Genomic DNA, 71856 nt, shown 5'->3' with positions numbered 1-71856 from the left:
TACACCGATGCATCACATACTGCAGAGCGGGGAGTTACTGCTGTATATAGTCCCTCCCATCCGCATCTCAACTCTCGTGCGACGTACACCGCAGATACATGTACCCCCCTGGCATTGGAACTTCAAGCCATTTATAATGCCATTGCTTCCCTTCCGCTCGTTCCCACATTCAATGCAGTTCATATTTATACAGACTCCCTCGCCGCCCTTGAACAGCTTAAGGCTGTTCGACGCACATTCCAGATTACACAATCAATTCACCTACTCTGCGCAAAATACCCATGTCCTGTACGCATACACTGGATTCGCGGTCATGCTCACGATCCACATAACATTCAAGCAGATGCTATGACTCACATTGACACATCAGACGACCCGCCACCTTCCCCTCTTCCCCCAGATCCGTTCCTGTCCCATGTCTCCGATTCACAAGCTCTGCACCAGCGAACACGCGCTCTAATTCCTCCGTGTTCGCACCCTCTCCCCCGTAGTCTAACTCGGCAGGAGGAGGTATCAGTGCGCCGGATTCGGGCAGGGGCGGCCCTGACCCCGTCTGTCCGTTATCGGTGGGGTGACAAATATCTGCCAGCAACTGACAGGTGCCCTCACTGCGGCGCTGCACCGGACATTTGTGATGTGCGGCACCTGTTGTAGACTTGCCCAGCGACGGCCCCTATTAGAAAACGGCTCCTCAGGGAGGTCGGCCTGTGGTGGAACCGCGACGGGGACTATGTGAAGTGGACTATGGACGATCACTTCACCAGCAGCCTATGCGAGTACCTCGCCGAAACTGGTCTACACTCCTTCTTTTAACTTTCTGTAACCTACATTCCACTCCCCCTTTTCTCAACTTATGCCTCAAGGCAGACTTCACGAATAAAAAAAAAAGATCCTGAGTTGCAAAGCATAGTTGATTATCTGAAAGCGAAGACCATATCGCCTCCCCGAGGGTTCAAGCGCCAACTGTCGTCCTTCGTCTTTCACAGTAACGTCCTCCTGAAGAACTTCGCGCCCAACAGGACAGTGCACCTTCTTGTCGTGCCCAAAAATCTCAGGCAAGACATTATGCAGTCATGTCATGATGAGCCGACTGCAGGGTATCTCGGGATACGTCGCACGTTGCATCGCATCCAGGAGAAGTAGTATTGGCCGCGGTTAGCTGCCGGCATTTCCCATTACGTGGAAACGTGCCGTGAGTGTCAGCGACGCAAAACGCCTCCGATTAGACCAGCCGGACTCCTGAACCCCATACCACCTCCAACTAAGCCCTTTCAGCAAATAGGCATAGACCTCGTAGGCCCCTTTCCGACTTCAAAATCAGGTAACAAGTGGATCATCGTGGCCACTGACTACATGACCCGCTACGCCGAAGCAAAAGCGTTGCTTAATGGTACGGCAACAGAGGTCGGAAAATTTTCTGTCGAACGAATTCTCCGGCAACACGGTGCCCCAGAAGTGCTCATCACAGACAAAGGAACGGCCTTTAAAGCTGAGCTCACGCAAGCCATTTTAAACTACAGTCAGACATGCCATCGGAGGACAACTGCCTATTATCAGAAAACCAACGGATTCAGAGAGCGTCTGAGAAAAACCATCGCAGACATGCTCTCCATGTACAGCCTTTGTGAAATGTTTGGAGCCCAGGGGGCTTGCTTCTGAGCCACACTGCGTGGTTCGTAATGCATCTCGCGCGCTCCAAATATCCTGAAGATAAAAAGATTTCTTGTCCTGTCTTCTCCAATGGGTAGGGCTGCCATGAATGCTACAGGAGTCCCAGTGCAAGACTTAGAAGCAAACCCCCTGGGCTATAAACTTTTGACAAAGACTGTACATCGACGCCGAACACAAGACGTGGTACACCATTCTGCCTTACGTGATCTTCGCCTATAACACTGCCGTCCAGGATACAACCAGTTTTGCCCCATTCCAACTTGTATACGGCAGGAAGCCCACAACAACACTCGACGCAATGCTCCCGCACGTTTCAGACGAAGACAGCCTCAACGTGGCCGCCTACCTTCACCGCGCCGAGGAAGCCAGAAGACTTGCGCGGCTTCATACGCCTTAAGATGCCGTACGCCTTAAACGATATTATGAACGCTAAAAGACTCGAAGTTGGCATTCCCCGTGTTTATTTTCTATTATGAAGCATCGAGGCGACGCTTCTTTGGGAGGGGGGTAATGCCACGTATCATTGTAGTGTCCGTTCGTTCGCGCTGAAGGCCGAAGGATAGGGATGTTATCACTTTTGTTCGTGACGCGAGAAGCGACCGGTCTAATCTCCATTGATCACTGCCAAGAAGAGCGACATCTACGTTTTTCCAGATTACTGTAGATGATCTAGACCTGTTATCTCGATATTTCCTTGCCGGCTTTAAATTGAGCGATGCCGCGAGCGGCGGGCATTCGTAGTTGGGCGACTGACAAGCATGTTTGTTGTTTAAGCCACTGCTGTGCTGTAAAGTTATTTTGCGGGCGCAAGTCAGCCCAAATAAAGAACTTCCTTTGCAAATAGTGTTGCTCTCTTCCTGACCGCTGGACTGCCGTCACTACAACGGGACAATGTACAATACCATCGATCGCACATAACAATGAACACCAGAAGAGAGATTCGAAACCGAGGCCGCACATGGAGCCAGCCCTCTTAACGCTACACCACAAAGCGAGACGATGAAGGAGGTCGTTATTGCTTATTAATATGTACCCTGGAGACGAACACAACTGCGAACGCGTGAAACAAAAAGTATGGAAGACATTCACGTGCCAGCACGCATCTAATCTCATGACGTCAGTTTTGGGTTGCACACTTTGCGTCAGGCTTCACCCATCCGGTTATTGGGATTGTTTGGAGGCGGCAGTTGACGCGGATTGTCCGCTTTTTGAGAGGCTATTGTCAAATCGTCCTTTGGCGGCCAGCTTTCGTGTCCAATATTCTCCGACAAAAATTTTGATGATTCAAGTATTGAAGTATTGAAGAACTGAAGGCAATGGTTCATTCTTCTGATATGTAGCAAAATGTGTTTTCTAAAGTGCTTCCATCGATCGCATCGAAGAGCTAAGACTATAATAGAAAACCAATGGCGAACGTTTTTTTACGATAGGAAAAACGTTAACACAAAATAAAATGCAAGACTGCCGTCGGGTCATCTGCGGATATATTAATGGCTACAGTTAAATCATATATTGTAAAAAAACTGCGTTCATAGACATTTTCCCGCTCAACAAAAGCTGCTCTCCACCACTGTCGGGTGCGTTCCTTTGCGGATTTCGCCGAAAAAAAGCGGAAGCGTAAAGAAATGGAAAACTCGAGGCATACAGATAGCGTATTTCTCAAGAGAGTTGCCAGAAGTGCACTGATCAGAATTTTTAAGAGTAAATTACCCCAGCTGCATATTTTTATGGCCCGCTATATAATGCGCTATACACTCCACAACTTATATTTACCGGCAAGCTTGCTGCAATAGTTAACTGAGACCGTACGTTCCAAGATAACACGATGAAGCAGGACACAGCACGTTTTGTCCAGTTTTCCAGAACCTTATCGAAACGCTTAACTAGGTTTCGTATTCCTACCTCTTGCCCAAGTAGTACACGTGGCAGAAACGAGCGTAGGTTGTCCGCAACACTCGACGGCCGTGTTTTAAGATCATCTGCGCTCACGGCTTGTGCATATGCTTCAAACACGCTTACAGAGAGAGGACACACGCTGAGCGTATTACCTTTCCAAGCCTCAAGAGGTGAAGCGTGTGTCTGAATTTTTTTTGTGCGGGACCGTAGGAAAGCAGTAGTCTCAAACCTGTTTTCAAAAGCGAGATACGTCTCTCCGGCATTGATTTTTAAATCCATGTCTTAGGTTGCATGTAAGTTGATCCGTATCTCTATGCTTGTGCGCGGAAAAGTTTGCCGGAATCAATACATGGATTCAATAGGGCTCATATGTTTGAAGTGGAGCTTGGCGACAGTTTCGATTGGCAGAAACAAGACACCAACAAGACACCGTTCCTTTTTAAAAATTATAAACAGTACACAATGACAGAAACACATAGCACTGCATGTCCACTTTCAGTCGCGCTGTCTAGGAGACGTGAGAGACTGCACCAGTTAAGAGTAGCTTTAAGAAAACACTATCCTGGAGCCGCAAACTATAACGGAAGTCGCAATAGTTTTGCAAGCCCTTCAGGCTGCCCTCCTGGGAAAAGCTTAATTTTCTCACCAACTTTTTCTATCCCAAAAAGGGGCTGATAGACGTTCATTCCTCGTGTGATATTTGGGTGGACTCGAAGAATTTTCGTAAAATGCATCTGTAAATGGTGTCTTTTGTCCTCCTGGTGACACCAAATGGATAAACAGAAAAGCTAAGGAGTAGCACAAAGAGATATTATTGGAGAAAAACACTTCCACGTCATACTGAGCAATGTTTCGTGAGCAATCGTCCTTCTCGTTTTTCTTTCTTGTTTTCGCCATCATTCCCCACAATGCTCCTGCTGGCATAAGTTCGACAATGATTTGTGTTATGCAAGCATCGAAGGCTACCCTTGCTAAAAGTATCCTCATTTACACCCCGGAGCACTCCAAAGAGCTTGGTGCGCGACTTAACGCCCTACCGATTCCATTGACATTCGTAAAGGCCTCGCTAAGAGACCTGTTCTGCGAATTTCAACCCTATAATGCAAGAGACGCCAAAATTTGCTTCGTTTCGCGGAGAACTGCATGGTCGTTTGGCTTTCAGAATAAGCTTGTATTTGCGCCCTGGTACTCGAGCCACAGCCTCGAAGTGCAGAAAGCATTAGAGGATTTTGCTGAAGGGGCCGTGTTCGTGCGCTGCTTCGTTTCTGCTAATAGACACGAAGATGCTCTAAGACTATTTCCCAAAGGACTTTGCCACGTTACCAGCTTAACAACCACGGATATCAATGCTCCGGCAGACCGATTCAGAAGATGCCATGTCCGAGAGATCATGGAGCCTCACCAGCTTTTTCTTAATCAAGGCGAACCAGGTAACTCCTTCCCCAAACAAAGAGAGCTCGTTTTTGGCACGGACTCTTTAGGCACTACTATAGAGAATGCCCTGAGGACACCAGATGCGGCTGCCCTAGTCGACGCACATAGGGCGCTGAACAACAGTCTGCACTTCATAAGAACATACGATGTAAAACTATTCAGAGCGCGAGTTGTAGACACTACCCTCCTTCCATTTCTGAGCAGCGTCCTGCTTATTCCAGGGTTATTCAGAGACGCCCAGTATCCTCCCGCAGAAATGTGTTTCTTCTCTCGGCAGGGTAGCGCCCTCGAAATAGCCTTCATTGACTCATGGATTTCGTTCACCTGGTTACTCATCGCTCTTATATCTATGGGAGCATTCGTGTCGCTCAGCCTGTGGGGAACCAGGAAGCTTTTCCTGAGACAAGCCCCCTTTTCAATGTCTAAGGTTTGTCTTTATCTAATTTGTTGCTTGTTATCCCAAAGTCCCCCAGACATGCTTGCTCAGCGCAGCTTCATGCTTGTAGCCTGGTCTGTCGGCATGTTCTTCCTCGGGAACTACATTCAGACGACCATCACAGCGATCCGAAGCGTTCCAAGCATTTCGAAGGACATCGGTAGTTTAGCGGAGCTGAAGCTTCTCATCGAGAAGGGCTCGATGCTACCCTGTGCCACGAACCATTGGGCAGGAGTGTGGGATTTCTACAAGTTCCGCGGCGAAATGTCACCCGACATAGAAGCGATTATGAAAGCTTTGGGAAAGTCCTGGTCAGGCTGCGTTCAAGGAAATCGGGAGATAGATTACTGCTTCCGTTTGGGCGCCAAAGGCACTCACGCTGTGCTCTCCACCTGTGGTGAGGACATTGTCGCCGAGGCGTCGTGGTGGAATCTCGTGCCAGGAGAGCGAATATTCATGGAGCACCAAGCGCTCCTTTTTTTAGAAACGAACCCACTTAGGTAAGTGGATATTTCATATCGTCCGTTGTGCCGCGGAACATGCCCAGAGGCGTTTCTACACCTGTGCATTCATGTTCGCTTTTGGCTTCTTCGTCGAGATAGGGTGTCGACAAAAAGAATGTGTCAACGCAGCGTATTCTGCGCCACCGTCTCAAGCGATGCGCAGTGCTCAAATGTTGTCGTTATTCTGGTTGTTCGGAGAGTGGTCTCCAGTGAATATATTGAACTTTATGAACAGCACCAAGTGTTACAGCGAGAGTTAGGTAAAAAGGTCTTCTAGTGCCTCAGTTTTTTTCTTGTAAATATCCAAAGCGTCTTGCACGATGTAACTGTTCAATTTTGTAATCTTTGTCTTATCAAGAAACTAGTTCAGTTGTTTCAGAAGGAAGATTTTTACCACTGCAACCAAAATAGTGTCAATAGGTAACACCAGAAAAAGAGTAACGGGGAGCAAAGGAAAAGCATTGAATTGTTTCTACTGTACCTTCTATACGAAGCATCAATTTCTAGTGCTGTAGGAAGCACATCTTATTGACACCGATGCCTTTTCGACATGTTCGTGTTTCAAGAGGACTGCATGTGTAAGCGTCTGTTCGCTGCTCTCTCTCGACGTTTCACTGCGATGCTGCGTATCTGCCATCTTCCTCGCAGGTACCAGCACCGTCGCACGCTGCGCGCCCTTTCTGAAGCCAGACTGGCCGCGCGACACCAAAAGCCGGCGGCTCCACGAAACAGAGAGCACATTCCCGCGCCGCAGCCCTTCCACGTATACCTCTTCATCTACGGCCTAGGCTGCGCGGCATCGGCCATGGCTCTGATCAGCGAGCGGATATGGCATCAGCTTCACTGCAAGAGAGGAGAACCGGAAGTTATTTTTGTGCAGCGGAGACTTCAGAGAGAAAATGTGAACAGATTCGCGTACCCAACGCAACAGGTGTTGTCTACGAAATGAGGAAGTGCAAACTGACAAATCTACCTGATCGCAGTGATTTCACGGGGTCATTTTACGCTCTGAAACACTTCTGAAGTGCAACGAGACGCTGTCAACGCGCCTGTAGATACCCATGATAAGTGCTGGAAAAATTTGTTTTCAAGGCTATCGCCCTCCTTTTAATTGCCACGAAGGAATTGTGTCAGTAGGGGAGTCGCTGGTTATTTTGTTTTACAAACAAAACGACATTAAAATAGTCACCACTCTTAAAAACCTTTCAAATTTTGCTGCACAGTGCATGATATATATTTCACCTGCCGGTTGTTGAAGCCTTCATATAAAAACGCTACAACATGGTAGTGTACAATACACCATGGTAGAGGAAATTCCCCGCCGCGGTTTCATGGAGTTTGCTCCATTTGTGATTGTACTGTCTTGGTTACGAAATGACAACCTTCTATTGACTTAAAAAAAAATAAAAGCAAAACAATAAGACTTGCCGTGTACGATAGAAGGGAAAATCACTTAGTTTATGTTGCTGTTCAAGAGTTTTACCCCTTTTATTGGCGGTATTGCCTTGGTTTTTATAATAACGGAAACAGTCGAGGGATTTCTCTTCGACAGAATAACAAATGACAAGGCTTTTATTTCATTTAAGTTTTCTCGAGTTGCACAGAAACATTGTTGCTGTTGTTTGAGCGCAAGATAGTGACCGGAGCAAAATAGCGAGCAACGTGTCGAGAGATGATTACAAAGTTTATTGAAGCACAGACGAGAATCCTCACTTTAGTGGACATTATAGACCTGTGCTCCAGAATAGCTTTTAATTCGTTAGAATTTCAAGTTATTCAGAATTTTTTCCGTGATTTAAACCCTTTATTTTCAAGCGCAAAACTAGAAAATACATTACCGAAAGTAGAAAATACAGAAAAAGTTATTGAGTCTGCATACCTAGCGCTAATCATCTCCATTACCAAGCCTGCCGCTGCCAATAATTGTATGCACATTAGTTATTTTGTTTAGGAACGTCCCTCGCAGTGATATCAACGTTTGCAATAATTCCCTCTTTTTCTTTGCAGACTGGTCCTCGCTAGAATGCGTGCTTTTGCCATCAGTCATAGAAATCTTTAGCGAGAATTGGGATTAGAACATTTACGGTCAATTTTCGAAAACCAACGTTTTGAGCGTTTCTTAACGCCTAAACCCTTTCAGTAACACGTCGTGCTGGGCGAGTTGGTTACCTAAGCCCTTTATTGAGTGAACCGGTGCCCACAAGGCTAAGAAATGGTGATGACAGCATGCGCCCATCTAGGGTATCGGAGATGAGAATCACAATCGCTCTCAGCTGCGTTCAAATGCACGCTAATGCTTACAACAAATTTTAGAGAAGGCACCTCAAACAACGACAACAATTTTTAACGTCATAAAAAAAGCTCACACCTGATGATCACAATTCCAGAGCGCTCTGGATGCGGTGTCTTGACCAGAAAGGAAATGATGAAGCCAGATTGATAAAAAGCGAAGAGCGTAGAAAAACAAACAAAACGAACTTTCGCGGTCGTGTCTGCTTGGCATTTATCTGCAAAACATCTGCGTTAAAAAAAAAAGAGAGAGAACATTGATTTTGTGTCTGACATACCTGCGTGCTTGTTCATACGTCTCATTTTTTTCTGCGATGAATACCTTTTTGTTTTTGTTCATTTTACCAAGCAGTTCTGCCGATATAAAAGGTGCGATCGCCCTGCGGTAAACAATTTGAGATTTTTAAACTCTGTGTGCCATCTTTCCATTGTTTTGTGTATATTCGCGCTGAGTATTAGAAGATCGAATGTCTGCATTACATCACAGGTTTTTTTTTTCGATTTCTGTTTTCTCTGCGTAGATTTCAATGACATTTAAGAATTGGCTGCTCCATAAGTTTGAAAAGACTGCCCTGATCGTATGTCCGAAGTGCTTCACCATAAAAGCACTGTAGCTCCAATGACGCTCAGCACGACACCTGCCTGTCATGGGCTACTTCCTGGACTTCATTTTGGATCGCCATTCATGTTCGAAAAGTTGCGGCGAGTAGTTTCCAGATAATATTTATATGCTTCTTCAAATAGAGCATGATTGCTTTATTTTATATGTGCATCACGTCGTCAACAATATTTTGTGCTCGCAAATAGTCCCGCAGTCCCGAAAATAGTCCCGCTTTCGTAAGGCGATCGCACGGTTTGATGATTCCATGTTCTACAACGACCTGCATAGGGGCGCACGTGTGGCACTGTGTTATGTACGCCTATCTCGGCTTGTCAGTGTATCACTTCACCTCCTCGATTCTCGTGACAGGCACCAGCACCGCCACACACTGCGGGCCGTTGTGGAGGCCGCACTAGCTCCTCCACCACCTCCACCAAATATTACGCGGGGGGGGGGGGGGGGGGGGTTAGCCCAGCGGCAGACGGGACAGGCCACAGTTAGAAGGCACACCGAGCTAAATCACTCCAGCACAAACTGCCACGTCCTCGTCGTCGTTCTCTGCCGAACGTCCCAAAACAACGTCGTCTTCGCCTAGCAACTATGCACCGTAACACTCCCCCCCCCCTCCTCCGCCGGGCGGACGGAAGCACAGTCCCTGGGCGTCCTAAGGTGGTGGGTTTGGATGGTAGGGCTTAAGACGGGCGACGTGTACGAGCTGTGTGGAGGGGGCCGCACGAGGAGTGTGGGGTTGCAGGGGCGCGACCTCGATAGGTCACATTGCTCAGTTGCCGCAAGACGCGGTAAGGACCCACGTAACGAGGCAGCAACTTCTCACACAGGCACACACGACGCGCATGGAGTCAGAGGAGTACGAGGGAGTCGGGAGGGTAATGGGCGTCACGGTGATGAAGGTCGTACCGTCGTTTTTGAGCGAGTTGTGAAGCGTCGAGGCGGTCTCGAGCGATTTTGCGGGCGGCGTCAGCTAGGGCAATGGCGTCACAAGCGTAACTGCTGGTACAAGGGTCGTGAGGCAGGAGGCTGTCGAAGGGTAGCAACGGGTCGCGGCCAAAGAGGAGGTAGAAGGGCGAGTAGCCGGTGGTATCATGGCGTGTGAAATTGTGGGCGAACGTCACTAAAGGTAAACTGACGTCGCAGTCACGATGGTGGTCTGAGACATACATAGACAGCATGTCCGTCAGGGTGCGGTTAAGCCGCTCAGTAAGGCCGTTGGTCTGAGGATGGTAGGCCGTCGTGAACTTGTGGCGGGTAGAGCAGGAGCGCAGAAGGTCGTGGACCAATTTAGAAAGAAAGCAGGGGCCGCGATCCGTAAGCAGTTGACGAGGAGCGCCATGAAGTGGGACGACGTCATGGAGAAGAAAGTCGGCGAAATCGGAGGCATAGCTGGTAGGGATAGCGCGCGTGATAGCGTACCGGGTAGTGTAATCGGTCGCAACGGCAACCCACTTGTTCCCGGATGTTGATGGGGGGAAAGGTCCGAGCAGGTCGAGACCAACACGGAAAAATGGGTCAGTCGGGATGTCGATGGGCTGAAGCTGGCCACTGGGTGGAAGTGGGGGTGTTTTCCGGCTCTGGCATTGATCACAAGCAGCAACATAACAGCGGACAGAGCGGTAAAGGCCAGGCCAGAAGAACCGCCTGCGCACGCTGTCGTACGTGCGTGACACGCCGAGGTGCCCTGCAGTAGGAGCGTCATGAAGTTGGGCAAGTACTACGGAGATGGGTCGGGACGACGAGCAAGAGGTCGGCGCCATCTGGGTGCATATTGCGCCGGTACAAAATATCGTGATGCAGCACGAACATTCGTAGAGCAGGATCGGAAGGGTCGCTGCGGAGGCAGTCGACTATGAGGCGCAGAGATGCATCACGGCGCTCACAGAGATGCATCACCCAGCACCTCCACCAAATATTACGCGGGGGGGGGGGGGGGGGGGTTAGCCCAGCGACAGACGGGACAGGCCACAGTCAGAAGCCACACCGAGCTAAATCACTCCAGCACAAACTGCCACGTCCTCGTCGTCATTCTCTGCCGAACGTCCGAGAACAACGTCGTCTTCGCCTAGCAACTATGCACCGTAACAATATTATTGCGAGAAGCATGCTGGACGAGGCAGAATACGTAGAATGCACAATCTTTGAGCATAAGCATGACATGGTTATCACCGAGACCTGCTTATGCTAAGAGACGCAGGACACTGACTGAATGCCAGCCTGCTTAAGTCATAACAAAAAAAATACAGAAATGCTAGTAGGAGTCATATAGAACATATGTCTCGTAATAGTCTGCCTTTTTCTATTCTTAAAACACTGAATTATGTTGAAACTGTGCCCGTATGGATTAAGGTTAAGCTGAATAATCTGTCTATATACATTGGTGGTGTTTACAGGGCTGCGAGCTCTCCTGTTAATCTACTTTAAAGCCTGAAAACCTTCATAGATATAAAGCTCCCAGCAAAGTGATATAATTTTTTTCTATGAGACTACTGCCTTCAAGAAATTGAGTGTCGTTATCATACGCTTGGTCTAACAAATCACAAGCTTTGAACAACAGCTCGAGCTTTCGTTTCCCTTAAATTTATTAGACTGTAAAATACTGCTAGTATTTATACACTCGACTTGATCTATCCTCATCCTTTTCTTTGTTTCTTTTAACTTGACTCCCTCCCTGCGTGGCTTTGAAGTCAGCGATTGTTTGTCTGATCACAAGATGCTAATAAAACATTTAAATATGAATTATATGATTGCCTTTTTTATGACTGCAAAAACTACTAAACGACTTTGTTGGTGCTTATGTTTGTACTCATGGATGTCTGGATTGTTCACTTTATAAATTCAGCGATTTATATGAAGCAAAACAAGGTACTAACATGCTCCGGGAGTATTTCTCACAACCGGTTACGTTAAGTGTATAGCGGAATATTTCCGCAAGCGTTAAGAAAACTAACAAAACGAATGCCTGGGTAACTTGAGAAATTTCAGAAGGGAAGCGAAAACTAATGCTTCAGTGTAAGGCTTGTTGCTGGGTTAGCTACAGGGTACGGCTTGAGTTATCAAGCTCGTTATACAAATCCCATTAAAGATGGTATTAGTTATCGTCTGCATATCAGATAATATTCAATCTGCCTTCATTTCCAGTCTTGCTTCCCTGCCTCCTGTTAATCAATGAAACAACCAGCCCAAATTGTCAACCTCCATGAGTAACGCAGAACCGCATAACCCGGTATCAACAGCAATAGGCGGGCTCGTCTATTACCAACTTCAGATTCAGCGTTACAACAGAGAAGAGCAGAACGTAGGAAAACACACAGAGCGCTATTTAAAAGTCGCGTTCACAGCGGTCGATGTGCCCCATCCTCAAGTCCTTGTCTGGTGTGCAGAAATGAATAGACACCTTTAGCCCACCGTGTACCGTGTTTCCGTTACCGGTACCGAAGTGCCGGGCGCCCGCCCGCAGTCAATGCGCCTGCGCAAATTGCCTAGGCGGCGTCATACGGCGCCACGTACCCGGCTGCCGCGCTTGCACCTGCATCATCGGGACCAATCAGCGCGTGCTCAGCGGCGGAGGGCGACCTCCGGGTACTCCGGTAACGGCACCACGATGCATGGTATGCTAGAGGTATCTATTGTTGAGATGTTGAACGGGAGCGGAGAACGCTGCGTCGCTTTGAGCAACTTGCTAAAATGTTTGGGTGTCTTCGTTATGAGGTCATGCAGTGCAGCTGCATGTTGTAGGAGTTTTATTGCGATTAGAAACTTGGAAGCTTCATTTGAGCATTCGTCATCATCATCATCAGCCTGACTACATCCACTGCAGGGCAAAGGCCTCTCCCATGTCCCTCCAATTAACCCTGTCCTTTGTCAGTTGCCGCCACTGTATCCCGGAAGGTCTGAAAAGACCTTACGAAACAAAATAGAACTTGCCGGTGGTGATCAGAATAAATGAGGCACTGCAGTTAGGCCCCCTGCACGGGGCCTCCAATTTTTTATTTTTTTTTAGTTGGCGCGAATTACGAAGAGGACTATGGCTCTAGCAGCGATCGAAGTACGTAAAACCGGCATTGGTGGTGCAGGCCTACTGTCAGTTTACTTACGTTAATTTATGCTTGCGTGCGGCCATGGAGAACACTCTCAGCAATAGGCAACACACATATTGGAAGGCAGTACGTCGGACAGCCGTGGCTGTAGCTCAGTTAGTAGACCACTGTTTGTGACATGGCCACGTCGTGTGTTGAAATTTCCCAGAAGATTGTCGTTAACCTGTTCTCTAGTTAGTCAAAAATTACATTACATCTAAAAAAAGTTTTTAGTGATGGTCGGCAGATCGTTTCAATGCGTTAGCAGCCGAATGTACTTTCTATCTGATGTTAACACATATGTTCGTTGCACCCGATGTGGATACAGAATTTCGTTGTACACGGGTGGCATATATATAGATTCGTTATATCCGAGGTTAACACATGAATGTTCGTTATATCCAAGGTGGCATACAAGGTTCGTTATATTTTAGGTAGCATTCTCAGTTCGCGTCGTAGTATACTAAGTTCGTCGTATGACCAAAAATGTTTTTGGATTCCTAGTTACTCCGTTGTACAAGTACAAGCAAAGAAGCAAGAAAAAATGATTATCTTACTGTCAAACAAATGTTAATGGAACATCAACGACGGTTTCAAGTATTTCCCTGCCAAAATATAATTGCCGATCCATCTGACAGATGGAATGTCCTTACTGCTACGCTCTGGCAGCGTAGATATAAGTGGAATTTTATTTACCTTCGCCCGCAGGGACCGATATACAACAAATTTCTAAAAATATATGCGATACGCAGAAGCTCGCTTTTGTATCCGGAAGATAGATTGCACGCAATTTTATCCTTGCTGACGTCCTTCGGCGGAATAAGACTCTTTTTGAAAATCCGTTCTGTATCGATACTTCGATCGGTGCTGTAGTGCGCTCAACTGTGAGTGGGGCTTCGGGTACAATATAGGATTTTTGTTCGGGAAAAAAAAAAGACGGAAAGAACAGAAAAAGGGACAAGCTGCAGCGTCGTTTTCCCTGCTTCTCTAGCCTACGGGTTCTTCGGGCGGATTCCAAATTTCTCCGACCATCCGCGTTAAGTAGTGACGTTTTGCTCCTCATGATGTTATACCGACTGGCCAACAACCACGTTCTTCCAACTCATTGCTCGCACGCACATATTCCCCGCGTAACCTGCGTTGGGCGCCGTGATACGGGACCTCGGTTCATGCTCGTACGTTCATCTAATAAAACTGGGATGGTATAGATCCTTTCTAAGTAGAGTCGTGAACAAAAGTTTGCAGGATGCGGAATCGGGGGGAGGGGGGGGGGACGTTTTCACAACACGCCAATGAAAAGCATAGAATCGTGAAGAGAATTGCTTGTTCTATCTCGTACAAGAATACCATCTGTCTGGATAGCGAGGCAACGAAGAAATTAGTTTTTCCCAGCGAATCTGCATCCCGCAAGCTTCTTTCCATGACTTTACATTCTCACACTTAATCATTTCTCTCGTTAACCTATTTTAAAATCGGCCTATGGCAAGACGTTTTTAATTAACTTTTTGCGTTACCTTCAAGCACCGTCGCATTAGATATGGGAATGGGCACGTTTAGATAAGAGAATCAGTTTGGAAAGGATGGTTCAAAGTAACGTTATTAACATAGTTTACTGTGTCCGGAGAGCTATCTCCCTCTTGTATTATCGGTCGCCTCTCTGTAATCCCGCGCCCCTGTTCCTTACGAATATATTGAAGAATCAAGTACTAAAGAGCCAGCAAACCATGATACTCTACCATGAATGTTTCTTTCACTTATTCAGCTCATTTACTTCATTTTTAGTATTTGGTTTCGAAATCTCAAACCGTCTAGCACAGGTACATAATGAGGTTCAGCTTTCTATTTGACATATTCTATTCCCTTCTATTTGGCATATATTTGGAATTCTATTTGACATTATTATATTTGGCATATAATAAAGTGATGGTGCAGTAGTGCAATTCTTGTGATACCATTCCGAACGCTCACTAACAAAAAATAGGACACTGTTTTGACGCGGCCGCTGCGTCAGGTCAGTGCGCAGAATGTTTTAATTTCAGCAAGTATGAACGTTATTTTGTTATCACACTGCCTTACCGCGCTGGTATTTTGCTCACAGTAAATTGCTCTTCAGTAAAATTTCAGTAGGAGTTTTAGACATGCGTGTCAGCTACGAGAAGAAACTGGCAAGACGCGTCACACACCGGCGACGCCACCTCAGAGCAACGAAAAGGCATGTGACCGATGCACAGTTCAGCACCTCTGTCCAATCCGGACACAGTGAATTCTGCTACCGTAAGCGCAGTGCACAAACCTTGACAGGCTACCAGTCACAGTGGTTTCGGTGCAGAGCCGCTGCATTCTCCTAAAGTGGGCTAGTGGTTACCTATAAGCGGCTGCTTCGGCGAAAGAGGTCTCCAGAGTAACGAAAGACGCCGTAGTGAAGGGTTCCGGAAATTTTGACCACCTGCGGTTCCTTAACGTGCACTGACATCGCACAGTACACGGGCCTCTAGAATTTTGCCTCCACCGAAATTCAACTACCACGGCCGGGACCGAACCCGCGCCTTCCGGGTCAGCAGCCGGGCTCCACAATCACTGAGCCACCGTGGCGGCGTAAGAAGTGACTGAAAACGATGTTCGGGAAGAGACGAAGAACTCAGTTGAAGTGCTGTAAACACACGGGATCTCGAACAACAGGTGGCATGGAACATCAGAGCAAAGTCGTTCTTTCCTGCCCCCAAAAAACTGAGTGGGCTGGCAGCAGACACCACCAAATTAGCAGAGCAGGTGACGTGTGCCACCTTTCCGATTGCGTACAGCGCAAAGTTAGCGTAGCGCATCGGAAACCGTTGAAGTGCTACCTTCATTTGCATGCGCAAAATGGGAATAAGCATGAACGAACGCCTCGAGAAAATTTTAAAATCAGTGGAACAGTCACAACCTGAAATTTGTTAAGTTCACTAGGGTTTAGACTAGGCAGTTCTCTTATATCCCCACAAACATCAAATTTTGCGGGAGTTGGTACAAACCATCCATATTTGCAAAGAACCAGATATGACTGTGCGGCACGCTTCTCTAGGGCTGACTGCGCGCTAGATTAATGTCAGATCAAGCGAAAGCCTTTATCAAATTGAACGCGCTTCTTTCCATGTGCTTTCATGCGATGTTTCGTTTCTAGGTTAAGACGCATGCGTGGAATTCCGCGGAATAGTATTTAAGTATGAGGTTTTCTATTAAAAACGACAGTTCTTCGTTGCGCGCGAGTACGTGAGCTACTTTCAGACCGAGACACACTTCAGATTTACGCTGAGTACTCACGTGCTTTAAGGTACAAGAAAAGATCTGGACCCCTTTTAACGGTGAATATTTGTTTCCTCGTAATGTGGACGCTGAAATTGAAAGGCGTTCCGACTGCTGTCAACGACCAGGCTGTCGCTATTAATGGCAAGATATACTCTTTCGACATCAGGAGCTCTGAACAGAACTTCGTCGACGTGCACATTTTCTGCCCACTGCGCTACCGCTGGTACCTTGAGAGGACGCAGCCGCTACCCCGCGATAGGCCGGTGCAGTTTTTAGACTTAAAGGTTGTAGCCTTCGGCGACTGTGCGTACGTGTGCGCTCTTCGGGGATTGGGCCAGCGACTGGCTTCCCACGACAACCTGTACCGCTTCGACACCAACACAATGACGTGGAGCCGTCCTCAGGTGTGCGGTGATGAGCCGAGCTATCTAAGCAGCGTTGCGTGCGTGGTGCGGAACCGAATGTACTGTACATCATCGGCAACCTAGAGGAAGGTACGTTGCACTTCCTTGACCTGGATTCCTACGAGTGGCATCGAGTTCACACAACTGGAGACGTTCCAGCGTGCCCGCCTGTTAATTCGGGCTGCGCCATTGGTAGCCGGATTTATGTTTATGGAAGCACGCCTGGCAGCAACACAGTGCATTACCTGGACACTGTGAACTTGACCTGGGTGCGCCCGCATGTAGAAGGCGTAGCCCCAACGCTGCTCTTCAGTCATAGCGTCTTCGCGTACAACGGAGAGATGTACATCTTTGGAGGTTACAACACAGAGCAGCGCACACTCGTTGCCAACCTTCACAAGTACGACCCAGGGAAGTCTCGCTGGACGCAAGTGAGGCCTAGGCGGTCGGGCCCTTGTGCCAGAGTGCTCCAGGCCTGCTGTGTGATGGGGGACCGGGCGTTTCTGTTTCGTGGCCGCACAACGACGAGCATCAGAGAAGGTCACTCGCCTCCACGAGATCGGCAGCTCGTCGCGGCCTACCACTTCGCCCAAGTGCCAGTGAATGATCTGCACGCGCTAGACTTTGCACCCACATTGGAGACGTTGTGCCTTGCGGCGGTCATAGATGCCCATTTAGAGATCGGCGTCGTGGCGCCGACCGTAATGGAGACATATAATGCCATGACAGGTGAAGGCAACAGATGAACCCTGTCGGACTCTACGAGCAGGCATTGCGACTGTGTTTGACAAACCCTATTAGAGGGTGCCTCGGTAAGATGGATATCATGTAGGAATAAAACTTCTGTTTACCTGTCTAGCCACAAAAGGCCTATTTTAGTTCTTTATTGACCAAGCTTGTTGCTTTTTTATTTGCTTAGCGGACGTTATTAAATCGAGAGCATTATATGACTCTGTTGCGTCAGCAGAATGTGTCCATAATTACACCCGCACGTTTACATCATTCTCTTAAAATAAATGTGCGAAAGTGTGATTGTGACAGATAGTGTGTGATAAAAGCCGGGGCCCAGTGTGTCAGCACACCTTTTCTTTTACTGACAGTCAAGGATAACGATTTCCTCGAAAGCTGTTTATTATGTCACAGCTTTGGGTTCTTGTAGTGTCTTTGCCTTTCGGTTATACCTTTTTTTTTTGCTCCTTTTGGCTTAAACTGCCCCGTGCCCGTTGTTATGCTGAGCACTTATAAATCAGCTTTCGCTCTATTCTCTTATTCTTCTAAGGAATGCTTTCGTTTTATCTTTTTTCCTGTATGATACTGCTAGCTTTTACTTTTGATTTCACGTTTTTTTTTTTAACTGCTCTGGATAGCGGCTTTCATTTTGTGCCCTTTGCCGTTGTTGTCTTGTTTTCTACTGGTCCTAGTTTCGGCTCACTGGGCCTGCTGCGTGTTGAATTCTTGATCTACACGTGCTAAAAGTTTGATAAGGCTATTGATCGATAGTGTTTTGATACGAAGATTGCCTTACGTGCTGTTCCTCTTTCTGGTGTCACGTGGGTTCTGTCTCACATTTAAAAAGATGCTCATTGCTCGGAATAAATTTGGATGTTCGGCTCCTATCCTGTTAACTTTAGTGTTCGTCCTCATCTTTTCGGCTGCTTTCATTTGCCATGCAAGAAGACCAACAAGAAGAAACCACAACTTCAGCAGATATAAGTATAAGCCGCGATTCTGTAGCGCTGACTGCGTACGAGATTAGGCTTTTTATCAATTTGAAAGCCTTTAGCAAAAATGGGCCTGCTTCTTTTGATGTGTTTTTATATTATGTTTGTTTTCAGGGTTATCACGCATGCGTTATTTGCGGCGGGATAGTATTTAACTATGAAGTTTTGTATAAGAACGCAAGTTTTTACTTTCTTTGTCACGTCTGTCACCGTCTTGGAAAGTCATACCTACCTCAGAACTATAATGTGTACGCTCTTGCTTTCAGCCATAAAACAGGGGCCCAGATCCAGTCTTACAATGAATATCTGTCTGTCCGAAATGTGGACATTAAAGCTAAAAGATGCTCCAATAGCAGTCAAGATCCAGTCTGGGAGTCAATATTTGTGTTTCCGAAATGTCGACGTTTTAGCTGAAAGATGCTCCATGAACTGTCAACAGCCATGCTGTCGCTATTATGGGGAAGATCTACTCCTTCGACGTCAGCTACGCAGAACGACACTTCACCGACCTGCACATTTTCTACCCTGCATACTCCAGTTGGGACATTCTGAGGATGAAGCCACTATCCGGCGGTAGACCAATGATGTTTTTAGACTTGAACGTAGTACGCTACGGTGACTGTGATTACCTGTGCGGTGGCTGGGGAGCCCGGAAACCTGACTCGGACGGCAGCCTTTACCAACACAAAGCATAGAGCTGTCCTGAGGTGTGCGATTATTAGCCGAGGATTCTGTCATTCTGCGTTTGGGTGGGGCATCGCATGTTCAACATTAGTAGGCAACCGCTGGGTTCCGTGCAGCATATCTACCTCGTTCATCTGCATACCTACAAGTGGTATCGAGATCAAACAACTGGAAACGCTCCAATATGTCAGCATTTAGACTCAGCCCGTGCCATTGGTAACCGTATTTACGCTTGGGGTAGCAGCCCTACAACAACTCTGTGTTTTACCTGGGCACAGACAACTCGACCTGACAACTCTACAGGGCATTCCTGTTTCGTGGCCATTCTTCGAAACGTATCCCAGTTGGTAAGTTCCCTCCAGGAGATCGACAGCTTCCCTTGCCTCAGAAGAGTTGGCGGATCTGCACGTTCTAGACTGCGCCCACATTGGAGACGCTGTGCCTTGTTGCGCTCAGAGATGCCTCTGTGGCGTGAACACCACAGCTCACACCCCTGGTTGGCCTCGGGCTGACGTTGCAACTGTTTGCAACAAAGCATCTTAGACGGTGCCAGAGCAGTTGGACATCATGTGTCAGTCAAACGTTTGCTCCTCAGCCCACATACGAAATGGCCTATTTTAGTTCTTGATTGAACAGGTTTGTTCCCTTTTTTTAGGAGCGCAGCTCTCAGGCGCCCGGTTCTGCGTTTCGCGGTGTTGCCGTCACCGTTGGCCGTTGTAACCTGGAGAGGGCAAAAGCGCGACCTCCTCCCCTCCTTAGCCATTAAAACAAAAAAAAAACAGAGCCGCTCGGACGGCTCTCGCCGGCGCGCGTGGAAAAACGGGGGAAGAGGAACCCCTGGAGAGCGACTAGCCTTCTGTGTGTGGCTTCCCCCTCTCCCACCGTTCGCGGACTCGGCGCGCGGGAGGATTGCCGTCGATTGTTCTATATTGTCACGGCCAGAGGAGCCGTGAAGGTAGACGTCGGGGAGGACCCAAGACCGGGAGCCTTCTTTTTAATTATCGAGCCAGCTTCCACGACACAGAACAGAACAGCGCGCCACGAGAGCCCACCGCCGCTTCGTCGTCGTCTTCGACTCAGCGCGGAGGCCGCGCGGCGCGCTAGGCGCGTGGCATTATTCCCCCCCGCGAAAGCAAACATCGTCTCGATGTGGAATGGGATATGTACAGTGAGGGGAGGACTGGGGGTGAGGTGAACTATACAGTGCGCGCTAGATGACATGCAGGGGAGGAAAGTTCACACGTGGGGTAAGGGGAAAAGGTACGAAACAGCGTGAACACAGCGCTCAGTCACGCGAAAAGTACGGCTTTAAGCGCACTACATGCACGATTTCAGGCCGTTGACGCTGAGGGCCGACGACCACAGTTCCATGGGGGACAACTTCGTAGTTGACGCTGTTCAGGCGGCGCAGGACCTTGTACAGGCCAAAATACCTGTTTAAAAGCTTTTCGCACAATCCCTTGCGGCGCACTGGTGTCCACACCCACACGTGGTCAACCGGCTCGTAGTGCACGTCCCTGTGCCGAAGGTTATAGTGTCGGGCATCGGCGCATTGCTGGGCCTTGATGTGCAAGCGGGCCAGCTGACGGGCCTGCTCTGCTTGCTCCACGAAGTGGCCAGCTTCAGGGGGAAGCTCTGCGTCGCCGTACGGCAGCATGGCGTCTAGCATCATGCGGACCTCTCTGCCATACACGAGACGGAACGGGGTGAACTGGGTGGTTTCCTTCGTCGCGGTATTATATGCGAAGGTGACGTACGGCAAGACCTCATCCCAGGTTTTGTGTTCAACGTCGACGTACATCGAGATCATGTCCGCCAATGTTTTGTTGAGCCGTTCCGTTAGACCATTTGTTTGGGGATGATACGCTGTTGTTTGTCGATGAGCAGTATGGCTAAGCGCTAAGATGTCACGTAGGACTCGGGCTGTAAACGCCTTGCCTCGGTCAGTAATAATGGCCGATGGGGCGCCGTGTCTAAGCACGATGTCGTGCATAAAGAAGTGGGCAACTTCGGCGGCAGTACCTCGCGCAAGGGCCTTCGTTTCAGCGTAGCGGGTCAAGTAGTCTGTGGCGACTACGATCCACTTGTGGCCGGAAGACGAGAGAGGAAATGGCCCCAGAAGGTCCATGCCAACTTTGTCGAATGGTATTTGTGGCGGCTCGATGCACTGAAGCAGCCCAGGAGGCTTGAGCGCGGGTTTTTTTCGCCGCTGGCATTGCCGGCATGTCCGGACATAATGCTTGACACTTGAAGTTAGGTTGGGCCAGTAATAGTTCTGCCGGATTCGGGATAAGGTGCGGGTAACTCCAAGGTGGCCGGAAGTCGGTTCATCATGGCAGGCAAGGAGGACTTCATCCCGCAGATCAGACGGTATGACGAGCAGGTAAGTTGTCGGACTTGAAGTAGAGTTCTTTTTATAAAGCACCCCTCTCCGCAGGCAGAACGACGATAGTCCACGAGCAAGGTTTCGTGGTATTTCAGGGCACCCACCTTCGAGATGTTCGATGAGCAGACGGAGCTCGGCGTCGGCACGCTGTCTGGAAACGAGCTCAGATGTGCTGACCGCTCCAAGGAAGCTATCATCGTCGGTGGTGTCTTGCGGAGGAGGTTCGACGGGAGCACGTGACAAGGTATCAGCGTCGGTGTGTTTCCGGCCTGACTTGTAGGTGACGGTGAAATCGAATTCCTGCAGGCGTAATGCCCAACGCGCTAGGCGGCCGCAAGGGTCCTTTAAATTTTTCAGCCAGCACAGCGAGTGGTGGTCGGTGACGATACGAAACGGTCTGCCATAGAGGTATGGGCGGAACTTGGCGGCCCAGACTACCGCTAAACATTCTTTTTCCGTGGTAGAGTAGTTCAACTCAGCACGCGACAGTGCGCGGCTGGCGTAGGCAATTACTTTGTCGACACCGTTTTGCCGCTGAACTAGAACGGCGCCAAGACCGACGTTGCTCGCATCCGTGTGCACCTCCGTGTCGGCGTCTTCGTCGAAATGTGCCAGGATGGGCGGTGATTGGAGTAGGCGTCGTAACTCGTCGAAGGCAGTCTGCTGTTCGTTGCCCCAGGAAAGTGACGTGTCATCACGGGTTAGGAGCGTCAGAGGGCTGGCGAGCTGGGCGAAGTTTCTAATGAAGCGGCGATAATAGGAGCACAGGCCCAGAAAACGACGGACAGCTTTTTTGTGGGAGGGGACCGGAAAGGCAGCAACGGCAGCAAGCTTCTCTGGGTCAGCGCGGATTCCGTCAGCACTAATGACGTGCCCGAGGAACTTCAATTCGGTGAACCCAAAGTGGCATTTTTCTGGTTTGAGGGAGAGGTTGGCGGATCGAACGGCTTTGAGGACAGTCCTGAGGCGGTGCAGATGTTCCGTGAACGTTGCGGAAAAAATGATGACATCGTCAAGATAAACAAGACAGGTCTGCCACTTCAAACCGGTGAGAACGGTGTCCATCATTCTTTGGAACGTGGCAGGAGCACAGCAGAGTCCGAATGGGAGGACGCGAAATTCATACAGCCCGTCCGGTGTAATGAAGGCGGTTTTCTCACGGTCCCTCTCATCAACTTCTATCTGCCAATAACCACTTCTGAGGTCGACCGAAGAGAAGTACTTGGCTTGACGAAATCGGTCGAGTGAGTCGTCGATACGCGGGAGCGGGTACACGTCTTTCTTGGTCACACTGTTCAGCTTCCTGTAGTCGACGCAGAACCGTAGTGTCCCGTCTTTCTTTTTTACGAGGACGACAGGAGACGACCACGGACTGCTTGACGGTTGGATGACGCCGTCTGTGAGCATCTCTTCGACCTGTGTTTGAATAGCATCTCGCTCACGAGGGGACACACGATAGGGCTGCTGATGGATGGGTCGGGCTCCTTCATGCGTGATAATGCGGTGTTTAACTATCGACGTTTGGCGCACTTTGGACGACGACGTGAAACACGCACTAAACTCCCGCAAGAGGTCCTGGAGTTGCCTCTTTTCAGTGGGTGGAAGGCCAGGATTTATGTCTACGCTGGTGACCGCTTCGGCGTCAGCTCCAGGTGTGTCCTCCGCACAAGCAAAGCATTCGGCCACTTCCTGAACATGGTCGACGTAAGCGATGGCTGTGCCACGGAACAGATGTCGATGTTCATTGCAGAAGTTGGTGACCAGGACCTCTGTACAGCCGTCATGAAAGGATCCAAGGCCCCGTGCCACCGCAACCCCCTTAGTGAGTACGAGGGAGACATTAGGCTCGACAACCCGGAGTCCCCTATGTGGCTCGTCGCAGGTAACTCTCGCGAGAATGCTGGCACGTGGTGGCACCGTAACGTTATCGTCGGCGACTCGCAGGGCGGACCGAGAACCCTGGTGCGCAGGTTCTTCTGTGGCCATTGCGGTCGAAAACGTCACCAAGCGGTTCGGGAGGTCTATGATCGCACCGTGCTCGCGAAGAAAGTCGATGCCAAGGATGACATCACGAGGACATTCGCGGAGAACGAGAAAAGTGGCAACGAATGTGCAGCCTCGAACCGTAACCCGGGCCGCACACATGCCGAGTGGTGCGACAAGATGTCCGCCTGCCGTGCGTATGTCGGGACCGTCCCAGGGTGTCGTCACTTTTTTCAGGGCCGTCGCAAGCCGTCCGCTAAGGATAGAGTAATCTGCGCCCGTATCAACCAATGCGCTGACCTCCTTTGTGTCGACGAGAACAGGGATATCCAAGGAGACCCTGCCTTCAGTACGGCCCGTCGATGGCTGTTGTGGAGGATTCAGTCGGTGCGGCGGCGGAACCTGGTCGGCGACTGGGGTTGCGCTGTCGGAGCGATTCAAGCGGCGCGTTGGGGGAAACTCTTCGGCGATGCGGCGTTCGGCGTCGGGGCGATTGGGTCGGTGCGGCGGCGGAAGCGGGTCGGCGACTGGGGTTGCGGCATAGCGGCGATACGAAAGGCGCGTCGGGGAAAACTGTGCAGCGATGCGGCGTGCGACGTCGGGGCGATTCAGTTGCTGCGGCGGTGGAAGCTTTGCGTCGGAACGGCGTTCGGCGGCCTCGCCTCCAAAGGCCGCCGGAGCTAGTTTTCCCGACGAGGGCTCGAGGAACCACGTTGTCCTGAGGCGAAACGGGACCCAGAGGGCGAAGACTGGCGTGGAGAGGGCGATCGCGACTCGCGGCGCGGAGGAGGTGGTGAACTACGCTGGCGGGTGACATACTCGGCGATGTCTTGAGGGCGCTCTCCAGGGCGTGGACGGGGGCTGTCGACAGAAAAACCGCGTAGTCCCATTTCGCGATAGGGGCACCGCCGGTAGAGATGGCCGGCCTCACCACAGTGGTAGCAGAGCGGGCGTTGATCCGGAGTGCGCCAGAGGTCAGTCTTCCGCGGTGCCTGGCGCCGATCCGCCCAGTAAGGAGTCGGCTGGGCAGAGTGCACCGCGACCAATGGTGCGGTGTAAGGCGAAGGCCCAGGAGATGGGGCCGCGCGGCGCACGACGTCCGCGTACGTGACTGGCTGGACAGGAGTCGGGTACGACGCGGGATCGTATGGGGTCGGTTGCGGCGCCGGCACAGCTGCAGCGTCTTGTGCCCTGAGTGCCTGCCGGACTTCCTCGCGGATGACGCTGGTGACGGAATCGACGCGAGGGGCAAAGGTGGCTTGAAGGTGTTGCAGCTCCTCGCGGACCACGGAACGGACGAGTTCGCGAAGGGAGTCTGGATTCGTCCTGGGATCATGGTCGAACCGGTCCAACGTGGATAGAGTCGACGTTTGACGCAGTTCCCGGTCGTACTGATGGGATCTTTGCCGCAGCAATTTCTCCATGTGCACGGCGTCGGCCAGGAACTCCGCGACGGTGTTGGGCGGGTTCCGCACGAGGCCGGAAAAGAGCTGGTCTTTTACGCCGCGCATCAGGTGCCGCAACTTTTTTTCTTCAGGCATGGCCGGATCGGCGCGATGGCAATATTGTCCGAGTCATTTCTACGCGACGGTGACGGAGAGGGCGTAGCCTTGCGTGCGCCAAGAGATTCCCTCCACCTCTTCACTCACGCAATGGTGGCGGCGCCACGACAGAAAATTCCAGATGCTCCTCGAAGCCACTCCCGGCATTTGACAAGTGAGGACGCACGTACAGCGCGGGAAGGAGAAGTTTGCTGCGTAGCCGGCACTGTGTGTATGTGCACGCCTGCCTTGAAGCGAAGAACAGACAGACGTGGAGCGAGCCTATATAAGAAGAGCGTTGACCGCCAGAGCGGCTGTTTAATCTTCAGTAAACAAAATCTGTTTTGTTTGTTTGCCTCTCCCTCTTGAAGTAGACCACTTTTGAGTGCAATAATTCTTTGTATGGTAATCTCTCTTAAGTGTAACTTTATTGTTAGTGGAGTGTTTCTTGCTTGCATTATTTCCCTCGATTTATCGAAAAGCTGAAACAGCTGATGTGCTGCGCTGAAATTTTGCATTAGGAAATAACGTAATTGTCGGCAGATTTTTTTTCCTTGGGTATGTAACGATTTCTCTTCTGGCCGTGCCTTTTATTTCGTGTAACTATTCAATCTCTCCTTCAGTTTTCCTCCTTTTTTATTTCACAATGTTCAGTCACCTAATAGATCAAGAACTTGCACTAATGCAGTGATGATGCCTCGCTCCTAGATCTTGTATTTAATGTTTTTTCGGGCTAAGAAGACCCTCAGTCACGCTCCTTTCAAGGTGACAACTGTTTGTGCCCGAACTGTACAGATCACGGCGCCGTCGGGTTCGGCCAAAAATTAGAGAAATGGAAAGACAAGCCAAGCGCAGAGAATAACTGGCAAGGAGAAGAAGTCTCTGAAAGTAAGAAAGAGATATGTTTTAATACTAGCAATTACAAGATCAGGGGCGCTCCGTGATATCCACTACAGTTCGACCAGGAAAATATCCATTTCAATATAACAGTGCGAGATGAGCCACTAGAGCGGCAGCCGGCGTTTGCCAGACGTGCGGCGCTTCGGCTCCGTCATTTTTTGGCAGGAGCCACGGCTCAAGTCATCGGACCCCATCAATTTTGCTCCCATTGGATTTGGCAAGTTCATCGGCATCTGTGGACACCAATTTCATCTAGGTGAGCCCACTTTTACAAATTTTAGAGCGGTTTTTCCTACCCGCCTCCGGCGCCGACGCTAAGCCTAACAGCTGCGCCGGCGTTCGGCTGCAAGGGAGCCGCTTTCGGCAAGATGGCAGAAACGCTTCTGCAACGCGGCTATGACCCGGACGCCATGTCTTGGTCGACCGTTCCCGTCACTGTGGAACCCAAATCAGCGCCCGCGGACCCGATCCGCAATGCATCTCTCCTCCGTCTACTTGAGCGCCGCTCCAGACGAGAGACCAAGGTAGAGGCGAACGCCACGCCAACCACCGGCAAGGCTGCTGCTACCCGCCAAGCTGGCCGCAAACCCGTGACCAAATGGAGGCCCAAGCCTCTACCAAAATTCAACCAAGACGACTTTGTCATCGTCATCAAGCCCCGGAAATCATTGGCCATCCGGGACGCCTTTGAATACGGCGAACTCGGTGCAGCGTTCGGCGCTTTCCTCGGGGCGCCTAACGCGGCCAAGTTGAGCCTCCTCCTATGCAAGGAGCAAAATTTGATCCTAGCTACCACCCGGAACGCTCACGTCGCAGACCGTCTGCTAGGCGAGTTTTCCATCAAATCGACCAAAGGAGATGTGCCTCTCGCCGGCCATCTGAAAGAACATCAAGAGGACGTCTGCTATGGGGTCATTACGGTGGCCAACCAAGAGACGTCTGAGTCTCTCCAACCTTGCGTGCAGTGGAGGAACGGCACTTTACTAGATATCCGCAAGGTCGGCTCCTCAAACAAGGCCAGGCTTACCTTTGCCGGCACGGTGAGGCCTCGATACGTGCACTACAACTCCGATATTATCACAGTGCAGCCATATTTCCGCACTATTCCGGCCTGCAGCTTGTGTGGAACTGTCGGCCATCGGGTGGACTCTTGCCCCAACCCAACCCAAGACACGTGTGGCCTGTGTGGACAGCAGGCACCCGTAAAAGAGGGGGTGCGGACCCCTCACGAGTGTCAGCCAAAATGTGCGGTTTGTGGTGGTGGCCATGCCACGAACTCGCAGGACTGCACTGCAAAATATCGCCATACCAAGCCAGCCGCCCTTAAGGGCGGGAAATCCAGCGGGACGGGCAGGCAGCCACGTCACCCAAGCAGCATCGGCAGCGATGCTTCAAAACGGCAGACGCCTACCAGCGGGAAGGACGCCAAGAGCTGTCAAGTGCCACCAACGCCCCCACACGGCGGCCAGGAGAAGCAAGCCCGCTCCCAAGACAACAATGGCGCGACCGGCTCCTGGGCCAACGCCGTCAAAAATGGCAAACAGGTGAGCGGTTCAGGCAGGGTTGCCTCCTCCTCCCACATCCTCTCCCCTCCCCCTCGCTCGGCGGCGGACGCTGAGCTCCACAACATTGTAGCTTCTCTCCGGGCACAAAACGAGATGCTACTTGCCAAAATTGAAGCCTTAGAGGCTAAAACAACTCCCCCTCCCCCTAGTAACTCCGGCACGGACGCTATGGAGAGCGAGACGGCGGCGACGCCGGCTCTGGAACCTTCCCTTGCCGAACTCGAAGCCCGTCTAAATTCCAAATTTGACACCCTGTTGGAGACAGCGATGGAACGCCTCATCGCTAGAGTCATGGAGGCTATCCCCTCTATGATCGCTCAACACGTCGCGACTAACACCCGCCTTTCTCGCAGAGCCGGTCCTCTTAAGGACGTATCTGGTCGGCCCTCCAGATTGTCCCGTCGAGTAAATGACCTTGACGATGACGAAGACAGCTGCCCCCCTCTAGGTGCTGAGCTTCAGCCCCTGGTATCTGGCTCGGGGGCAGCCTCACTTCCACCTCTCACCTCTAAATCTGAGCATGGCGGGACACCCCCGGTGTAGGCGCTCCCCCCTTTCCAAATCGGCTTCCCCCATTACGATTACTCAGTGGAACTGTCGGGGGCTCCGGTCCCGTTCCAAGCGGGCCGACCTCCGACTTTTCCTTTCAACCTTTGAGCATTTGCCAGCCGTGGTTGCCCTCCAAGAGCCAGGGAAAGGCGCCGCACTAACAAATTATACGACGTTCCAGCAGGACCCCTCGTCTTGTCTGTTAGTCCATAGAAATTATACAGCCAACCAGGTCGACTTAGACATACAACTTGAATACTCCTATGTAATGGTGACCCTCCTCCCACTGCGCAAGCAGGATGCACCGCTACACATACTCAATGTATACTGCAATCCGAAATTGCCGAATGTATCATTCGCGGACCTCTTTAGCCGCGCGCTGAGAGTTGCGGGTCGGGACCCCCTCCTGATTGTGGGCCATTTCAACGCTCCCGCTCGGATGTGGGGTTACTGTCGTGAAGAGAAGCGGGGACGCAAGTTGGCGGAGCTTGCGTCAACGCTGGGCCTCACTCTTCACACTAACCCCCTCCATCCAACTCGTATAGGCAACTCCGTGACTAGGGATACCTGTCCGGACTTGACCTTCACCCGCAACATTCAGTATGCAGACTGGGTCAACACCGAGGAAACCCTCGGCAGCGACCACTGCCTCCTGAACACAATGATTAGGACCCATCCTTTCGCACGACCAACAACGCAGCCCGACTCCCAGATTGGACCAAGTTCAGGCAAAATTATAACACTACCACACCCATACATGAGCAAGGCTACCAGTCTTGGTCACAACATTTGGTCTCTTGCCTTCGCTCCTCCGAAACTCAAATTCAACTCTCAGAGGCGGTCTCGGATGTGGACAACCACCTGCTCCACCTCTGGGAGGCCCGCCATTGCCTCGTCCGTCGGTGGCGCCGGCAAAAGCACAACCGAAAACTTAAAGCTCGCATCGCCGAGCTCACTCAACGAGCGGCTGAGTATGCGGCCCAACTCGCCGACTCCAACTGGGTGGTCCGATGCAATACGGCCGCGCGGCAAATGTCCAGCCGGAACACGTGGCGGCTCTTTCGCGCCCTAATTGACCCAACGCAAACACGCATGGAAACTCAAAAACGCCTCCAAAGAGCAATACACAGCTTTCAGGGCAACACAACTCAATCGGCCTTTTTCATTTTCCTGTGCTGCCACCTCGCGTACAACGCTGGAAGCTCACTGGAAGGGTACTGCGCGCCCAACCAGGCCGGACTGAGTGCCGCTGCGGAGCACGTTTTGTTGGAATTTGTCGATGATGGCGTGTCCTGGGCAGCACCTGGTATCTGGAGAATTTCTACGGCTGACTGATGGGGGGGAGCGAAGTCCGAGGCAGGCTGCTGTGCCCACCGAAGAGCAAATTCTTCAATATCTCCGACCATCCGGCATGCTATACGATCGCCAGCTAAGCAAGGGCCGCCGCTTCAAAGATGAAGGCTACATTCTCGGAACGTAATGTTCAATGAAATATCCCCGATCATTTCCCATTCATTGGTGGTAGTGCTGTTTAGCTTTATCAAAACGTGCCGCAGCTTAGTTGCATGGAGGCCGATCTGCATACAGTCGCGATATTGAACCTGCAAACTCGTAGGTGCTTGCTGGTGTGCGATTCCAGTTTGCAGTGTTTTAATGTAGGAACAGATGAAATGGCCACATTTTTCCCTCGAGTGTCCTCTATTTTTTCTTCCGTTTTACCATCCGCCCGTCCGTAGGGATTCGTACGGATGTGCGTGCTGCAAAACTTTTGGAGATAACTTAAATATAACCGATTCACTTTTTGCCCTACCGGGATACAAACCTAAAGCCATTTTTGGTGACGAACTCGAGGCGTGTGAGGCTACCGCCACAGTGCACCTATGCTTGTTTCTTGAAAAACAGTCCTGCGATGAGCGCACGCCATGGTATTATACGTGGATTTGAACGTCTGACACATGGGCTGTGTGGAACGCTTCAGTGGAGGGCTTCGTGTTAATATATGCGACTTGGACTTATTTCACGTGCATTGACATACACAGCACACTAGTGCTTTTGTATTTCGCCTCCACTGAAATGCGGCTGTCGTGGTGTGCACCGAAACCGCGATCTTGAGATCAGCGACCGGGTGCCGCGGTGCCGAGGCCTTCCTTCCCACGAATAAAAGATTTCGTGATAGACTGCACACGCATTTAACCGCGGTACCTCGTTCGTACCTGTCACAAAGTGATTCCCGCACAGTCTCGGCGCGCTAGATGGTGCAAGGGCGGCCACAATCGTCGAGCCGGCGAACTGCTTTTATCCACGCTTCGCGTCGAAGGCGGTCCCGGGAAGCGTTCGGAGAGCGAAAAAATTCGACTTTGCTTCCCTTTACATATTGGGCATTGCACCGGTTTGCAACACATGTCGTAGGCATCGCCAAATGCGTCGTGCTGAGCGCCCGAAGGCTGCAGCAAAGCACCCCGCCGCGTAGGAAGCCGGTTTGTTTACACTTCCAATATGTTTCGCGACACCGCCGCCAGGGGATGGGCGCATGCGCAGTCGCGTCGTGAAAAAGGCGGATTGGCGCACAAGCTCCGGGACCAGTACTTGTGCACCACACAGGACCCCCGCGGGCCGGCGTACTCTTATGCAGGTTCTGAGAACGTTGAGCTGGATCAACCGTTCCAGCTCCACGACCTGAGGGCGGCCCTGACAAAAATGAAACGCGGCACCGCTCCGGGTCGGGACAAAATTACAGTCAAATTGTTAGCCAACCTCCCCGACCTGGCATACCTGTCTTTATTGAATTACATTAACTCAATCTGGCTTGGGGAAGTGCCACTCCCCATCGAGTGGAAGACCGCCCTTGTCACCTTCATTCCTAAAGCTGGCAAGGCCATCAACACGGACAACCTCCGCCCCATCTCTCTGACTTCCTGTGTGGGCAAACTCATGGAGACGATGGTACGTGACAGGTTGTCCGAGTTCATGGAATCCAAACACCTTTTCGCAGACACCATGTTCGGGTTTCGCCCACAAAGATCTGCACAGGATGTCCTGCTACAACTAAATCGGGATGTCCTCGACCCCGTCGAATGCCCTCACAATGACAAGGTCGTACTCGCCTTGGATTTGAAGGGTGCATTCGACAACGTTACCCACGAGATCATTCTCACCCACCTCTCTCAAACTAACTGCGGCAAAAACGCCTTTCAATACATTCGGCAATTTTTAACCGACAGACAATCTTACATTCGAGTCCAGGATAAAGAACATGGCCCTTTTCATTTAGGAACCAGGGGTACACCCAAGGGCGCGGTGCTGTCTCCCCTGTTGTTCAATTTGGCTATGATGCGCCTACCGGCCCAGCTGGGCGCTGTCGCCGGTGTGCAGCATGCGCTGTACGCCGATGACATCACCCTGTGGGCTACACAGGGTTCCCTTGGAGACATTGAGGCCAACCTGCAGGAGGCGGCGACCATAGTGGACCGTTATGCTCGCCGCTGCGGCCTCCAATGCTCCACCCAAAAGTCTGAATTTGTGCACATACGCCCCTCACCAAAGTGCAGAGCCAAAATTTCATTGCATCTTGAGACAGGTCCAATTCCTGAAAATATCGAAGTCCGGGTACTGGGGCTCTTCATACATCAAAACAGACGGTCAGAAACAACATTGGCCAAACTCCGTCAGGTGGGGGACCAGGTAGGCCGCTTGGTCCGCGGGGTTTCTAACAAGCGCGGGGGGTTACGATGTAAGGACGCCTTGCGGCTGGCGCATGCATTTGTAACCAGTCGAATTCTATATTCGACTCCATACCTCCACCTGCGGAAGCAAGACGAGGATTCACTCGAAGTCATCCTCCGCAAAATTATTAAGCGAGCTCTGGGCCTCCCCGTGAACACCTCCAACAAGCGTCTCCTGGGGCTGGGCATGGTGAACACATTTCGGGAGCTCCGGGAAGCCCACTTGACCAACCAATACACACGTCTCTCACAGACATCGTCGGGTCGCCGCCTGCTTGCCCGACTGCACATCCAACACACCACTCTTATGGAAGAGCGCGTACGTATTCCATCCCAGTGGAGATGCGCCCTCCACGTGCGCCCTCTTCCCGCGAACATGAACCGTGAAGACCATAATGGCCGGCGCCTGGCGCGGGCGGAAGCCCTGGCCCGCCACTATGGATCAAAACCCGGCGTATTCTACGTGGATGCCTCCGGCCCCCACCACGGGGGATGGTACACGGCCGCAGTCGTCTACCAATCCAAAACAGTGAACGGCCTTACTTTCCGAGCCCGTGACATAACACACGCGAAGGAGGTCGCCATTGCGTTGGCTGCATCTGATTCCAATTCAAAAACAATTATTTCCGACTCGCGAGGGGCATGTCGCAACGTCGAGCAGGGCTGGGTACCGTATCTAGCATACCGCATTCTTCAAAACAGCGTCTACACCGGGGACCCCGCGCCCCGGCGTATCGTTTGGGCTCCTGCTCACATGGGCCTTGAGGGAAATGAGGCAGCTGACGCCGCCGCCCGCGCGCTCTCTCACCGGACATTCCCCTCCGACCCCGACGATCAGGAACTCGAATTCACTCCCGCTTACTCCTTTAAAGACGTTGTTTTACATTATCAATCTGGCCATGGTCTTTATCCCCGCCCGTGTAAAGGTCTCTCAAAGGCGGAGGAGCGGCTTTTGCTTCGCCTGTATACCAATACTTTGCTGTGCCCGGCACCTCTCAAACACTTCGACCCTTCTTTCTCGGGCAGCTGTCCGCACTGTGCGGAGAAGTCTTCGGACATTTACCACATGGTGTGGGCCTGCCCCTCTAACCCTGCTATCCCCCGTAACCCCAACCCAACCCGGGAGGACTGGAAGGCGGCCCTGCTCGGCTGCTCTGACCTGCAGGCCCAACGGGCCTTGGTCGCGCGAGCCCGTGCGGCGGCCGACGCCACTGGGGTCCCGAACTAGGGACCTCCACCTAGTACTTGTAAGGGCTGGCCCCCTCTGGGTCATCTCATGCAATACCTCCAGTAGTGCATGTGTAAATAAATGTTTTCCACCACCACACCAGGTCTGGTATCCCGGAACGGCCACGTAGGCACCAGAGGCGGGCTGTGTGGAGCAGCTGACGGATGGACGGAGAAGAGTGGCGCCTGGGCCTGGTGGTTGAGGCTCTCGACGATGGATGTCCAGGTCTCGTGGCCCGGACGTCTGCGGCTGAGGCCCAAGCCCGGAACTCGGGGAGCCAGCAGAACTCGTCCACGTCCGTCGCCCACCGCGCTCTTCTCTTCTCTCCCACGTAATCCTCTTCCACCTGTCCCGGCGTACCACTCCGCACGCGCTCCTCGTGCTTTTTCTTCTTCTCCTCACAAACGACGTTGGGTGGCGCTATCTCCTTACAGGGCCCACCTCGCGCCGTCGCTGTGGTTGTGCGCCTCCAAATCACGTGACACGATGATGCCACACCACGTGACACGATGACGTCACGGCAGTGGAGAAGCGGGGGCCCACCTCGCGCCTTCGCTGTGGTTGTGCGCCTCCAAATCACGTGATACATGACGTCACACCACGTGACACGATGACGTCACGACAGTGGAGAAACGGGGGCCCACCTCGCGCCGTCGCTGTGGTTGTGCGCCTCCAAATTACGCGACACGATGATGCTTCGCATTCTCAAGGCTTAACCAAGTTAAGCCTCAGCCATTTTTTTCTATTCCCGAGAATAAAATCGACGCTCGAGAGGAGACATCACGGATCGGTACAGGTGGTTCAGCAGGCCGTGACGAGGGAGCTAAACAGCATTCCGGTCCAGGCGTTCCTGGAGGCGTACAAAAACTGTAAAACTCATTGGCAGCAGCGTGTAGGTGAGGAAGGGTGATACCTTGAAAAATTGTAATCGTTTGTACTATTCTCTTGAATAAATTTTGTTTAAAAAAATGAGTCCTACTACTTTCAGAACAGACCATGTATGATGTTTGTTTTCAGGGTTATCACGCACGCGTTATTTGCGGCGGGATAGGATTTCACTGTGAAGTTTTCTAATAAGAACGCAAGTTTTTACTTTCTTTGTCACGTCTGTCAGCTTCTTGGAAAGTCAAACCTACCTCAGAACTATAATGTGTACACTCCTGCTTTAAGCCATAAAACAGGGGCCAAGATCCAGTCTTAGAGTGAATATTTGTCTGTCGGAAATGTGGACATTAAAGCTAAAAGATGCTCCAATAACGGTCAAGATCCAGTCTGAGAGTGAATATTTGTGTTTCCGAAATGTGGATGTTATAGCTGAAAGATGCTCCATGAACTGTCAATAACCATGCTGTCGCTATTATGGGGAAGATCTACTCCTTCGATCTCAGCTACGAAGAGAGACACTTCACCGACGTGCACATTATCTACCCTGCATACTCCAGTTGGGAATTTCTGAGGATTAAGGCACTATCCGCTGTAGACCAGTGATGTTTTTAGACTTGAACGTAGTACGCTACGGTGACTGTGATTACCTGTGCGGTGGCTGGGGAGCCCGGAAACCTGACTCGGACGGCTGCCTTTACCGCTTCGATACCAACACAAAGACATAGAGCTGTCCTGAGGTGTGCGACGATTAGCCGAGGATTCTTTCATTCGGCGTTTGGGTGGGGCACCGTATGTTCATCATTAGTAGCCAACCGCTGCGTTCTGTGCAGCATATCCACTTCGTTGACCTGCATATCTACAAGTGGTATTGAGTTCAAACAACTGGAAATGCTCCAATATGCCCGCATTTAAACTCGCCCCGTTCCACTGGTAACCGGATTTACGTTTGGGGCAGCACGCCCTACAACAACTCTGTGTTTTACCTGGACACAGACAACTCGACCTGGGTTTGCCCCGCACGTAGAAGGTGTGGCCCCACAGATACCCTTAAGCCTCACTGTCTTCGTGTATAGAGGAGCGGTGTACATATTCGGGGGATACAACCGGAATCTGAGTATCCTATTTGCAGATCTGCGCAAGTACGACCCAGGAACGCCTTTCTGAACGCAAGTGAGACCGAAGCGGACAGGCCGCTTGTGCCAGTGTGCTGAATGCCTGCTGTGGGATTGGGGAAAGGCATTCCTGTTTCTTGGCCAATCTTCGAAAAGTATCAAAGTTGGTCAATTCCCTCCAGGACACTGACAGCTTGCCTCGCCCCAGCACTTCGTCGAAGAGCAGTTGGCCGATCTGCACGTTCTAGAATTTGCACCCACCGTGCGGACGCTGTGCCTTGTTGCACTCATAGATGCCCGTGTGGAGTGAAGACAACAGCTCACACCCATGGTAGGCCACGGGCCGACGTTGCAACTGTGTGCAACAAAACATCTTAGGCGGTGAAACAGCAGTTGGACATCATGTGTTAGTTAACGGGACACTGAGCAGACCTGTGTTAATATTTTTTTGTTGCAAAATCTGATAGTTCGGCATTTCATGGCACAGATAGAAGAGCACCGGGAGCCCGCCTACCGCCGGTGAGCAGGCGCTGATTGATCTCGATGATGCAGGCGCGCGCGTAGCTGCCGGGTACATGGCGCAATCTGGCGACGTCAAGGAGATTTGCGCATGCATTGGCGTGGCCTCCGCGATCGAAGTAGATCGCGGCGGCCACGGCATTGGCTGCGCGCGGGCTCCCGGAACTCAGGTACCGGTAAAAGGAACACGGTACACGGTATGCAAAAAGTGTCTAATAACTTCGGCCTGCAATTCGGCGATCTCAGCCCCTCAGAGCGTCAAGTAGTTGGAAGTTGACTGGCACAACCGGGCATGTTTCGCCGGGCGAGCGTTAGAAGCCTCAAGGTGTTCTTTACACTGCAAACTGGCTTGTACGATCACGGAAAATCGTGCCATCATAGTTTTTCATCGGCTGTGGCGATCATCTGACCAACCTTAACAGGCTCCTTCGAAAGTTAACTAGCATTTGGAGCGCCACTTGGAGTTCCTCTGGTGTTCCACGCTTGTAAATCGAGGCGTGTCAAAAACGAAACCACGCGGGCATGCAGAGCGCATAGACGCGAAGCGCCATAATATACCGAAACTCATCTGGCCGCCTGTGCCGCCGCTAAGTATTGATTTTCTTCGCTTACAACATTCAGGTAGTCTTTTGTCGGTCTTCCTTTTGTGATAAAAGCGCACTATTGGTTTCAAAACAAAACTTACTACAGTATTCACCCGCGCACCTTTCGTTTGTCAGCCTCAGTGGCTGGTGGCTTCTCGTGTCCCAGTGTTGCTAGAACCATTGGTTCTAGCAACACTGTCGTGTCCTATGACGTCATCACGCTTGTACTTGCGAGTTTGGCCTGTGGCAGCGATAGCTATATTTTGGCTCTTGCTCTTTTCTACTTACAAGGGCTTTGTTGTGAGTATGAGTGGCGTTTTTGTAATCAGGAGCGGGTAATTTATCGATACAAGCCAACTTCAATTTCTCCTCAGTGTCCCTATAAGCTCTTGTTTCCCTGTCTAGATAGGAAATCACCTATTTTAATTCTTGACTGACCAAGCTTATTGCCTTTTTTGTGCATGGGTATGTTATTGATTTCTCTTCTGGGCCTGCCTTTTATTTCGGGTAAGTGTTCAATCTGTCCTCCAATTTTTTTTACCATTTTTATTTCATAATGTTCAGTCACCTAATCGACAATGAACTTGCGCTAACACAGTGACGATGCCTCGCTCCTAAATCTAGCATTATATATTTGTTCGGGGCAAAGCGGCACCTCAGTGATGCTCGTTTCAAAGCTATAGCTATTTGTGCCCAGTCTGTACAGATCACGACGCCGTCTGGGTTCAGCAAAAAAGAAGAGAAAATGAAAGACGAACCAAGCGCAGACTACAACTGGCAAGGAGATGAAGTTTCTGGATGTTAGAAACAGATATGTTTTAATGCTAGCAATTACCAGATCAAGGTGGCTCGGTGATATTTATTACAGTTGGACCAGGAATTTAATGATTATAATATAACAGCGCGAGATGAGCCACTAGAGCTCAGGAATAACCGCTCTTCGGGATAGGGCCACGCTAGTTCCAGCATTATGATGTTTAAAGCAGGCTGCCTGTGGCGTACTGAACACCCAACAGAAAATGGGAGCGTGTACTTGGACTGTCCAGCTTTGAGCTAACGGCTCGACCGTTCTTCAGCCAGTGCCATCGATGTACCGGTGACCAGCATGCCAGTGATTAACGAACATGCAAATAAAAGTCAAAGATATAAACTACGTCTGCACCAGGAACGTGAAAAATGTACTTGACCCATATGAAACACGTGTGTTGCCTAAAAAATAAGCACTGCTCATGTCATCGCAGGTCGAGCAGCACACGAGGAAACGACCACACCGGCGCTATCTTTCCGCGCCAGCTAACTGGAGGCAGCAGTGCAGCAAAAATTGCCCGTGGAATAAGTATATATATATATATTAAGCATTGAACAAGTGCCGAAAAAAAAAAAGGACACCGCGCCCGTTTCGCACAGTTCCTGCTCCTTACATAGTTCCTGGTTAATGGTTTATTGTGGTTTAACGTCCCACAGCGACTCAGGCTACGTGGGACGCCGTAGTAAAGGTCTCCGGAAATTTTGACCACCTGATGTTCTTTAAGGTCCACTGACATCACACAGCACATAGGCCTTCAGAATTTCGCCACCACCGAACTTCGAACAATGTTTAGTTAGTTTCTGTGCGCTATTTCGCACTAGATAAAGATACGTTGCGTCGATCATCAAGCGTTTTCTGACGTGTTTGCGTACCTAAATAGTTTCTTCGGTAGAAAATAGTCAAATATTTGTATCCGCGTTATATCAGCACCGTCTCTTAACTGTCCCGACTCGAAGCGTTTCGTGCACATCAGCAACCAGAGCTATCTGGCGGCTGTAAAATGGAAAATGTTTTGAAGCTTGCCGTATCGATGAGAACACCGCAATACGCAGCCTCTTGATAGGAGGAATAAGATTTAGGCGCAGTCGTAGTGCTTTCCTACGCCACCTGCCTTCTCTTATAGCCATAGGTATTCGCTTTATAGGCATTTATAGGCCGCAGGAAAGCGGTGTTATCCTTTTTGTTCGTGACGCGAGAAGCGACCGGACTAATCTCGACTGATCCCAGCCATCAAGAGCTGCATCTACGTTTTTCCAGATTACTGTACATGATCTTGAGCCGTTATCTCGAAGTTTCCTTGCCGGCTTTAATTTGAGCGATGCCGCGAGCGTCCGGCATTCGCAGTTCGGCGAGTGACAAGCACATTTGTTGGTTAAGCCGCTGCCGTGCTGTTAAATTCTTTTGCGGGCGCAAGTCAGCCCAAATAAAGAGCTTCGTTTGCAAATCATGTTGCTGTCTTCCTGACCGCTGGACTACCGTCACTACAATGTGACAATACACAATACCATCGATCGCATATAACAATGAACACCAGAAGTGAGATTCGGAACCGGGGCCGCACATAGAGCGAGCACTCTTAACGCTACACCACAAAGCGAAAGGATGAAGGAGGTCGTTATTGCTTATTAATATGTACCCTGGAGACGAACAGAACTGCGAACGGGTGAAACAAAAGTATGCAAGACATTCACGTGCCAGCACGCATCGAATCTCATGACGTCAGTGCTGGGTTGCACACTGTGCGTCAGGCTTCACCCATCCGGTTATTGAGACTGTATGGAAGCGGCAGTTGACGCGGATTGTCCGTTTTTTGAGAGGCTGTTGTCAAATCATCCTTTGGTGCCAGCTTTCGTGTCCAATATTCTCGGACAAAAATTTTGAAGATTGGAAAACTGTAAGATACTGTTATTGAAGAATTGAAGGCAATGGTCCATTCTTCTGATATGTAGCAAAATGTGTCTTTTAAAGTGCTTGCATAGATCGCATCGAACAGCTAAGACTATAATAGAAAACCAAAGGCGAAGGTTTTTTTTACGATAGGAGAAACGTTAGCACAAAATAAAATGAGAGACTGATGTCGGTTCATCTGCGGATTTATTGATTCTTACAGTAAAATCGTATATTATAGGAAAAAACTGCGTTCATAGACATTTTCCCGCTCAAAAGATACTCCTGTCCAGCATTGTCGGGTGCGTTCCTTCGCGGATTTCGCCGAATCAAGCGGAAGGATAAACAAAACGAAAACTCGAGGCATACAGATAACGTATTTCTCAAGAGAGTTGCCAGAAGAGCACTGATCAGAATTTTTTAGAGTAAATTACCGGGGCTGCATAGTTTTATGGCGCGCTATATGGTGCGCGATACTTTACACAACATATATTTACCGGAAAGCGTGCTGCGACGCTGTGTTTTAAGATGATTTGCGCTCACGGCTTGCTCATGTGCTTGAAACAAAATAAAACACAGAGGACACGCGCTGAGCGTTTTATCTTCCGAAGGCATAAGATATAAGGCGTGTATCTTTGAATTTTTGGGGTTGTGACAGCAGTGACGCAGTACTCTCAAAGTTGTTTCCGAAACGAGATACGTATCTCCGAAATTGATTTTTAAATTCATGTCGCTGGTTCCACGTAAGCTGATTTCTATCCCCGTGCTTGTCCGCGGGAAAGTTTTCCCCAATCAATTCCTGGATTGAATAGGGTCCATAAGATTGAAGTTAAGCTTGGCGACAGTTTCGATTGGCAGAAACGAAACACTGTTCTTTTTTAGGAGTTATAAAGAGCACAAGAAGAGAGAAACGCATAGCACTAAAGTGTGCTTTCAGTCGCGCTGCTTAGGAGACGTGAGAGACTGCGCGAGTTCAGTTGAGCTTGAAGAAAATACTTTCCTGGAGGCGCAAACTACACGCAACAGCGCAAATGTTTTTGCTAAGTTATTCAGGCTGCCCAGATGGGAAATAACCTTAATTTTCACAAAAACCTTTTCTGTCCTATAAAGGGGCTGATAGACATAGATTCTCCTTTTGATATCTGGGTGCACAGAAAGCATCTCGGTAAAATGCATCTGTAGATATTGTCTTATATGTTGGCCTCCCGGAGACATGAGGTGGATAAACAGAAAATCTAAGGAGCAGCACAAAGAGATATTCTTGGAGAAAAACGCTTCCATGTCATACTGAGTAATGTTTGGTGAGCAGTCGTCATTCTCGTTTTTCTATCTTGTTCTCGCCGTCATTCTCCACCACGCTCCTGCTAGCATAATTTCGACAATGATTTCTGTTATGCAAGCCTCGAAGGCTTCCCTTGCTACAAGTATCCTCATTTACACTCCGGAGCACTCCAAAGAGCTTGGTGCGCGGCTTAACGACCTACCGATTCCACTGACTTTCGTAAAGCCTTCGTTAAGAGAGCTGTTCTGCGACTTCCAACCCTATAACGCAGGCGACGCCAAAATTTGCTCCGTATCGCGGAAAACTGCGTGGTCGTTTGGCTTTCAGAATAAGCTTGTATTCGCGCCGTGGTACTCGAGCCACAGCCTCGAAGTACAGAAAGCTATCGAGGATTTTGCTTAAGGGGCTGTTTACGTGCGCTGCTTCGTTTCTGCTAATAGACACGAAGATGCTCTAAGACTATTTCCCAAAGGATTTTGCCAGGTTACCAGCTTAACATCCACGGATATCAATGCTCCGGCTGACAGATTCAGAAGATTCCAAGTACGAGAGATCATGGAGCCTCATCAGCTTTTTATTAATCCAGGCGAACCATGTGACTCCTTCCCCAAACAGAAAGAGCACGTTCTGGGCACGGACTCTCTACTCACTACGGTAGAGAATGCCCTGAGGACACCAGCTGCGGCTGCCCTAGTCGACGTGCATAGGTAACTGAACAACAGTCTGCACTTCATAAGAACATGCGATGTAAAACTATTCAGAGCGGGAGTTGTGGACACTACCCTCCTTCCATCTCTGAGCAGCGTTCTTCTTATTCCAAGCTTATTCAGAGACGCCCAGTATCCTCCCGCAGAAATGTGTTTCGTCTCTCGGCAGGGTAGCGCCCTCGCAATAGCCTTCATTGACTCATGGATTTCGTTCACCTGGTTACTCATCGCTCTTACATCTATGGGAGCATTCGAGTCGCTGAGATTGTGGGGGACCAGGAAGCTTTTCCTGAGACAAGCCCCCTTTTCCCTGTCTCATGTTTTTCTTTATCTAATTTGTGGCTTGTTATCGCAAAGTCCCCGAGACATGCTGGCTCAGCGCAGCGTCATGCTTGTAGCCTGGTCTGTCGGCATGTTCTACCTCGGGAACTACATTCAGACGACCATCACAGCAATCCGAAGCGTTCCAAGCATTTCGAAGGACATCGGTAGTTTAGCGGAGCTGAAGCTTCTCATCGAGAAGGGCTCGAAGCTGCCCTGTGCCACTAACCATTGGGAAGCAGTGTGGGATCTCTACAAGTTCCGCGTCGAAATGTCACCGGACATAGAGGCGATTATGAAAGCTTTGGGAAAGTGCTGGTCAGGCTGCATTCAAGGAAATCGGGAGATAGCCTACTGCTTCCGCTTGGGCGCCGAAGGCACTGATGCCGTGCTCTCCAGATGTAGTGAGGAGATTGTCGCCGAGGCGTCGTTGTGGAATCTCGTGCCTGGAGAGCGAATATTCATGGAGCACCAGGCGCTCCTCTTTTTAGAAACAAACCCACATAGGTAAGTGGATATTCAATATCGTCCGGTGTGCAGCGGAATATGCCCAAAAGGCGTTTCTACACCTGTGGCTTCATGTTCGCTTTTGGTTTGTTGGTCCAGATAGGACGTCGCAAAACAGAATCTGACAACGCAGCGTTTTCGTCGCCGCCTTCCCAAGCATATTTCATCCCCCCCCCACCCCCCCGTCGGCATTTGACATCAAGACCGGCGTCAATTCACTCGCACAGCTGGAGATTTTATGGATCAGCGCAGGCGCTACCCTTAGGCAACGGGCACATGCTCATGGCTTCCAGGCTTTTAGACCTGCTTGCCCCTGTTTTCTTTGTGGCCCTATGTGCAACATTTCTGGTCAAACATTTTGAGTATTCAGAAAGATTAAGGTACTGATATGGAAATATTGAAGATAATGGTCCATTATTCGCATACGCAGCAAAATCTTTCTTTTGTAGTGTTTCCTTCGTTCGCTTCGACTAGGTAAGACTGCCATAGGAAGCAAACGGAAACGCCTTGAGCTATTTCAGAAACGTTAATAGCAAAAAAATGCAAGCCTGCCCATGCGAGATCTGCGGATATATTGATTAGTAGAGTGAAATATTACAAATATCAGAGCATTGCGCTCAAAAATTCAATCCCTTTGTGCGTCGTGTCCACCGCTGCGCTGGCTGCTGCTCGGCCGCTGCTCCTCGCCAGTTGTGGCATGTGATGTGTCACGTGATTCGCTCTTGCGCTTGCCACTCACGTCCGCCGCTGCGCAGACCGCTGCTCTGAGCGATCGATCTTGCACTTGTTGTGCGCGATGCATCACGTGATTTGCTCTCGCTGAAGTCTTGCAAAAATAACAATGAACCAAAGCTAAACTGTGTATAACAATGCTTAAAAGAGCTTTCACTCTGTATATCCTGGCTCGGGTGACTTGAGCCATGGGCACCTTTAATTTCTCTCTCTGTTATGATAAATTTGCGCAACACTGCATTCCAGTCCCGTCGTAGCGATGCGCACTACTAAAATGTTGTCACTATTGTGGCAGTTGGGAGAGCGTTCTCCAGTGAGTATACTGCATTTTATGAACAGGACCAAGTGCTACAGTGAGAGTTTGGTAAAAAGATCTTCTAGGACCTCAGTTTTTCTCTTCTAAATATCCAAAGCGCGTTGTACGATGTAACTGTTCATTTTTGTCATCTTTGTCATATCAAGAAACTCGGTGTTTGTTTCACAAGGAAGCTTTTCAACACTGAAACAAAAATAGAGTAAATAGATTACCCCATAAAAAGAGTAAAGGAGATCAAAAGAAATGTATTCAGTTGCTTCTACCCTGTACTCTGTACGAAGCACCGATTGCTAAAGAAGTTTTCCTGAAGCGATGGAGGGCAAATCCAGGGGCGGGCGAGGCCACGGACCGGGCCAGGGGCAGCTGAAAACAGAGCACGATAGGCAGCCAGCTAACCAGGGCGGCGTCACCTAACGAAACTTTCTATAGTAAGCACATCTTCGCAACACTCACGACATTTTGTCGGGTCCGTGTTTTAAGAGGACTGGACGAGTAAGCTTCGGTTCGCTGCTCTCACTCGGCGTTTCCCTGCGTTGCTGCGTATCTGCCATCTTCCTCCCAGGTACCCACACCGTCGTACGCTGCGTGCCCTTTCGGAAGCGAGACTGGCCGCGCGACACCAAAAGCCGGCGGCTCCACGAAACAGAGAGCACATTCCCGCGCCACAGACTTTCCATGTGTACCTCTTCATCTACGGCCTAGGCTGCGCGGCATCGGTCATGGCTCTGATAAGCGAGCGGATATGGCATGAACTTCACTCCATGAAAGGTGAACCGGAAGTAATTTGCGTGCAGTGGAGATTTCAAAGAGAAAATGTGAACAAGCGCGCGTAACGAATGCAACAGGTTTTTTCTACGGCATAAGGAAGTGCCAAGTGACAAATGTACCTGATCGAAATGATTTCACGGGGTCATTTTGGGCTATGAAACACTTCTCAAGTGCAACGAGAAGCTCCCATTGCGCCTGGAGCTATGTTCAGTGCTGGAAAAATTGTTTGTTTTTAAGACTATCGCTCTGATTTTGTTGCGATGAAGAAAGCATGCGAGTAGGGTGGTCGCGGGTTACCTTCTTTCACAAAACAAAACACGACATTAATATCGCGCAATCTCTTAAAAACCTCTGCATTTTTGCTGCAAAGTCCACGATTTATTTCCACCTGTCAGTTGTTGAAGCCTTCATGAAAAAACATTACGACATGTTGGCGTACAAGACAACATGGCAGCGTAAAGTCCATGCAGATGTTTTTCGGAGTTGGCTTCATTTTTGGTTATATTGTATTGGTACCAAATGACGAACTTGCAATTAACGTAAAAGTGAAAAAGAAAACAACAATATCAATACTTATGCTAATACTTACAGAAAACTTTCAAGAAGGCGCTTCAAACACCGATAACAATTTGTGACGTAGCAAGCAAGCTCACACGTCATCACCACAGTTGCAGAGCGCTCTGGTTGCGGTGTCTTGCCCAGAAAGCAAATGGTGAGGCCAGGTACAGAATTAGCATAGAGAAATTAGAGAGAAATAGCATAGAAAAACAAACAAAACGAACTCGCGATTTCGTCTGCTTGGCCTCTATGTTTAAGCTTGAAGTAGAAATGTTATAGCGCAAACAAAGACACGGACAAGAGAGACGAAACACACACACAAAGCGCCAACTGTCAACTGGATTTATTCGTCGAAAGCCACACCTTTTGTAGGCCGAGTGATCGTGACAGAAAAAACAAAAACAGGGGTTGTTTCAGGGCCATCAAATCGCGAGCGCATACGCGGGTAGGCAAGGGCATCACACTTCCGTTTATCTTCCATCTAATCATCTGGTAGCTGCACTAAAATAGTCAATCTCAGCCTGGAACAAAGATAGAGAAGGTTCGCTCATACACTCGCTGCTAAGTTTCTGTATGTAGTAGGCTCCTAGGCTTATCCGTGCGGTCCTGACTTTACTTTTACCAAGAACCTTTGTCTCCTCAAACCGGGCCACACATGCTCCACTCTTACCTACATGTGCAACAGTATGCTTGTATTTCTCGTTTTTGTTTTCTAAATTTAGGGCGTGTTCCTCTAGACGGTCGTTGACACAACGTCCAGTTTGGCCAACATAAAACTTTCCACAAGACAGGGGAATGGAGTAAACCACCCCAGTGGAACACCTTACAAACGGCTTCTGATGCTTTTTCAGGCACTCGCGCTTTCTTGCACTGCAAATGCGCGGACAGAGCTTTCCGAACTTGTTGGGAGCCGAGAACAAAACAGGTACTCCATGCCTGCTAGCAGCTTTTTTGAGGTTGTGCGAGATTTTGTGGAGGTAGGGCATGACCTCTGGCTTAGGGGCCTTTTGAAGAGTATCAGCCGTTTTTTTCTCGTTCCACGTTTTAACTTCTGAAGGATGGCCTCAGAAACTGCTGTCAGAACCGACCAGGGAAACCCTGCAGCCACAAGCCGGCTTATCTGATAATTAAAGCTCTGGAACATCTGATGTGGGCACGATTTTTGGAGAGAAGATTCCAAGCACAGCGACGCTATTCCTCTCTTGATAGTCTTGGAGTGCGCCGAGTCATACGGCAACAACTCCTTCTTTGCTTGTGGGTAATAGCCCCAGCAGACGTGTCCTTCACAGAACGTTAATTTAAGGTCTAAAAACTATAAAACCGAAACTTCGGGCAGTTCACGGGTAAAAGACAAACCAAGACCGTGTTTGTTAAAAGCATCTAAAACATCACCTACTGTAGAGGGTAGGTGATAGTCTCCTGCTTTGTTAAAAGTACTAAAAAATCATCTATATATCTAAAAACTTTTAAAACTCTCCCCCCCGCCTTGAAATTCTCGTCCAGCCGCTTATCTATCTTAGCTAAAAAAATGTCGCAGAGAATTGGTGCTACACATGACCCTATGCAAATGCCGTTTCGCTGCAAGAAAGGCTGGTCGTTAAAAACAATAAAAGTAGCATTCAAGTAAAACTGCAATAAGGCTAAAAAATTATCTACAGACAATCCTGCTAAGTTCTGGAATGACACGTCGCCGTTTTCCTCAATGCATTCCTTAACAGACAGTAAAATACGATCTTTGGGCACGGAATAAAAAAGGTCTTGAATATCTATGGAAAAACCAAAGCCAATGTCTTCATTAGACTTAATAAACTGTGTGACATCGATTGACTTTTTGGTGAGAAAGGGATCGTCCAAGACAAGGTTTTAAGCTTCAGTACTCAATCTTGCCTTCGTTTCTTATAACTTGACTCCTTCCCTGCGTGGCTGTGAAGTCAGCGATTGTTTGATCACAAGATGCTAATAAAACATTTAAATATGAATTCAATGATAGCCTTTTTTAAAACTGCAGAAACTACTCAACGACTTGGTTGCTGTTTATGTTTATAGTCATGTATGTCTGGAGGGTTCACTTTATAAATTCAGTCAGTTATATGAAGCAAAACCCGGTACTAACGTGCTCCGGGAGTATCTCTCACAACCGGTTACGTTACAACGGGTTACAAAACGAATGCCTGGGTAACTTGAGAAATTGCAGAAGGGAAGCGAATCCTAACGCTTTAGTGTAAGGCTTCATCTCACTTCACGTTATTTTCCTTAAGGATTCTTTTCCAGGGTGTTACATAATTGGGGGGGTTTACAAAATGCAGGAACCAACAGTGCTTGAAAATGATATTGGACATGTTATGGCAGCAATATTACGGGGAAGGCCGTTCTTGTCAGCTGCTGCACGAGAAAAAAATGAGTTGGCAAAAACAGTGGTACGGGCACGTGGACGCAAAACTTGAAGAGAATGACCGATGCGACGGGACCTGCGTTGTGGAAGTGCGCAAAATATGGTTCTTGTTTTAGTGGTGAATAAAAGAACTTGTGAAACAGGACAAGACTGGCTATGCGACGGCGAGTAGAAAGATTAGCTAGACCTGACTGCGATTTCAGGGATGATATTCTCACGTCGTACGAGTATGAGGAGTGAATGAATCTGATAGCCCTCTTTTGAACAGCTGCTGTTGGGTAAGCTACAGTGTACGGCATGACTTATCAAACTCGTTATACTACTCCCATTAATGAAGGTATTAGGTATTGTCTGCATATAACATAATATTCAATCTGCGTTTCATTTCCAGTTTTGCTTCCCTGCCTCCTGTTAATCAATGAAACAACTAGCCCAAATTGTCATTCTACGTGAGTAATGCAGAAGAGCATAACCGGTATCAACAGGAATAGGCCAGCTCGTCTATTACCAACTTGAGATTCAGCGTTACAACAGAGAAGAGGTGAACGTAAGAAGACACACAGAGCGCTATTTAAAAGTCCATTCGCCGCGGTCGTTGTGCCCCATCTCTTAGTCCTCGTCTGGTGTGCAGAAATGAATAGTCACCTTTAGCACACAGTGTACCGTATTGTCGTTACCGGTACGGAAGTACCGGGAGCCCGCCCGCAGTCAATGCGCCTGCGCAAATCGCCTAGGCGGCGCCATACGGCGCCACGTACCCGGCTGCCGCGCTTGCACCTGCAGCATCGGGACCAATCAGCGCGTGCTCAGCGCCGGTGGGCGGCCTCCGGGTACTCCGCTAACGGCAACACTGTGCGCGGTATGCTAGAGGTATCTATTGTTGAGATGTTGAACGGGAGCGGAGAAAGCTGCGTCGCTTAGAGCAACGTGCTAAAATGTTTGGGTGCCTTCATTATGAGCTCATGCAGTGCAGCTCCATGTTGTAGGAGTCTCATTTCGATTAGAAACTTGGAAGCTTCATTTTAACATTAGAGGTCTGAAAAGAGCTTAGGACTCAAAATAGAACCTGCCGGTGAAACTATGCTTGTGACCAGAATAAATCAGGGGCTTTCTGTAGTTAGGCCCTGTACAAGGGCCTCACCTTTTTGTTGTTGTTTTTTATTTGGCGCGAATTAGGAAGAAGGCCATAGATCTGGCAGTAATCGAAGTACGGAAAACCGGCATTAGTGGTGCAGGCCTGCTGTCAGTTTACTGACATATATTTATGCTTGCGTGCGACCATAAGAAACACACATATCCGAAGTCAGTACGTCGGACAGCCGTGGCTGTAGCTCAGTTGGTAGACCACTGTTTGTGACATGGGCTTGTCGTGTGTTGGGATTTCCCAGAACATTGTCGCTAACCTGTTCTCTAGTTAGTCAAAAATTGCATTACATCTAAAAACGTTTTTAGTGACCGTCGGCAGATCGTTTCAATCCCTTAGCAGCCGAACATTCTTTATATCTGATGTTAACACATTATGTTCGTTGCACCCAATGTGGATACAGAATTTCGTTGTACACGCTGTGGCATACTTAGATTCGTTATATCCGAGGTTAACACATGAATGTTCGTTGTACCCAAGCGGGCATACAAGGTTGGTTATAATTTAGGTAGCATTCTCAGTTCGTGTCGTAGTATACTTATTTCGTCGTATGAGCAAAAATGTTTCTTAGAGTCCTAGTTAGTTCATTTGAACAAGGAGAAGCAAGGAAGCAAGAAATCAATGGTTATCTTCCTAACAAAAAAATGTTAATGGAACATAACCGACTGTTTTAAGTATTTCCTTGCCAAAATTTAATTGTTGATCTATCTGACAGAAGTAATGTTTTTAATGCTCAGCTCTGGCGGGATGAGTTATAATTAGAACTTTGTTTACCCCCTCCCTCAGAGACAGCTACACAACAAATTTCTAAAAATATATGCGATGCGCAGAAGCTCGCTTTTGTATCCGGAAGATAGATTGCACGCCATTTCATCCTTGTTGACGTACTTCTGCGGAGTAAGGCTGTTTTTACAATGTGTTCGGTATCAATACTTCGATCGGTGCTCTAGTGCGCTCAACTGTGAGTGGGGCTTCGGGTAGCATATAGGATTTTTCGTCGTAAAAAAAAATCGGAAAGAACAGAAAAAGGGACAAGCTGCCGCGCCGTTTTCCCTGCTTCTCTGGCCTACAGGTTCTTCGGGTTGATTACAAATCCCTCCGATCGTCTGCGTAAAGAAGGGATGTTTTGCTCCTCATGATGTCATACCGACTGGCCAACAACCATGTTCTTCCAACTCATTGCTCGCACGCACCTATTCCGCGTAATCCGCACTGGGCGCCGTGATACGGGATCTCGGTTCATGCTCGTGCGTTCATCTAATAAAACTTGGGATGGTATACATCCTTTCTAAGTAGAGTCGTGGACAATAGTTTGCCGGATGCGGACTCGGGGGAAAGCGTTTTCACAACAGGCCAATCAAAAACATAGAACCGTGAAGAGAAATTCTTGTTCTATCTGGTAGAAGAAGAGCAAGAAGAAGAAATTACTTTTTCCCCGCGAATCTGCATCCCGCTAGCTTCTTTCCATGACTTTACATTCTCAGCCTTAATAATTTCTCTCGTTATCCTATTTTCAAATCGGCCTATCACAAGACGTTTTTAATTAAGTTTTTGCGTTACCTTCAAGCGCCATGGCATTAGATATGAGAATGGGCACGTTTAGATAAGAGAATAAGTTTGGAAAGGATGGTTCAAAGTAACGTGATTAACATAGTTTACTGTGTCCGGCAAGCTATCTCCCTCTTATATTATCGGCCGCCTCTCTGTAATCGCACACCCCTGTTCCTTACGAATATTTTGAAGAATGAAGTACTAAAGAGCCAGCAAACCATGATACTCTACCATGAATGTTTCTTTCACTTATTCAGCTCATTTACTTCATTTTTAGTATTTGGTTTCGAAATCTAAAGCCGTCTAGCGCAGGTACATAATGAGGTTCCGCATTCTATTTGACATATTATATTCCATTCTATTTGGCATATATTTAATCCTATTTGGCGTATATTTGGAAATCTATTTGACATTATTATATTTGGCATACAATAAAGTGATGGTGCAGTAGTGCAATTCTTGTGATAGCATTCGGAATGCTCACGATCAAAAAATAGGACACTGTTTTGACGCGGCCGCTGCGTCAGGTCAATGCGCAGAAAGTTTTAATTTCAGCAAGTATGAACGTTATTTTGTCATGGCTGTGCCGTTCCCTTCAGGACTTTTGCTCACAATAAATTCCTCTTCTCTAGAACTTCAGTAGGAGAAGTCTGACATGCGCGTCAGCTACGAGAAGAAACTGGCGAGAAGCGTCACACACCGGTGACGCCACCTCAGAGCAACGAAAAGGCATGTGATCGATGCGAAGTTGACCATACCTGTCTAATCCGGGCACCGTTAATTCTGTAACCGTAAGCGCAGTGCACAAACCATCACAGGCTACCAGTCACAATGGTTTCGGTGCAGAGCCGCTGCATTCTCCTAAAGTGGGCTGGTGTTTACCTGTAAGCGGCTGCTTCGGCGAAAGAGGTCTGCGGAGTAACGAAAGACGCCGTAGTGAAGGGTTCCGGAAATTTTTACCACCTGCGGTTCCTTAACCTGCACTGACATCAAACAGTACACGGGCCTCTAGAATTTTGCCTCCACAGAAATTCAACTTACACGGCCGGGATCGAACCCGCGTCTTCCGGGTCAGCAGCCGGGCTCCACAACCACTTAGCCACCGTGGCGGCGTAAGAAGTGACTGAAAACAATGTTCGGGAAGAGGCGAAGAACTCAGTTGAAGTGCTGTAAACACACGGGATCTCGAACAACAGGTGGCATGGAACATCAGAGTAAAGTCGTTCTTTTCTGCCCCAAAAAAACTGAGTAGGCTGGTAGCAGACACAACAAAATTAACAGAGCAGGTGACGTGTGCCACCGTTCCGATTGCGCACAGCGCAAAGTTAGTGTAGCGCATCGGAAACCGTTGAAGTGTTACCTTTATTTGCAAGCGCAAAATGGGAATAAGCGTGAACGAACGCCTCGAGGAAATTTTAAAATCAGTGGAACACACACAAACTGAAATTTGTTACGTTCACTAGGGTTAACACTAGGCAGTTCTCTTATGTCCCCACAAGCATCAAATTTTGCAGGAGTTGGTACAAATCATCCATATTTACAAAGAACCAGATATGACTGTGCGGCACGCTTCTCTAGGGCTGACTGCGCGCTAGATTAGTGTCATATCAAGCGAAAGCCTGTATCAAATTGGACGTGCTTCTTTTCATATGCTTTCATGCGATGTTTCTTTTCTAGGTTAAGACGCATGCGTGGAATTCCGCGGAATAGTATTTTAGTATGAAGTTTGCTATAAAAAACGGCAGTTCGCCGTTGCGCGCGAGTACGTCAGCCACTTCCAGACCCAGACACAGTTCAGATTTCCGCTGAGTAGTCACGTGCTTTAAGCCACAAAAAAAAAATACCTGGAACCCTTTTAACGGTGAATATTTGTTTCCTCGAAATGTGGACGTTGAAACTGCAAGGTGTTCCGAGAGCTGTCAACCACATGGCTGTCGCTATTAATGGCAAGATATACTCTTTCGACATCAGAAGCTCGGAAGTGAACTTCGTCGACGTGCACATTTTCTGCCCTGAGCGCTACCGCTGGTGTCTTGAGAGGACGCAGCCGCTACCCCGCGATAGGCCGGTTCGGTTTTTAAACTTTAAGGTTGTAGCCTACGGCGACTGTGCGTACGTGTGCGGTCTTCGGGGACAGGCCCAGCGACTGGCTTCGCACGGCAACCTATACCGCTTCGACACCAGCACAATGACGTGGAGCCGTCCTGAGGTGTGCGGTGATGAGCCGAGCTATCTCAGCAGCGTTTCCTGCGTGGTGCGGAACCGTATGTACATAATCGGCAACCTACAGGAAGGTACGTTGCACTTCCTTGACCTGGATTCCTACGAGTGGCATCGAGTTCACACAACTGGAGACGTTCCAGCGTGCCCGCCTGTTAATTCGTGCTGTGCCATTGGTAGCCGTATTTATGTTTTCGGAAATGCGCCTGGCAGCAACTCGGTGTATTACCTGGACACTGTGAACCTGACCTGGGTGCGCCCGCACGTAGAAGGCGTAGCCCCAACGGTGCGCTTTGGTCATAGCGTCTTCGCGTACAACGGAGAGATGTACATCTTTGGAGGTTACAACACAGAGCAGCGCGCACTCGTTACAGACCTGCACAAGTACGACCCAGGGAGGTCTCGATGGACGCAAGTGAGGCCAAGGCGGTCGGGTCCTTGTGCCAGAGTGTTCCAGGCGTGCTGTGTGAATGGAGACCGGGCGTTTCTTTTTCGTGGACGCACATCGACGCGCATCAGAGAAGGTCAGTCACCTCCACGAGATCGGCAGCTTGTCGCGTACCACCAGTTCGCCCAGGTCGCACTGACTGATCTGCACGCGCTAGACTTTTCACCCACATTGGAGACGTTGTGCCTTGCGGCGGTCATTGATGCCCGTCTGGAGATCGGCGTCGTGGCGCCGACTGTAATGGAGACATATAATGCCATGACAGGTGAAGGCAACAGATGAACCCTGTCGTAATCTACGAGAAGACATTGCAACTGTGTGTGACAAACCCTTTTAGAGGGTGCCTCGGCATGATCGATATCATGTGTTAATAAAACTGCTGTTCACCTGTCTAGCCACGAAATGGCCTATTTTAGTTCTTTTATTGAGCAAGCTTGTTGCTTTTTTATGGGCTTAGCGGACGTTATTAATTCGAGAGCGTTATATGGCTCTGTTGCGTCAGCAAAATGTGTCCGTAATTTCATCCGCATGTTTACATCGTTCTCTTAATATAAATGTGCGAAAGTGTGATTGTGACAGATAGTGTGTGATAAAAGCCGGGGACCAGTGTTCAGCTCACCTTATCTTTTACTGACAGTCAAGGATAGCGATTTGCTCGAAAGCTGTTTATTATGTCACAGCTTTGCGTTCTTGTATTGTCTGTGCCTTTCTGTTATACCTTTTTTCTTGCTCCTTTTGGCTTACACTGCCCAGTGGCTGTTGTTATGGTGCGCACTTAGAACTCGGCTTTCGGTCTATACTGTTATTCTTCTCAGGAATGCTTTCTTTTTTTATCTTTTTCCCTGTATGATACTGCTAGCTTTTGCTTTCACGTTTACTTTAACTGCTCTGATTAGCGGCTTTCATTTTGTGCCCTTTGCCCCTGTTGTCTTGTTTTCTACTGGTCTTAGTTTCGGCTCACTGGGCCTGCTGCGTGTTGAATTCTTGGTGTAGACGTGCCAAAAGTTTGATAAGACTATTTATCGATAGCGTTTTGATACGAAGATTGCCTTACGTGCTTTTCCTGTTTTCTGCTGTCACGTGGGTTCTGTCTGACATTTAAAAAGATGCTCATTGCTCTCAATAAATTTGGATGTTAGGCTGCTATCCTGTTAACTTTAGTGTTCGTCCTCATCTTTTCGGCTGCTTTCATTAGCCATGCAAGAAGACCAACAAGCAGAAACCACAACTTGAACAGATATAAGTATAAGCCGCGATTCTGTAGCGCTGACTGCGTACGAGATTAGGCTTTTTTATCAATTTGAAAGCCTTTAGCAAAAATGGGCCTGCTTCTTTCGATGTGTTTTTATATGATGTTTGTTTTCAGGGTTATCACGCATGCGTTATTTGCGGCGGGATAGTATTTCACTGTCAAGTTTTGTAATAAGAACGCAAGATTCTACTTTGTTTGTCACGTCTCTCAGCTTCTTGGAAAGTCATACCTACCTCAGAACTATAATGTGTACGCTCTTGCTTTCAGCCATAAAACAGGGGCCAAGATCCAGTCTTAGAGTGAATATTTGTCTGTCCGAAATGTGGACGTTAAAGCTAAAAGATGCTCCAATAACGGTCAAGTTCCATTAAGGATAGTTGCCGGGCCAGTTGGTACATGACCACACCGTAAAACAGCGCGCTTACACGGGACGAACAAAGAAGACACGCACACACACAGCGCTGAACTTACAACTGCATGGTTTATTGCATTGCTCGCAATAAACACCGGAAAGGAAAACAAAAAACAAAAAAAGGAAGGCGGGGAAGATATCCTCCTGTCGCATCATGTCGTCAATGATTATTCAAGATATTTAATCTCTTTTCTTGTCAGTACCATCGATGGAGTGCTAACGAATGACGCGCCTTTCCTATCTATGATGAATGCTTCATATAGTTCACGTTTGTGTTGATGATTATACCGCCTCAAAATCTGGCTTCGTCCAAGGTTAGGTGTGGAATGACAGGCAGATACGTGTTTTGCCAGCGTGCTGCCGTATCCCGTACGGGTGTTAATGGCGTGCTCTCGTAGGCGGTCGTTTATGCAGCGTTTATGCAGGATGCCCCTGAAATGAGGGCATCCGGGAAACCCGCTTCGCGTAGACGTTTCAGCTGAGATTCCATGCTAGCCTGCTGTCGGTGATGGCACGATCTTTTGAGGGCATTGTTCATTGTTCATTGCATTGTTTTGGGTGAGTTTGAACTCACGAAAGAACTGCCTGACGAAGGCCAACTTCAGTACCTTGACCTACGGTTGCTCTCGAGTGAGGACCATCTGTGCTGGCGCTATGCTCCGAGGTCTAAGAAATGTCTTCTGTCTTACTCGTCCGCGCATACGAAGCTTGTCAAACGAGCAATAGCTTTGGGCGCCTTCAACAATGCCCTCAAAAGATCGTGCCATCACTGACAGCAAGCTAGCATGGAATCTCAGCTGAAACGTCTACGCGAAGAGGTTTTCCCGGATGCCCTCATTTCAGGGATCCGCTTCAAGCTCCTGAAAGATCTCCGCCTATCTAGCCTCCCGATGAGGCCACGCAAAGAAAGAGAGAAGATGGCTGTTATGCCGTATATGCACGGGATCAGCCACTCGTTGAAGAAGATAGTAGGGCGTGCTGGAGTGAATTTGATCCTAACCGCACCCAGAAAGCTCGATATGCTTTGCAGGATGGTGAACGAAGATGCCCCAAAACCAGCGCCGTGCAGTAAGAAACATGAAAAAATGTTCACCACCTATGACACGGAGGTAATCTACGAGATACCCCTGTCATGCGGCGTATCTTATGTGGTCCAAAGTGGACGCTGCATAAACGACCCTCTACGAGAGCACGCCATTAACACCCGCACGGGATACGGCAGCACGCTGGCAAAACACGTATCTGCCTGTCAATCCACACCTAACCTTGGACGAAGCCAGATTTTGAGGCGGTATAATCATCAACACAAACGTGAACTATATGAAGCATTCATCATAGATAGGAAATTCGCGTCATGCGTTAGCACTCCATCGATGGCAATGACAAGATAAGAGATTAAATATCTTGAATAACCATTGACGACATGATGCGACAGAAGGATATCTTCCTCGCTTTCCTTTGGTCGTTTTTTGTTTTCCTTTCCGGTATTTATTGCGAGCAATGCAATAAACCATGCAGTTGTAAGTTCAGCGCTGTGTGTGTGCGTGTCTTCTTTCTTCGTCCCGTGTAAGCGCGCTGTTTTACGGTGTGGTCAAGATCCAGTCTGTGTGTGAATATTTGTGTTTCCGAAATGTGGACGTTTTAGCTGAAAGATGCTCCATGAACTGTCAATAGCCATGCTGTCGCTTTTATGGGGAAGATCTACTCCTTCGACGTCAGCTACGCAGAAAGACACTTCACCGACGTGAACATTTTCGACCCTGCGTACTACAGTTGGGACATTCTGAGGACGAAGCCAATATCCGGCGGTAGACCAATGATGTTTTTAGACATGAACGTAGTACCCTACGGATAATGTGATTACCTGCGCGGTGGCTGGGGAGCCCGGAAACCTGACTCGGACGGCAGCCTTTACCGCTTCGATACCAACACAAAGACATAGAGCTGTCCTGAGGTGTTCGATCATTAGCCGAGGATTCTGTCATTCTGCGTTTGGGTGGGACACCGTATGTTCATCATTAGCAGGCAACCGCTGGGTTCCGTGCAGCATATCTACCTCGTTCACCTGCATACCTACAAGTGGTATCGAGATCAAACAACTGGAAATGCTCCAATATGCCAGCATTTAGACTCAGCCCGTGCCATTGGTAACCGGATTTACGTTTGAGGCAGCACGCCCTACAACAACTCTGTGTTTTACCTGCACACAGACAACTCGACGTGACAACACTAAAGGGCATTCCTGTTTCGTGGCCATTCTTCGAAACGTACTCCAGTTTGTAAGTTCCCTCCAGGAGATCGACAGCTTGCCTTGCCTCAGAGGAGTTGGCGGATCTGCACGTTCTAGACTTTGCACCCACATTGGAGACGCTGTGCCTTGTTGGACTCATAGATGCCTCTGTGGCGTGAACACCACAGCTCGCACCCCTGGTTGGCCTCGGGCTGACGTTGCAACTGTTTGCAACAAATCATCTTAGACGGTGCTACAGCAGTTGCACATCACGTGTGAGTAAAACGTTTGCTCCTCATCCCACATACGAAATGGCCTATTTTAGTTCTTGATTGAATCGGTTTGTTCCCTTTTTTTTAGAGCGCAGCTCTCAGGCGCCCGTTTCTGCGTTTCGCGGTGTCGCCGTCACCGTTGTCCGTTGTAACCTGGAGAGGGCAAAAGCGCAACCTCCTCCCCTCCTTAGCAATTCAAACAAAAAAACAGCGCCGCTCGGACGGCTCTCGCCAGCGCGCGTGAAAAAACGGGGGAGAAGGAAACCCTGGAGAGCGACTAGCCTTCTGTGTGTGGCTGCCCCGTCTCCCACCGCTCGCGGACTCGGCGCGCGGGAGGATTGCCGTCGATTGTTCTATATTGTCCGAGTCATTGCTACGTGACGTTGACGGAGAGGGCGTGGCCTTGCGTGCGCCAAGAGATTTCCTCCACCTCTTCGCTCGCGCAATGGTGGCGGCGCCACGAAAGAAAATTCCAGATGCTCCTCGAAGCCACTCCCGGCCTTTGACAAATGAGGACGCACGTACAGCGCGAGAAGGAGAAGTTGACTGCATAGCCGACACTGTGTGTATGTGTACGCCTGCTTTGAAGCGAAGAACAGACAGACGTGGAGCAAGCCTATATAAGAAGAGCGTTGACCGTCAGAGCGGCTGTTTAGTCTTCAGTGAACAAATTCTGTTTTGTTTGTTTGCCTCTCCCTCTTGAAGTAGAGCACTTTAAGTGCAATAATTCTTTGTATTGTAATCTCTCTCAAGAGTAACTTTATTGTTAGCGGAGTGTTTCTTGAAGAAGGAATATGTCTGAAAAATGAAAAGCTGTCTGTTATTGTACATATATGTCTGGCTTGCATTATTTCCCTCAATCTATCGAAAAGCTGAAACAGCTGGCGTGCTGCGATCAAATTCTGGATTAGCAAATAACGTAATTGTCGGCAGTTTTTTTTTCCTTGGGTATGTAATGATTGCTCTTCTGGCCCTGCCTTTTATTTCGCGCAATTATTCAATCTCTCCTTCAGTTTTTCTCCTTTTTTATTTCACAGTGTTCAGTCACCTAATAGATCATGAACTTGCACTAATACAGTGATGATGCCTCGCTCCTAGATCTGGTATTTAACGTTTGTTCGGGCTAAGCAGACCCTCAGTCACGCTCCTTTCAAGGTGACAACTGTTTGTGCCCGAACTGTCCAGATCACGGCGCCGTCGGAGTTCGGCCAAACATTAGTCAAATGGAAAGACAAGCCAAGCGCAGCGAAGAACTGGCAAGGAGATGAAGTCTCTGAATTTTAGAAACAGATATATTTTAATGCTAGCAATTACATGATCAGGGGCGCTCGGTGAGATTCACTACAGTTGGACCACGAAATTATCGATTTCAATATAACAGTGTGAGATGAGCCACTAGAGCGCTGGAATAACCCCTCTTCGGGATGAGGCCGCTCTAGTTCCAGCATCATGATGGGTATGGCCGGTTTCCTGTGCCTTACTGAACACGCAACAGAAACTGGGAGCGTGTACTTGGACTGTCCAGCTTTGAGCTAAGAACTCGGTCGTTCTTCAGCCAGTGTCATCGATGTACCGGTAACCAGCATGCCAGTGATTAATGAACATGGATATAAGAGTCAAAGATCTAAACTTCGTTTTCACCAGGAACGTGAGAAATGTACTTGACCATATTGAGACACATCTGTTGCGTAAGAAATAGGCACTGCTCGTTTCATCGCACGTCGAGCAGCACATGAGGTAACGACCACACGGGCGCTATCTTTCAGTGCCAGCTAACTAGAGGCAGCAGTGCAGCAAAAATTTCCTGTTGAATAAGTATACCTATCAAGCGATGAACAAGTGCTGAAACAAAAGAATACCGCGCCCCTTTCGCACACTTCCTGCTCATTACTTATTTTTTGGTTTATGGGAATTTAACGTCACAAAGCTACTCAGGCTATGAGAGATGCCGTTGCGAAGGGCTCCGGAAACTCGACCACACGGGGTTCTTTAACGTGCACTGACAGCGCACTGCACCCGGGCTTCTAGAATTTCGCTCCACCGAAATTCGACCACCGATTAGTTAGTTTCTGTGCACTATTTTGCACCAGACAAAGATGAGTCATGTCGATCATCCAGCGTTTCCTGATTTTTTTGCGTACTTAAATAGTTTCTGCGGTAGGAAATAGTCAAACATGTGTGTCAGGCTTATTTTAGCACCATCTCTTAACTGTCTCCTTACTGGAAACGTCTCGTACACATCATCAACCAGAGGCACCTGGCCGCAGTAAAAGGCAGCCTGTTTTGGAGCTTGCCGTGTCCATACGAACACAGTAATACATAGCCTTTTGATAAGAGGAATAAGATTTAGGCGCACTCGTAGTGCTTTAATATGCCATCTGCCTCTGCTTAGAGGCATAAGCATTCGCTTTATAGGCATTTCTAGGCATAAGCCGTAGGTGGCGTGCGTCCGCTAACTGGACATCAATGAGAGAAACAGGACAAGGAAAGTTATCAGCCAATCAGCAAGTCTCTAATGGTCCTGAACGTGTCGTAGCGTTTACAGCAGCCCTAGCGGTAGAAGGAATTAATCTCTAGATGGCCAGTGGAACAAGTCTAGTGCCGCCTGAGTACTTCAGGTTGGCATTAGCAAACACTTCACTAGTCATTTAAAATATTTTCAATTTTTTTGAGTGAGAACAAAAACTTGATGTAAAATGATGCGCATATATATTAATATTCATAGCTTGCTCTTCCTAAGAGGAAGAAAACTGACTGAAAAATTGCCTTCGGCGCATGCACCGAAAAGTTTTGACGGCTAGTGGAATATTTAGGTTTAGGACACACTTAACATTCACACAGCAGTCTTTAATGCTCAGCATCATGCCTGAGGCAGCAGCCGCACAAATCTAGAAGAGCTTGTCCACGTTTCCGGGGGATACATACATCCAGCGTCATCGAAGGAGGTGTAGAATGTATACTGGAAATATGCACAAGCCTCATTGTGTTCTCCAAACTGCACCCAACAAAGTGCAACAAGCACAATGCGCAGACCTCAGTGCACACTTCAAAGTGCCCATAGCACGGGCTCATAAACAGTATGCACTGCGCAAACAGCACAGTGCTTCGTTCATTTATTTTAATGTGGAATCATTTCTAGACTATGTCGGCGGGCTCGTGTCATCAAAATGTTTCCGCAGCAGTTGTGACGTCTTCAAAAGAGATAGCATCAAACCAATGGTTGTAATCGAAAGAGGATGTTGTGAAGATGCTGAAAGAAAGTAACGTCGATAGGATGATTGGTAAATAATTACAGCCAAAAATAACGAAAAAACGTGGAAATAGGCGGACGTCGATAAAGTGAGTAGGGGCGAAAGAGCAGTGGACGGTAAAATAATAGAAAAATAGGCAAAATAGTGAAAATTATTTTTATTGAATTAAAATGTATTTCATGAGTGGTAATTAGTCGAACAAAAAGTTTCATTGACATACCTTGAGTAGTTAATTAAAAGCAAAAACCATTGAATGGTTTAATAGGCAGGACGGGGATATAGGAAGGCACGGCAAAGCTACCACGGAGCCAAATTTGAAGAACCAAGATGGTTGATCGAGATAAAAGAGGATATAATCAGAGTAAATAGATCGATCTTTAATTAAAGCATCAGATAATAATGCTCATTCGATAGTTAAATTAATTAACCAACAAGAAGAAAATGATAAAGAGAAGCGAGGAGAGCCGACCAGTGCCGAGGAGGTGTCGATGCGTTCACATTCACTCAGTGCGGGTCGCCGCACTGGCCTTTAATTTTATGGTAGTGACGCCCCTCAGATCTTCGGATGACGCCCCAGTGCTATCTTCATCAGCGATTCATCGAGGCTCGGCAGCCTAGAGCAGTACATAACTCTTCCTCTTACGGTCACGCAGATGTTTGGCGACCGGAAAAGCACCGAAGGACACCAAGTTTGCTTTGATATTGAATTTAATAACGCTTTTCCATGAGTGAAATTCGGACTCGTATTCCCGGCGACTCGCATTTTTCGCAGCACGCAATGTTTTTTTGTTCTCAGGTCGACTGTATTAGAGGCTTCTTATGCACGCCTATTGAGAAACATAGCAACGGCTTTTCTCAAATCTTTTTTTGTGCGAAGGAGATGAAGCCCGTACCTCAACAACATTTCATTGAAGGAGCTGGAGCCCTTTTCTCAAACTTTTTTCAGAGCAAATACGCAGCTCACTGCAATTTCTTTTCCAAACCTATCCTAGGGTTGCTAGCAAGTTTTTCCTTATTGAAATCTTTCACCGGCACAAAACCGGTCCTTGGGTCCATAGACGGAAGTAACAATCTGTTGAAATATGGAGTGGAAGCACTCGACCGGTTTACACCTAGCAACAGAAATACGTTTTTTACATAGGTGTCGAAAACAGCACAAGGAAAGGGACAAACACAGCTCTGATCGCCAGTGGTCGCTTGAGTACCGTGGTTACTAGGCCATGGTAACTAGCTCGTGGTAACCAGCCCAGTCGACCACTGATCGCGGCAGCCCAGACAACAACGACACTGAAACCTCGTTAAGAAACAACGGTTGACGTTTCTGATCCCTTCATGCTTCTTTTCGCTGATATGGACATTAGTTCTCAGGAAGCAGAGTGCAATGAAGAAGGTATTGGCGGTTTAGTATTCATCCTTTAAGGGTGAGCGTGCTTCTTTTGAGTAGTCACAAAAAAACGGGGAAATAATCTCTTTTGCGTTTGATAGCTTAGTTGCATAAAGTGGCTTGCAAGCTTCCACGAAGTCAAAGAAAACAGTTATCCTTTTTCGCAAGGCCATCACCTCGACCTCCGCGCAGCTTCGCAAGCGATCATATAAGTGAATTTCTTTTAGGATAGGTTCCGTTCTTTTCTTCATCATTAACCGAGCCCCTTCAGGCAGTTCGACAATCCTGAGCGCAATGAAAGCATCGAAGGCGTCCTTCACGAGGAGTACCCCTATCTGTGATGATGATGATGATGATAGTGATTTTTTATTGCTCAAAAGCATCTGCGGCTAAAGAGCCCCTTGGCACACGGTATTTTCGCTTGCTCAATGTAGCGTCACACATCGATTTCCCAAGAATTTCACCCTGAGTAAGCCGAGCACCAGACCAGGGGAAGCGTTTAGCCATTGTATCACCGGTCGGTAACCTGCGGCACTGGGGATTGAACCCCATACCTCCCGCATGCGACGAGGATCCTCAACCACTAGACCACCGGTGCGGTGAGTATTCTTATCTACTCACCGGAGTACTCTCAAGAGTTACGAACACCTTTACGAACTGCCCATGCCCCTGAAACTTGTAAAGGCCTAGCATGAAAATCTCTTGTGCGAACTGATTCCGCACTGGGCAAGAGAACTTCAGAGTTCTCTTTACCTTGGAAAATTGCATTGCCTTTCGCCTTTCATAAATCACTTGTATTTGCGCCCTAATTCTGAAAACAAACCACCTTAGTGCTGTACTGATACGTAGACTTTATTGCAGCTTTACTGTACATTCCTTGGTTTGTCTCTGCAGAATCACAAGGAAAGGCTCGCATTAGGCTTAAAGCAGAAATGTGCCGGATTAAAAGCGTCACAGCGAAACATATCAGCGTTCCAGCAGAGGAATTCAGAAGATGCTTGGTCCGCAAGCTGCTCAAATTTTCATCCTTCCAAGTAAACCGCATTAATCCTAAACAAAAGAAAGGCTTAGCTTGGTTAAGCTCGGTAATTGCGAAAGCAATATCCGTACCTACGCCATGGTACAGCTGGTAGTAAAGCTGGTGATGGTGCTTGTGGCTAGACTTGCGGTGATGCATCGGTTATACAATCCAATCCAAACCAATCCAATCCAATCCCATCCAATCCATTCCATTCCATTCCAATCCAATCCACTCCTATCTAATCCAATCAAATGTAATATACTATAATCTAATCTAATCTAATCCAATCCAATCCAGTACATTAAAGTCCAATCCAATTCAGTCCAATTCAATATAATGTAATCCAATCTATATCCATCTAATCCAACTAATGAAGTCAAGGTCAAATGAAGGTCAATGATGGTCACAGCCGCGGCACGATTGTGGTCAACCAGCAAAGTGCAAGTAGTATTGCTTTCGCAATAAAACAGCTCTTTAGACTCACTGACGTTTATGGAGCTTTGACAGAGGACACGCTGAAGATTCCAGAAGCGGCTGCCCTCGTGGACGCATACACGGCACTGAACAATACCTCACGTCTTCTGACAACCTGGAATGTCCACCAACTCAAAACTGGAGAGGTGGACACTTTGCTCATTCCTGTTATGAGCACATACCTTATGATTCTAACCCTGTTTAGAGATACGCAGTATCCTTCCGCAAAGATAAACTTTTTCTTCACTCAGCGTGGCACTGTCGTCCAAGTAGACCTATTCGATTGATGGATGTCGTTCACGTGGCTATTGGTCACATTAGGGGGTCTTGGGGCCTTGGTCTGCCTAGAGTGGACGATCAGAAGGAAGGTTTTTTTCAAGTCAGACCTTTGTTTCTCGGTCTCACGTTCGTCTCTTCCTACTCAGTGGTCTCCTGGGTAAGAGCCCTGCAGTGAGGATGTGCGACCAGAGCCTGATACTTGTGGCGTGGTCCATCGGTACGCTCTTCGGTCCTTCGGTATGCTCAAATTTCCATCACGGCGATTCGGAGCATCCATTCGTTGTCCTCACTATCAAAAAATAGGACACTGTATTGCCGCGGCCGCTGTATCAGGTTAATGCACAGAATATCTTATTCTCAGCAAGCATGAACGTTATTTTGTCATGACTCTGCCTTTCTCTTCACGCTTTTTGCTCACAATAAATTCTTCTTCACTAGAACTTCAGTGCAAGAAGTATGTTTGACATGCGCGTCAGCTACGAGAAGAAACTGGCGAGAGGCGTCATACACCCGTGACGCCACCTCAGAGCAACCATAAGGCATGTGATCGATGCGCAGTTCACCATACCTGTATAATCCGGGCACCATTAATTCTGCGACCGTAAGCGCAGTGCACAAACCATGGCAGGTTACCAGTCACAACTGTTTCGGTGCAGAGCCGCTGCATTCTCCTAAAGTCGGCTGGTGTTTACCTGTAAGCGGCTGCTAGGGCGAAAGAGGTCTGCGGTGTAACGAAAGATACCGTAGTGAAGGGTTCCGGAAATTTTGACCACCTGCGGTTCCTTAATGTGCATTGACATCGCACAGTACACGGGCCTCTAGAATTCTGCCTCCACCGAAATTCAACTACCACGGCCGGGATCGAACCCGCGTCTTTCGGGTCATCAGCCGAGCTCCACAATCCCTTAGCCACCGTGGCGGCGTAAGAAGTGACTGAAAACAATGTTCGGGAAGAGACGAAGAACTTAGTTGAAGTGCTATAAACACACGGGATCTCGCACAACAGGTGGCATGGAACATCAGAGCAAAGTCGTACTTTTCTGCCCCAAAAAAACAGAGCAGGCTAGCAGCAGACACTACCAAATTAGGAGAGCATGCGACGGGTGCCACTGCCCCGATTGCGTACAGCGCAAAGTTAGCGTAGTGCATAGAAAACCGTTGAAGTGTTACATTCATTTGCATGCGACAAACTGGAATGAGCGTGAACGAATGCCTTGAGGAAATTTTAAAATCAGTGGAAAACTCACAAACTGAAATTCATTAAGTTCACTAGGGTTAATACTGGGCAGTTCTGTTACATCCCCACAATCATCAAATTTTGCGGGAGTTGGTACAAACCATCCATATTTACAAATAACCAGATATGACTGTGCGGAACGCTTCTCTAGGGCTGACTGCGCGCTAGATTAGTCTCATATCAAGAGAAAGCCTGTATCAAATCGGGCGTGCTTCTCTTGAGGTGCTTTCATACGATGTTTCATTTCAAGGTTAAGACGCATGCGTGGACTCCCACGGAATAGTATTTCAGTATGAAGTTTGGTATTAAAAACGGCAGTTTGCGGTTGCGTGCGAGTACGTCAGCTACTTTCAGACCGAGACACACTTCAGATTTACGCTGAGTAGTCACGTGCATTAAGCCACCAAAAATATACCTGGACCCCTTTTAACGGTGAATATTTGTTTCCTCGAAGTGTGGACGTTGAAACTGCAAGGTGTTCCGAGAGCTGTCAACCACATGGCTGTCGCTATTAATGGCAAGATATACTCTTTCGACATCAGAAGCTTCGTCGCCGTGCACATTTTCTGCCCTGCGCGCTACCGCTGGCACCTTGAGAGGACGCATCCGCTACCCCGCGATAGGCCGGTTCTGTTTTTAAACTTTAAGGTTGTAGCCTACGGCGACTGTGCGTACGTGTGCGGTTTTTGGGGACTGGCCCAGCCACATGCCTCGCACGGCAACCTGTACCGCTTCGATACCTGCACAATGGCGTGGAGCCGTCCCGAGGTGTGCGGTGATGAGCCGAGCTATCTCTGCCGCGCTGCGTGCGTGGTGCGGAATCATATGTAGGTCATCGGCAGCCTACAGGTAGGTACGTTGCACTTCCTTGACCTGGACACCTACATGTGGCATCGAGTGCACACAACTGGAGACGTTCCACCGTGCCCGCTTTTTAATTCGTGCTCTGCCATTGGTAGCCGGATGTATCTTTATGGAAGCACGCCTGGGAGCAATCCTGTGCATTACCTGGACACTGTGAACTTGACCTGGGTGCGCCCACACGTAGAAGGCGTAGCCCCAACGCTGCTGTACAGTCATAGCGCCTTCGCGTACAACGCAGAGATGTACATCTTTGGAGGTTACAACACAGAGCAGCGCGCACTAGTTACAGACCTGCACAAGTACGACCCAGGGAGGTCTCGCTGGACGCAAGTGAGGCTAAGGCGGTCGGGCCCTTGTGCCAGAGTGCTCCAGGCCTGCTGTGTGATTGGGGACCGGGCGTTTCTGTTTCGTGGCCGCACAACGACGAGCATCAGAGAAGGTCACTCGCCTCCACGAGATCGGCAGCCCGTCCCGCCCTACCACTTCGCCCAAGTGCCAGTGAATGATCTGCACGCGCTAGACTTTGCACCCACATTGAAGACGTTGTGTCTTGCGGCGGTCATAGATGCCCGTTTGGAGATCGGCGTCGTGGCGCCGACCGTAATGGAGACATATAATGCCATGACAGGTGAAGACCACAGATAAACCTTGTATTCTACGAGCAGACATTGCAACTGTGTTTGACAAACCCTTTTAGAGGGTGCCTCTGCAAGATGGATATCATGTCGGAATTAAACTTCTGTTCACCTCTCTAGCCATGCATTGGCTTATTTTAATTCTTTATTGAGCAACCTTGTTCCTTTTTTATGTTCTTAGTGGACGTTATTAATTCGAGAGCATTAAATGGGTCTGTTGCGTCAGCAAAATGTGTCCGTAATTTCATCCGCAAGTGAACATCGTTCTCTTAAGATAAATGTGCGAAAGTGCGATTGTGACAGATAGTGTGCGATAAAAGCCTGGGACAGGTGTTCAGCACACCTTTTTTTTTTACTGACAGTCAAGAATAACAATTTCCTCGAAAGCTGTTTATTATGTCCCAGCTTTGCGTTCTTGTATTGTCTGGGCCTCTCCGTTATACATTTTTTTTTTGCTCCTTTTGGCTTAAACTGCCCCGTGCCCGTTGTTATGGTGCGCACTTATAACTCAGCCTTCGCTCTATTTTGTTATTCTTGTAAGGAATGCTTTCGTTTTGTTATCTTTTTCCCTGTATGATACTGCTAGCTTTTACTTTTGATGTCACGTTTTTTTTTTTAACTGCTCTGGACAGCGGCTTTCATTTCGTGCCCTTTGCCGTTGTTCTCTTGTTTTCTACTGGTCTTAGTTTCGGCTGACTGGGCCTGCTGCGTGTTGATTTCTTCATGTAGCCGTGCCAAAAGTTTGATAAGACTATTATTGAACGATAGTGTTTTGATAAGAAGATTGCCTTACGTGCTGTTCCTGTTTTCTGGTGTCACGTGGGTTCTGTCTGACATTTAAAAAGATGCTCATTGCTCTCAATAAATTTGGATGTGTTGCTCCTATCCTGGTAACTTTAGTGTTCGTCCTCATCTTTTCGGCTGCTTTCATTAGCCATGCAAGAAGACAAACAAGCAGAGGCCACAACTTGAGCAGATATAAGTATAAGCCGCGATTCTCTAGCGCGTACTGCGTGCGAGATTAGGCTTTTTTATCAATTTGAAAGCCTTTAGAAAAAATGGGCCTGCTTCTTTCGATGTGTTTTTATATTATGTTTCTTTTCAGGGTTATGACGCATGCGTTATTTGCGGCGGGATAGTATTTAACTGTGAAGTTTTCTAATAAGAATGCCAGATTTACCTAATGTGTCACGTCTGTCAGCTTATTGGAAAGTCATACCTACCTCAGAACTATAATGTGTACGCTCCTGCTTTCAGCCATAAACCAGGGGCCAAGATCCAGTCTTAGAGTGAATATTTGTCTGTCCGAAACGTGGACGTTAAAGCTAGAAGATGCTCCAATAATGGTCAAGATCCAGTCGGAGCGTGAATATTTGTCTGTCCGAAATGTGGACGTTAAACCTAAAAGAACGCCACCGCGGTGGCTCAGTGGCTATGGTGCTCGGCTGCTGACCCAAAAGACGCGGGTTCAATCCCGGCCGCGGCGGCTAGAATTTCTTTGGGGCAGAAATTCCAGAGCCCCGTGAACTGTGAGGTGTCAGTGCACGTTAAAGAACCCCAGGTGGTCGAATTTTCCGGAGCCCTTCACTACGGCGTCTTTCGTAGCCTTAGTCGCTTTGGGACGTTAAACCCCATAAACCATAAACCAAACCTAAAGCTAAACGATGCTCGATAAACGGTCAAGATCCAGTCTGAGAGTGAATATTTGTGTTTCCGAAATGTGGACGTTATAGCTGAAAGATGCTCCATGAACAGTCAATAGCCATTCTGTCGCTATTATGGGGAAGATCTACTCCTTCGACGTCAGCTACGCAGAGAGACACTTCACCGACGTGCACATTTTATACCCTGCATACTACAGAAGGGACATTCTGAGGACGAAGCCACTATCCGGCGGTAGATAAATGATGTTTCTAGACTTGAACGTAGTACCCTACGGTGGCTGTGATTACCTGTTCGGTGGCTGGGGAGCCCGGAAACCAGACTCGGACGGCAGACTTTACCGCTTCGATACCAACCCAAAGACATAGAGCTGTCCTGAGGTGTGCGGTGATTAGCCGAGGATTCTGTCACTCAGCGTTTGGGTGGGGCACCGTATGTTCATCATTGGTACCCTACCGCTGGGTTCCGTGCAGCATATCTACCTCGTTGACCTGCATATCTACAAGTGGTATCGAGTTCAAAACCCTGGAAATGCTCCATTATTCCAGCATTTAGACTCGGCCCGTGCCATTGGTAACCGGATTTACGTTTGAGGCAGCACGCCCTACAACAACTCTGTGTTTTACCTGGACACAGACAACTCGACCTGACAACTCTAAAGGGCATTCCTGTTTCGTGGCCATTCTTCGCAACATATTCCAGTTTGTAAGTTCCCTCCAGGAGATGGACAGCTTGCCTTGCCTCCGAGGAGTTGGCGGATGTGCACGTTCTAGACTTTGCACCCACATTATAGACGCTGTGCCTTGTTGGACTCATAGATGCCTCTGTGGCGTGAACACCACAGCTCACACCACTGGTTGGCGTCGGGCTGACGTTGCAACTGTTTGCAACAAAGCATCTTAGACGGTGCCACAGCATTTGGACATCATGTGTAAGTAAAACGTTTGCTCCTCAGCACACATAAGAAATGGCCTATTTTAGTTCTTGATTGAACAGGTTTGTTGCCTTTTTTTAGAGCGCAGCTCTCAGGCGCCCGTTTCTGCGTTTCGCGGCATCGCCGTCACCGTTGTCCGTTGTAACCTGGAGAGGGCAAAAGCGGAACCTCCTCCCCTCCTTAGCAATTAAAACAAAAAAACAGCGCCGCTCGGACGGCTCTCGCCGGCGCGCGTGAAAAAACGGGGCAGAAGGAACCCCTGGAGAGCGACAAGCCTTCTGTGTATGGCTGCCACCTCCCCCACCGCTCGCGGACTCGGCGCGCCGGAGGATTGCCGTCGATTGTTCTATATTGTCCGAGTCATTTCTACGTGACGTTGCCGGAGAGGGCGTAGCCTTGCGTGCGCCAAGAGATTCCCTCCACCTCTCCACTCGCGCAATGGTGGCGGCGCCACGACAGAAAATTCCAGATGCTCCTCGAAGCCACTCCCGGCCTTTGACAAATGAGGACGCGCGTACAGCGCGAGCAGGAGACGTTTACAGCATAGCCGACACTGTGTGTATGTGCACGCCTGCCTTGAAACGAAGAACAGACAGACGTGCAGCGAGCCTATATAAGAAGACCGTTGACCGCCAGAGCGGCTGTTTCATCTTCAGTGAACCAATTCTGTTTTGTTTGTTTGCCTCTCCCTCTTAAAGTAGAGCACTTTAAGTGCATTAATTCTTTGTATTGTAATCTCTCTCAAGTGTAACTTTATTGTTAGTGGAGTGTTTCTTGAAGAAGGAATATGTCTGAAAAATGAAAAGCTGTCTGTTATTGTACATATATGTCTGGCTTGCATTATTTCCCTCGATCTATCAAAAAGCTGAAACAGCTGATGTGCTGCGCTCAAATTTTGCATTAGCAAATAACGTAATTGCCGGCAGTTTTTTTTTCCTTGGGTATGTAACGATTTCTCTTCTGGCCCTGCCTTTTATTTCGCGTAACTATTCACTCTCTCCTTCAGTTTTTCTCCTTTTTTATTTCACAGTGTTCAGTCACCTAATAGATCATGAACTTGCACAAATGCAGTGATGATGCCTCGCTCCTAGATCAGGTATTTAATGTTTGTTCCGGCTAAGCAGACCCTCAGTCACGCTCGTTTCAAGGTGACAACTGTTTGTGCCCGAACTGTCCAGATCACGGCGCCGTCGGGGTTCGGCCAAAAATTAGACAAATGGAAAGGCAAGCCAAGCGCAGAGAAGAACTGGCAAGGAGATGAAGTCTCTGAAAGTTAGAAACAGATATGTTTTAATACTAGCAGTTACAAGATCAGGGGCGCTCGCTGAGATTCACCACAGTTGGACCAGGAAAATATTCATTTCAATATGATAGTGCGAGATCAGCCCTTAGAGCTCTGGAATAACCGCTCTTCGGTATGAGGCCGCTCCAGTTCCAGCATCATGATGGGTGCGGCTGGTTTCCTGTGCCTTACTGAACACCCAACAGAAAATGGGAGCTTATACTTGGACTGTCCAGCTTTGAGGTAAGAACTCGGTCGTTCTTCAGCCAGTGTCATCGATGTACCGGTAATCAGCACGCCAGCGATTAATGAACATGCATTGTGGGAATCGTGGCTTTCCGCCGTTGCCTTTGCGCGGCTGTGCCGGCTTCCTGCGTTGTTTCTCCTCTTTCCCTTGCTCCCGCCTCAGGCGATGGAGAGGCGGCTGGGTGACTAATCACTGTCATTTAGCCACAGCTCCGCCCCGGCTCCCCAAGGGCCTTTGCCATTGGCGCCTTTTGGCGGGAATCCGGGACCCGCTTTGGGCGGCCGCGCACTGCGCGACCGTCCGAGCGGGGCCCAGAGAGAGAGAGATCCCTCCGAGACAGCGTAAGGTGCGTACGTTACTGTTTTGTCCGTGCCGGCCGTTGCCGTTCGGACCAGTGCTTACTCGAGCTCGCCCGCACGTGTCCTCTGACCTGCAGCGGCTCGAGCCTGTCCAGCGGGGTCCAGCGACCTCTGACAGGCGTACCTTGCGTTGAATGCCCACTCTCTCTCGCAACCGGCCCAACGGTCGACACGAGAGAGAGATCACAGCACTGCCGCGGGGACATTCTCCTGCAGCGGCGTGTTAGCGGCGCGCATTACTCGAGTCGCTTCGTGCGCGCAGCGGAGCCTTGCTCCTCGCGCGCCCCCGGGACGGGGTGACGATTGAGTGTGTGTGTGTACTGCTGAAGGACGACGTGAATAAACGTCTCCTTTGTGAACTTGGAGGCCTATTTCTTTGCGGCGAATCGCTCTCCTCCCAGCGGAGGTTGAGTGCGCCGCCACGGTGTACCAGTGGTGTGTGGTGACGGCTGATCGGGGCCCTTGGCTCGCGCGAAGCTCGAACCCGCCGTGGGTGGTGGCCTATGTCCACTTAGAAACCCACAACTGGCGCCCAACGTGCTAAGTCATTGGCGCTTACGCCTTTGATGGCACATTAGCCGAGCAGGTCGCCTTGCCGATCACGCTTGCGCACCGTGTCTACCACCCCCAGCGGGGCACTCGGCAGCTACAAGTCGGCTCCCTACGGAGTTGTAGCGTCGTTTGATCCGCTGGCTGCTGTTCCTTCGAATAGCTAGACACCGTTGTTGGCCACGGCCACCATTGGGGTTTACTGCGGCACAACCCAAAATGTCGACCACGCGGTTCCCATTGGAGCTGTACCGGGAGCACCCTGCGGTGCATCCGCTGGTCACATGCCTCAGCTGTGCATGCTTTCCGCCCAGTGCGAAAGCAGTTCGTGTCACGCTGCCGCAACCGGCAGTTTCGAACAGCAGCAGCCGTGCCCCGCGAGCAGTCAATTCTGCTCTGGGAACGGCGAGGCGCTGGCCCGGTTCCCTGTGGAAACCACGCCGCTCATCGAACTAGGAGCCTTGCCTCCCTCGTTCGTGCAGCCCACCCAAGCCTCCACTGAGGCAGGGGTGCAGTGCGCTTAGTTGGCTGATGCGGCTCCGCGAGCCTGCGGGTCGGCTGGCGCGCTGGGCTCTCCTGATACAGCATTACGACTTTTCCGTGCAGTGTCGAAAGGGGAGCACAAACGTGGTAGCTGACGCGCTATCCCGTGCCCCACTCGCCAGCGGCGCCTTGACGCCTGTAGGCGGAGGGGGCGAAACAGCGGACGAGCCGCCGGGCGGCAAGGAGGGGGAACCCGCAAACGGGTTAACCCATTCCGCTAACCAGGCGAGCAGCGCTTCGCAAAGCGGACGAGAGGCAAAGCTCTTCGTGAGCGCCTCGGAGGTGCCGACGCGAACGGAAATTTTGGCTGCAAACCTGAGTGGGGACGAGACCAGGCTCCCCTCTGGGAGGACTGGAATCGTTTTCAGCCGTAAGAGCTACTGAAAGCCCAGCAAAATGACCCCTTTTGTCGCGAGGTGAGCGACGGTCTCAGGGAGACGGAGCGCCGTGACGCTACTTGTATTGTAGCGGGCGCAGGGGGGGGGGGGGGGGGGGGGGGGGCAGAAGCCAGCGTGTGTCGCGGCGAACCCCGGGGATCCATATTTGCTGGACCATGACGGGCTCATGCTGAAGTACATAGCCACCGATGACGAGTCCATCGACCCGTTCAAGGTGGTTATCCCCAAAAGTCTGAGAGGCGCACTTTTGCGATTCTCTCATGACGAACCACTGGCCGGTCATCTGAGTGGCTCCAAAGTTTTTGCAAAACTGAGTCATTCGGTGACGTGGCCCGGCATGAAGCGTGACATTTTCCGCTATTGCCGTTCCTGCCATGTCTGTCAAGCGGTGAAGTCACGGGGCGGCAAGGCGCCTGGAATGATCAAACCGATTGACAGTGTGCGTCCGTGGCAGATGGCCACCTGCGATTTGATGGGGCCTTTCCCCAGGAGCAAGCAGGGGTTCATAGACCTGAAGGCCTACGCGTCACGGTCTGACGAGCTTGCGCCGGTACCCATTGGTATGAAAGGCAAGCGCAAAGGCAGAACTGGTGCTGCGGAACGCAAGCGTACGGAGCACCGGTACAATCTGAGGCGACGGTCACCGGTGTGATTGATGCCGGACGGCGGACTTTTCCGCAACCGAAGGCACGCAGCCTCAGCTAGCTGGCGAGCTTTCTCGTCAGGCCCTACCCAGGCGAAGCACGGTGTTATTTTTTTTTTGTTTTGTTTTGTTTTGGCAGCGTGCTCAGTTCCAGCCCTGTGTGTTTATCAGTTTATTTATTTTTTTTTGCTTACGTCAGTTTCTAGCCACTTTCGTTTCCTGCTTCTAACGTCTGTTTTTTGTTCTAACGTACCGAGATGTATATAGGCAACATGCGTTTGCGTTAGCCTTCAGTTTT

General features: G+C 49.2%; 2 protein-coding genes and 1 long non-coding RNA gene across 3 annotated transcripts; all 3 read left to right on the top strand.

The window, feature by feature from the left end:
• Positions 1-16283: 16283 nt before the first annotated feature.
• LOC149335502 (kelch domain-containing protein 3-like) lies at positions 16284-17356 on the top strand. The gene is made up of 2 exons (XM_089553944.1): positions 16284-16617; positions 16896-17356. The coding sequence occupies exons 1-2, from the start codon at positions 16284-16286 to the stop codon at positions 17354-17356; spliced, it is 795 nt and encodes a 264-aa protein (XP_089410070.1).
• An 8586-nt stretch (positions 17357-25942) lies between these two features.
• LOC149335501 (uncharacterized) lies at positions 25943-51674 on the top strand. The gene is made up of 3 exons (XR_016284067.1): positions 25943-26081; positions 43112-43317; positions 51557-51674. It is a non-coding gene; the product is annotated as an uncharacterized LOC149335501 (long non-coding RNA).
• Positions 51675-64405: 12731 nt separating this feature from the next.
• LOC149335500 (kelch domain-containing protein 3-like) lies at positions 64406-64951 on the top strand. The gene has a single exon (XM_089553943.1). The coding sequence runs from the start codon at positions 64406-64408 to the stop codon at positions 64949-64951; it is 546 nt and encodes a 181-aa protein (XP_089410069.1).
• Positions 64952-71856: the final 6905 nt, after the last annotated feature.

This window comes from Amblyomma mixtum, chromosome 7 (assembly GCF_055824585.1).
Source record: "Amblyomma mixtum isolate Tamu chromosome 7, ASM5582458v1, whole genome shotgun sequence".
Lineage (NCBI taxonomy): Eukaryota > Metazoa > Arthropoda > Arachnida > Ixodida > Ixodidae > Amblyomma > Amblyomma mixtum.
This window is presented reverse-complemented; position numbering and strand designations above follow the sequence as displayed.

Excerpts from the sequence above, each read along its gene's own strand:
- LOC149335502 (XM_089553944.1), top strand. The coding sequence starts at position 16,284 with ATGTGGACGCTGAAATTGAAAGGCGTTCCGACTGCTGTCAACGACCAG. Across the intron at positions 16,618-16,895 it reads GAGCCGTCCTCAGGTGTGCG|AAGGCGTAGCCCCAACGCTG; the intron begins GTGATGAGCCGA and ends GCCCGCATGTAG.
- LOC149335500 (XM_089553943.1), top strand. The coding sequence starts at position 64,406 with ATGTATCTTTATGGAAGCACGCCTGGGAGCAATCCTGTGCATTACCTG.